Source organism: Lepisosteus platostomus, chromosome 18 (assembly GCF_059453375.1).
Source record: "Lepisosteus platostomus isolate fLepPlt1 chromosome 18, fLepPlt1.hap1, whole genome shotgun sequence".
NCBI classification, from domain to species: domain Eukaryota; kingdom Metazoa; phylum Chordata; class Actinopteri; order Semionotiformes; family Lepisosteidae; genus Lepisosteus; species Lepisosteus platostomus.
In genome coordinates this window covers 4,468,863-4,540,951 of record NC_142628.1, presented here as the reverse complement: position 1 = coordinate 4,540,951, position 72,089 = coordinate 4,468,863, and the positions used below count along the sequence as shown (strand labels likewise).

The window sequence follows — 72,089 nt, the reverse complement described above, 5'->3', positions numbered from 1 at the left end:
TGTACACTTGCAAAATATGGTGCATATGATATCAATTACAATAAAAGGAATCTGATATTTTAGTGACATGGCCTGTACCTCAGGAACGTGTTTTGTGGTTCCAACAAAGACTTACATTAGTGTCCCCTAATACTCATGCTGAAAAGCATATCCATTGTATATACTGTACTTTAGATGGACTGTGTTCTGAGGTCAGAATGTCAAATGTACGCTTTGCAATGCAATGTTAGGAAGTAAGCTGTCTGACTAATATTCAAAATAAGGTTAGCCTGGGGAAAGAGGAAAATAACATCATAATTTTGCAACTTCAAAAGCACATGCCTTGCGTTTTCTGAATGGTTAATTTTTTCATTCCAAAGGTTCCTCAGTGCTTTTACATACAGTATAGGAGAGGTCCACCACTAAAGTATCATTGAGTCTCTTCCACAAAGGTAATGGCAAAATGGTAGTACTAAACCAAGCAGCTTAACCGTACTAGCCTACTAGATTGACCACTTACAGTATATATGCTCATGGTACAGTATAAATATGAGGTATTTGGCAATATGTACAAGTCTTAGATGTATATTGTTTTACATTTTTTGTTCAGTGTTTTTCTTGCTTTTGAGGAAACACAAGTCTATGGTGATCCTTAACTAAAGTTCTAGCAATTTTGATAGTTGTATGTTCCATAAAGTAACTGTATTGTATATATACTGTATACTAAGATTTCTTGATCTCTGTTTGCCCTAGGAGGAGCAATTAGATATGATGCTGATTTACCAGATTGCAGAGCAGATTTGTGATAACGGTTAAACAACCACCAATGAATCTAGTTCGACTCTTTTGAAACTAAGAATCAGTGGAATATGACTTGTTCAGCCTGGTAGCAACTCCTATGTGTTACTACAAGAGTCATTTTGTGATAACCTCGGTGATACCTGTTGGTTCAAAAGGATCAGAAAATGTGATCTTGGCATGGCAAAGTAAGAGCTGTAGTAAAGTATGTGCTACAGGATCATTACATCATAGAGTGACCTGTTATAATTACATCATAGAGCGACTTAAAAGATTGTGCAGAATGTTCTATTAGGGACAATGATGTGTTAGCTGTTTTCAACTCATTTAAAAGTCACAAAATACAGACTGTGTTTTTTCCTATTAATGGAGTTTATAACAGATGTTTGGGAGGGCATTTAAATCTCGCCAATGTCTGCTCTCCTTCTTATATACGTGCAGTATGGTGAAAAAGTAAGGACACCGCCTTAAGATTTCATAGTTTAAAATATTCAGACATATTTGACCTTCACCTAGTTCTTGCCAAGTCCAAATAGTAGATAATACTAACCTCATTTGACAAATGACACAAAAATTCTGCTTTGTCATTATTTATTTAACAGACAGCATTCAATATCTTTTTGAATAAAGAGTAAGGAGAAGGTTGGTTCGGTCGACCTCTTCCTTACAGGCAGGCTGCTGTTCTCTCAGCTAGGTGATTTACACCAAACAACCTCTCATGCATTCATCCCTCCAATCACATTCATTAGGATCTAACTGAACTACTGAACACAGAGTTTCATTATTCATGGTAATGGTGAGGTGGTTTACGGTGCTTTCTAAATAGTCATACAACGTACAACGTATACAAGTATACATCTTAGACATTTAAGGGGGAAGGGTTAAAAAACATGTAGTTAGAAATAAATTTGTAATAAGAAGCACATATCTGCCATCCAAAACAACTGACAGTTTTGTCAAACAGACTTCTTTTGTTCAAGACAAATTAATAAAAGTGTAGCTTTTTCCAAACTCTAATATTGTTTTTGCAGGAATAAGTTTTTTTTTCCCCAATTTAAGGTTTTACTAGCTGCATGAATGAAAAGAGACCTACTTTTGACAAAAGCTTAAGACACAAAGAGGTATGTGGTCTTACAATCTCCAGAGCAATTGTGAGCAAAGAGGTGGCTATGTCAACTAACTAGAAGTGGAAAATGAAGCAAAAACCACACAACTGCTGCCTTCAGAATTTATTGTGTGCAACTGTTGTCTTTCAACCAAATAGCTAGGTCATTATTCCAATAAATTAGACAACCGCAAGCAGGAGAACTGGGACTCAGAATAAACACCGCGAGAATTGAGCCTGTTCACTGGATTATATCATCTTGTAGCATATATTTGTTTCCGTGCTAATTTTTCGGCTTAGAAGCTTATTCTATTAATTGTGAATCCCCAGGCGATGCTTGCAGAATCTGGATGGTGCTCACTTCAGCAGCACCTGTCTGTGTTGGTGCCAGTCTGGTTCACATACTGGACCAATGACCACTCCAGGCTTTACAGCTGGTGTGTGTGCACAGAACACAGAAGACCGACAGATGCTGAGGAGACACGGGAAATTCTCTCAAGCCTCTGATGTCACACGAAAGCTATCCAGACATGCAAACGTACCCAGACAACAAACCACAGCTATATCCAAAGGAATCTCACTTTACTCATGGCTTGAAGTGACCTTGTATAATAGTGGTTAAAAAAAGTTAGGGAGAGGACATGTTATTGTCAGTGAGTCACTCACACTGTTAGGGAAAATATGTGGTGATACATGTGAGTAGATTTGCAGAGCAAAATTTGCAGTAGCCAATTGAACATGTAAAAGAGTTCAAAGAAATACAAACAATAGTTCAAATCAAATTCTGCTGGTAGGCATAGTGAGAACATATGTGTTTCAAAGTTTAGTCAGACACCTTTTGTCATCATGATGGGGAATATACAGTATATTGTCTAATGGTCTAAATCACATCTAACTACTCGCGCATTGAAAACAGTCATATTATGGATGATTTTAAATATTCTTTATCGTAATTTTAATGAAACAGCACGCAACAGGGCTTTGCTGAATCAGTAATTACTAGAGAATTTGAAAGTATAACATGGCCATAAATTATTTAAGAAAGATATTAAAACCATGGAGTCACAAAAGTCATTTAGTCATCAATACTGCATTAAATATTAAGCAGCATTCTTTTTCTTATGAGAGCCTTCACACAGGAAATTAGTCTTTATTGAAAAGGGAACAAATAGACAATTTAGCTAGCTGATGAAAAGCGTTTTTAAATCTTGTTTTAGACTTTGCCAGTAGAGGACGATACTACTCTGATCTCTAACAGAGAATTTGGCCAGGTTACCTTTTTTAAGACTGAATGAAAGTTAGGTTTAATTTTGAGAGCTAAGCAGAAAAAAGCAGAAGTTACCCTATTAACAATGAGCAATAGTATTTAAAATAAGAAACAGTAGGAAAAGTTGGAAATAAATATCTTAGAGACAGTTACGTTTAAAACACTTAATGTACTTCTCCTATTGCAATTGGTTTGAGCTTTATCTTAATTTACAAAAGAATAATACAACCGAAATAATTAATTTTGATAAACAAATTATAGAAAGTATTGTTTAATAGTTGAGGTCTTTGTTCTCCGTAAACTTTTACTGTTTATCCTGAATATGTTTTTCTTTCAGGCATGTAATGAGACATTCAAAGCATTGTGTAAACAGAAAAAAACAATTAAACAATAACTTAAACTTCAGGTAATGTATATTAATGTTTATTTTTGTATTGTTTTTTAATTTTATTTTAAGGGGTTGTTTTCCACAAAACATTAAATATTGTTTTGTTTGGTGTTTGTGTGGATCTGTAGAAATTCTATTTTATTTGTATAGATCCAATTCCATTTGACAGCACATTAAATTGAGAATATTGTCTTCCTTGTAGGCAATAGACAAAGCAAATACAAAAAGAAATGCATGACGTAAATTTACATTACACAAATGCAACTAAACTAGACAGTTTTCAAGATACAAACTTTTATTTATATTTACATGTTTTAATGTTTTCTAGTGCTTCATGTACAGTTATTTCATTTAGCGGTAGACAAAAGTCAGTTTTGAAAACAGAACAGCACTAAAGAACATAACATCTCCATCACTAAATCAAAGGAGTTCAAATTCCTGCAGATAATTTAGCAGGGGCCTTAATGACTGTAAACAACAAATACTCCAAAAACAAATTTTTCTTATTTACATTAAGAAAACAAACAAGTTTATGACATCTGAAAGGAACACCTGCAATCACAGATTGAAAACGTGAGAAACAAATACAGTCCTTTATGGTTTATATTTAACATAGAAATCAATAAACACTATGGATTTGGAATAGGAATAAAATGATATAGCATTAAACAGTTATACTGACAAGGAAGTTGTTAAGTTTAGAAGTGATGCACTGTGTGAGAAGATAAAATGTTTGAGAGTTACTATGGACTATGAGACCTCATATTGTCCAACCAAGGTTATCCATGGGTTTCTGATAGCCTATGATCTGCTCCCTCAAGTGAACCAAGGACATGTCTTGCTGATGAAATATGTGAAATGTGACAGTTGTTAATTATCAGCTCTGAAGAGAAATGTGAATTGTCTGTCTGGCAGTCACCAGAGGGAGAAACTAAAACTGATTTGAAAAAGGGGATAAAAGGGTCTGAACTTTTTTCTCTTAGGTTAAAGGGTACATGTTCAAAAAAACTCTACTGTTCATTAACCTTTTTTCCCCAAATGCAGCAAATATTGGATAGTTTCAGTTGACCTCTTTGGTCAGTTCACATAAGGACATATGAGTCAGGGTCTTTTTGTGTTAAGTCAGAGCTCTTACTTTTAGGCTGACCTGTTTGTGGTGCAATCGTTTTGCCCGATAAGCCTCTGGGCTGACCTCACTCTCATCTCTTCAGGATCACACAGCAGACTTGCTGAAAGGATGACACCTTTCTAGGTGCAAATCTGTGATGGCTGTGGTGCAGGATACCGTTCGGCCCCTCCAAACAAGAAAAGATCTACAGTAGCTTTTCCAGTAGTTTCAGGCAAAACGGTATTTCTCTTCTAACCTGTGCTCCAGTATTCCTACATCCATCTCAGCTGCTTCTGAAAATAAGAAGTGCTGGATTTTTGCTGCTTTTTTGAAAATCTATTATTAGACTACTGTTTAACTGCATGACAAGTGGAAGAGCACCACAGCGATGGGCTGTGAGTAGCCTCAACTACATACGTGCTTTAGAAAAAGCTTGATTTTAAACAGATGAATAGCTTGTCTGTTTAAAATCATTTGCTTTCGTTCTCTCTGTGTATTTAATACAGGTCTCTGTATCGACGATTAGTCCACTATTCAACTGTTTCTACCCATGCACGCCAAGCACTGTTACAGTACATTGTGTTAGTTAATAAAAACAGCACTTAATGCTCAAATGTTACAAAACTTGTTTTGTCAAGCTCAATATCCAAGAAGTGTGTAGTAAACAGTGCAAATTACCCCATCTTGTCAATGTTCTGAAATAAGTACCTCAATGAAGAGTTATACCTTCTGTAAGTCTTTTCAGAGATCAGTAGATTCATCATGGCAGACTAGCCAACAGATTTTAATTCTTGGACAATACGAATGAGAAGACACACCAGAGACATTAATGGACTGGTTATCTGGAATGGTCTTTTCTTCTTACCTGATACTGAATAGAAGTTTCAGTTTATAGGTATCTCTCATTATAACATTTCTGTTTCAAACACCAGACAGTGTCAAGTGTTTACCAGCGGTGTCTAAATGGTCTTTGCATCTTCATGTAAAAATTCAAAATGAAATTCTCAACTAAGATCATTAAATCAAATTTTCTTAAGGTTTAACCCTACGTCCTTCAGCTTCAGCTGTGCTGTTACAATAAACGGAAATGACCAAATAAGTCAAAATTAAGTATGTGCTGGGACCTGTTATTAGATCACAACTGTCTCTGTAAAAATAGAGACAGAAAAAGACTGTGCTGCAGCGTGGGTCAGACACAGCTGGCTGCCCTTTTCACATTGCAACATCATTCATAGCGCATTCAGTCAACTTCAAGAAGTGTTCACCCTGGACTTCCTGGAGCAGTGAGCCAGATTTCAAATTACACAAAACGTAAGCTGCAGTACTTTCCAAGAAATAATGTATTTGATTTGGATAAGCCTACGTAAAATGTGACAAAGGTACAACATCAGAGATTATACATTAGTGACTGAGACAAGATCAATGCAAACCTCTGACAAAGCCACTGTGGCACATAGCACAGTTTTCCCTCTTTTTTGTGTATCTGTAGATGGCAGCAAATCACTGCTAGCCAAAGAAAAAAGGAACCAAGGTGTATTTTCCCTGTCACTCCAGTCCTTGCCTCCTGCTCGTATGTTAAACATGGCATCTAGTGCACTCCTGTAAGACGTGAAGATTTGCCACCTTAGGTTTTCAAGGCAGTCTTATGCCACAGGCTGTTGTTTCAGACAATTAGTGGGAAGCCAAGTCTCCCACATTCCCGTTGTGAAATAACTGCCAAAAAGCTATTTCACATTACAGCAACCTGGCTCTGTGCTGAGGTGCTTTTCTCAGCTGCGTGAGGGACTGTTAAAAATTACGTCTCTTGAGATGAATACCACAGACAAGAGCCACGCACTGCATAGAGCATGTACAAGGAGGCGTAGTTTTGTAATAAAAAAACAGTATCTCTCCCCCACACTGCAAAGTAACAGCTGTACATGGAATGGATCAGTATCTGAGCAGACTAATGAACAGGCATTAAGACCTTTCCAGGACAGACAGTCCATGACTGTCATCACATTTCAATTAGCCTGATATCAGACTTAGATATGTCAATATTTAAGGAGAAGTAAAAAGTTTCAAGAGAAAACTTTACAATATATTGAGATTTCCTGTATCTTCATTTGCAAGACAAAAGTCCCTTTGTCACAATCCTTTTAGGAACAGAAAGGTTAGATATTTGAAACCAGCAATTTATGATTCATTGGGATTGCTGTTATATACAGTACAAGAAGAAGCCTGAGGGCATTGTTTGGCTTTGGATGACATAAACTTTAAGTTTATCTAATAGTCTTTTTAAATGTTTCAATAATTTCAGTAATTAGTGTCCTATATTGTGCATCAAAGAGCTGAGGTGTAAAACCCATCCCTGTGCTTTCTCTGATATTTTTAATATGTATTAGTGGAAACACCCAAACAGGATGATGTCCCTACACCCAAAAATAATATTGTATTTCATGTTACTAAATTTAAAATGAATTTCATTGCTGCAGATCCATGTAGATGCAAACATATCTATATTTCATTTTTGATAATGATACCACAGAAGGATGACTTAGGGTCACCATGAAATGGCAAAACTGTAGGAAAGTCACCTCATTGCATTGACCTGGCTTGATGAAATGTGACATCACAGGGTTGTTCCATGTGATCTGTCATTCCTACATTGAACTTTCGGCCCCTGCTCTACCTGCTCAAACAGTGCTATCTGTTCAAGGACAGCCTCTGAACATTTTTTTCTTAGAACAGATTCCAATTTCGCACTAAGTAGGACTGTATTGTAGCATCAGTAGTAGATAAAGGACAGGCTGTAACGTGCAAGAAGGAAATACTCAGGTCTTTAAAATAAATCCATGGTTACACTAAGGTGCTGGAAAAATGCGATTAATTTGTAAGTAAAGCATCACACATGCATTACATTCATGTGCAAAAATGAGAGATCGTCCTTCATTTTCTGAACTATTTTTGTTCATCTATGACCATAAACCCGTTTGAAACCAATCATTGATTAGTCTAGACATAGCTTAAGCTGCGAATGAAGAGAAGATGTATGTTGTGATAGTCCTGCAAGTCCAGATGTGAACATTTGTGCAAGTAAAACTGGGATTAGTAGCTGAGCAGAAGATCAGAACCTCTCTGAGCACTGTGGACGTACTCTGGAAGGTACTTAAAACCCTGTGGAATTTCACACTCTGGAACCTTAGCAAGCTTTAATGTAAAAGCAAAAATGCACAACAAAAATACACAATTGGCATACCTGTACACAGTTGCAAAAAGACCTACATGCATTTTCCTATGGTTCAATTAGTATTCTAGTAATCAGGCTGAATCCCCATGTTTAAAAAATGTTTTCTGTCTGCAGTTGTAACATTGACACAACGAATAAAACAAGAACAAATTAGTTTTTAAATGCTTTTCTGGTTCCTTCTTGTTTTAAGGTGTTTCCTAGACAACTGAAAACAAACATAATTATTCATTTGGAAAGCAATTTTATACTTGTTTACTCAGCTGTAATGGCCGAAAAAACAAAAACATAACAAGTAGCTAATTTAGATGCAATGCGTGGAATATCATTTTGTAATTCAGTCTACTTCATTGAAAAGGAATTGGAGTTATTTCATATTATGACAGCACTTGAGAGGCCAAAAAACCCTAAAAGGCTTTTGAAGAAAGTCTGTAATGAAAAAACTAGGATATGCAAAACCAGGCAGGTGTTAGGCCCCTGTTTTGCCTTCCTTGTATGGGGTATCTGGCTGGATCTATTGAATTTTAGTTCATCATATTCAAATAAACAGACTAACGATGCCTACAGTACATGAACTGCAGAGTGTCTGTTCTCATCTAAAAATTAACTGCGGCAAAGCAAGGGCAAAACACGTGACTCCAAAGTCATCTGACTGGATTTAACATGTCCAAGCCACCTTTTTCTGTTTGTTCATGCATGCAGGTCTCGGCTTAAAATAATTTTGGAAATGTAACAGCAACTTGAGTAACAAATGTTGGGATTATTTTATTCGTCAGATCTAAATTGTATATGAATATGAATATGAACAAGAAAGGAAGAAGCAATGGAACGTCACAGCTGTTGTTTCAAAAGACTATATTGCAATGTTTGCTTACCGAAAGGACACAATGTCATTGTGCTCAGTCTGCACAATGAAAGACATTTCTTAAAGAGCACCTGATCCTCTCTGGGGAACAAAAGAAGACCCGAGGAGTGCCACCTGAAAGTTATAAGCCCAGTCTTTTCCATAAATGCCCTGACTTTCCAGACAACATCAGACAACCCCACCAGCACAAGCTCATTTTCTGATTTTTCACAGGTTCTTGGAAAGGTACGATAGACACTGTGTTTGCTGTGCAGGCACCACCTGGAAAGCTTGTGAACACTTCCTTTAAAGGGAAAGTAATTTACAGGTGTCGTGTGACATGCCTTGCAGATTAATATTGCAAACAGTACAAAAAGTCTATGTAGACTCACAATCCAACAGATCTAATAACACATTTATTAACAATCTAATAAATGTGTGTTATTTATTGCACACAGACTTTTGAAGTAGTTTGTTGTACAGCATTGTGATTAACAGGCTGCTCATGCTCATACTATACCATAAATTATAAGTCCTTATTTTCACGTTTGAAGGCTTTACTTTTGTGTAATAGAAAAATGTGTTCACTCAAGACTGTGGATTAAAATGAAAAGCAGGTTACAGACATTGTTATATTAAATGGTTCATGTATGGTAATTTATAAAAAAAATTGGTCTCTGGTCATAATTACAATTGCTAGGACAAAGCAATGTATTGCTGTACCACCCAATACTGAGGCCCAAAAAAGATAATACTGTACCTATATTTGCTTTTGGAAAGGCAAAATTATTTCATAATACCGTTTAGTGTCAGTGATCTTTTGACTTTGTTTAAACTGTGTGTTATCTTTGCAGGCATTATCTAAATTTAGTTAAAGTGTTACCAAAGGAGCAAGCCAAGGCAGGGACTGAGTAAAGAATTGTTTCATTATTGTTGCCATCAGAGCTGCCAGTGCCTGGAAAAAAAATGGAAAATAAAAAGGTTCATGGAGTCCGAGTAAATATTTACAATAGCATTTCATTTTGCTAAAAAAAAATGTTATCACAAAATGGAACACAAGAAGACATGCACAGGTAATCAAAGATATGCTGTTGAGATTGATTGTGTCACAGAGGTACATGTGGTCTACTACTAAGAGAAAGTGAGAGAAAAGAGCTGTCTTAGGTTAGACTTGAATTAGCAGAGTATCCTTGCTGATGGCATGGTGGACCAATGGTTAGTATTGCTGTCTCACAGCACCTGGGCCCTGAGTTCACTTGTGGACCTGGGCTGTTACCTGCATGGAGTTTGCACACCCCAAGTTTTCATGGGTTTCCTCTGGGTGTTCCAGTATTCTCCCACAGTCCAAAGGCATGCTACTAGGTTAATTGCATTCTGGGAAAATTGGCCCTGGTGTGAGTGTTTGTGTGTTTGTGTCTGTGTGTTCGCCTGTGATGGACTGGTGTCCCATCTAGGGTGAACCCTGCCCTGTGCCCGTTGCTTGCCAGGATAGACTCCAGCTCTCCCAGAACCCTGTATCAGACAAAGCAGTTAGAAAATGTGTGCATGGATGGATCAATGGAATGAATGGACGGACTATCTATGTAAGGCTGTGAAAAATGTTATGGATACAGAGCAGAATGAGCATCCCCAGGTGTCGCTCGAGTTAGTTCACTACACCAGGCAGCTGAGCTGTTTTGTTCAAACTGACGTACATCAGCACAGAGAGCTTAGCAATAATCATTACATGAGAATACAAAAGCATGAAGAAATCCATCTGCATTACACTTAGAAACACAAACTCTGTAAAGGTCAATACTGCAGTGGTTCAAATACATAGCATACAGTGTTATAAATGATTATAAATGGTATCAATGTTATGATGTACAAAAGTTAAACCAGGATTGAAAGAATACCAAGATTTCAGGAAGGAGTTCAGTATTATGAATATGATTCTTTATTATTATGTTATTAAATGGCAAAATATACAACAGCACTTTTGCAGTAAGGAAGAGATGTTTGCATGTGTGAAGACTCTTTGAATTTAATCTCACAACAGTGATGTCACAGTTAAGTGACACAGTTCCTTGTTTGCCTCATTCCCCGCACCTGTTCCTTGTTCCAGCCCCTTTTCAGTTCCCCCTTAAAAGCCAGACGTAGACACCAATCTGGGCTCTGCATTGGTTCCCGTATCATGCAAGCCCGGGTCCTGGATGTGTCTGGCTCCATCATGGTTTAAGATTTCTGTTCCTGTTCCTGTTCCCCCTGCCGGTCCCGACTCGGTTCTGGTTTTTTATCTCCTGCCTTGGATGGATCTCCTGGCCATGGAGTTTTGCCTCGTTTTGGGATTTCTCTTTGGACAAGTCTCTGGATTGTTTGCCTCACTACACCTTCCCCGACCACCAGCACTCCTTGGACACGCCCCCCTGTTTTCTTTTTCCCATATCCTGCATGACTTTTTCCCAGTGTTTCCTCACTTGTGTCGTCTGCATAGCGTCCGGAAAGAACGCTTTCGTGACACTGCTGCTTCAAGTTGACCAAGCAAATCTGCGCACATTGGTTCTGCAGGCCCAGAGCTGCAGTAGAAAATAGGACAAAATGGTGTGCGGTGGAAGTCTGTTACGTTGATCACATTTTCAGTCCTTGCTTTGCTTTGCTATCTGCATAATCCTTTTATCTTTCAAAATGACAATGTTCATGCCCATGAGCAAGGGTGACTCAGCACCTTCTGCTTCAGTCTAGGATTAATGCCATGACTAATTTGTTGTATTGCCAACTTGGAGCCAAGCTGAGATGGAGTGACTTGTGTAGAAGCATACATCATTGTCAGCTACAGCCAAATATTGTTGCCGGTCTGGAAAGTGCTAACATCTCTGTGGTATCCCTGGCAGTATGCACCCCAACATTTGCATGTTGTATCTAAGATATATACAATGTGACCTGTAGCAAATGTACTCTAACATACAAACTTTCGTTTGTTAGAAGTTTGTTAACAAATGGTGCAATAATGTCTCAGAATTCAATCAGCCTAGCTGCTGTTTACGTTGAATCTGTGGTTCTGTTTTTAAGGATAGTTTAAATAAATATACCATCTACGTATTGCGAATGCTGCTCATCATGGTGGAATGTAGATGAAAACTTCTGCAAGTTTCTTTTGGCATTGGCTTGTCTGATGAAAACACATTGGATTGCTGAATAGCCTCATCTTGTTGCAACCTTTCTAATGTTCTTATGAATCATTTAAAAAGCAGCTTTTATTTGGCAGGAAAGATGCTATAGCTCACTTAAACTTACTTAAACTCTAGACCTTAGCTTTCACTGAAATAAACATTTAAGATGACAATTATGTGCTTAAGTTCAAAAGAAGCTGTACGAACCTGTTAAATCCCTAGGCTTGTTACATCCCTTCAAAAAGAGAAAGGAGTGAAAGAGCATGTTTTTAACAAAACAACAGGGGTGAGAGTAATTTATAAAAACAGCACAATGGCACAAACATATTAAAATAATGTATTAAATAGCAGTCTATATGGATGGTCACCTACACAGGAGCTCAGCCAAGAGCTCTGTCTCTTATTCTGCTTTCACTCTCCGAAGGGCTTCCAAAGAACCTGATTAAGCTGAAGGTGAGACCTGGAATGTAGCTTCTGGGTGACTGATTGCAAACGCACACTGCAAAACAACTGCATGCTCTTCACTGCCAGCAGAACGGGACTTCTGGTTCCCACCCAGTCAGGCCTAAACAGGGCAGGTCAGCACTCCGCCTTGTGGACAACATACAGCTGTGGTGCATCTGCAGTCAATATCACCATTGATTCAGTATGAGAACACAGTAACCTGCCATTGATAGATGACCAGAAGTTTTCCAAGCTGCTCAAAAGGTCTCAAAAAGTTGAAAAACATGAGTTAGGATTCTGTTTCTGCAAGAGACAAAATGACATGCAAGAGGCTACTGGAACAGTTATTTAACAGCCTTGGTATGAACTCTGGATCTCTGGAGTATATTGTTATTTTGACAAATATTTTTCATGGTTTCATGGGAAGAATTGACAAACATTGATACAGGAGAAGACATCAATAACTATTTAATTATACTTACAGTATGTTTTGTTTTTGATTCTGTTACAGATCAGCAACACTAAAGAGAGTGAAGCCTATAGTCTTATGTATTATTCTTTTGGTGAGTAAGTTAAGACTATATCTTGTCTAAAGCAGAAAATTAAGAATTAAATATAGCACTTCTGTTCTGTACTGTCTGTCATGCTTTTGCTGGAAGAATGTAGGTCTATGAATATATCCAACTCAGATACTGAAACAGTATAGTTGTGGCTAACTCAAAATAACATGGGTTCTCAAAAAGAAAACTGCTATGAATAATGAGACACAATGCATGGGAGACAAAGGGAAAAAAGGTCTATGTTCAGATTCCCCTCAAGGGATTGCAAAAAGAGGAAAGATTCAACAGCAGTATTCCAGATTTCAGAAGTCCTCAGAATGGAATGGGACAGTACCAACAGCAATCGTGCAGGAATCTGTTCAGGACCGTGGACAGCGCTCAAGCAGTTCACTGCAAAGGATAAGTAGGAGCTTTCTGTGAGAGGGAGGGTCTCTTTATGATAAAGGAATGGCTCATGGCAAGTGGACAGACAACAGTTGCCACTTGAGCAAGCTGAATGCTGCCTTTGAAGGTTAAAAGTCCTCAAATGTTTGACAACCTGACTGGAACACAAGTAGGTATGGACATGTCCTGTTATAGAGTAGCATTCAAGCTTGGCAAATGCATTGCTATATTAATTTGTTATGTACTTGTTGAATTAATACATTTGACTACAGAAGGATGGATGCCATCTACTCAGCTCAGTCATGCCCATGTTAGTCCAGTTTCACTTAATTAAAATCCTTCATCTGTGCAGGTGCAGACTCGTTTATAACAAGACACAATCAGCCAAAACGGCCTGGTGGTGGGACCAGGGTCATGGATTGTATTAATAGAAAACACAGCTATTGATTGTAGTAGATTCTATCTCTCTTCCAGAAAGGACATAGCATTGCTTTTACTAAAGGCGATCAAGCTGTTTTCTTTGAAGAATCTGGATCATATTCCCTTATAATGAGTTATCAGCAATTGTCCGTATGAATGATCAGTTTCTGAAGATGGCCTTATCAATCAGATTATAAAGGTAGCAATTAAAATCACCAGTTGGTAATGACGTGAAGCAATTAAATTGTGATCAGTCAAACGTGTGATAATTTTTTTAGATTAAGTAATTTAGATATCTTTTGTCACAAAAACCTAAAGACACTTAATGCCTAAAGACCCGAGTTGCTTTATTATTGGATTATCCTTGATTACTCAATATCTTACAGGCTTTCCTAATATTATTTCAGAAAGACGATTCAGGAAGACCTTAGAGACCGACTGGAATGGGGCTCTCAGACAGTAGGGCTGGAGACTCCTGGTGTGGAAAAACAGATTTTTTTATTCATTAAGTTCCCTTAATTCTTTTAAGTCACTGTACGCTTAAAATAAATGCTTTTGAACTGAAATACATTAAAGGGAGGTGGTGTGATAGAGGGAGGTGGGGTTGAATTATATTTTAAATACAATTTAACAAGAATCAACTCATGTGAAAAACTAGGCATGTGACTCTTAATAACTGACATTTAAACTTCTCAGTATCCAAATTTGACAGAATTAAGCGGAACAGGCAGTGACAAGATAAGACTGAATTATTGAACTCTGCAACTACTGTTTGTCTAGAGTGATAAGCGATAAGAAACAATACTACCTTGCCAAGCTTTTTTTTAAAGTATTCTTTCTTTCATAGTTGTACTTCAGTAAGACTTTCTAAATGGCCCCATTGTTTTGATTGGAAATGTAAATGTGTACTTAGGTTCTGCAGGAACTGTAAATACTGTACCTGCCCATGAATATATAAACATTTACTGTGTTTTATCACTTTAAAACTCTACTAGAGTTTGTGCTTGTGTTACAGACCTGCAGAAGATGTGCCCCACTTGCATTGAACAAAATGCATGCAAACTCAGCAGAATTGACCATGGTAGCACATCTTCAGGATATACTATGCTTATATTGAAAATAAACACATAAAGCTATGATTGTCTATGAGGATATGCATCTTCACATGCAAGTATTAATATTTCCTTTTGTAGGTTGCAAGTGGAAGATGGCCTGAAACATAAAGAATTGTGAGCATTAAGTGCTTTGAGCAGCATCAACTTACATGTCTACTTGTTTTGTGGAAGATGTTTACTAGTCACTAGTATATATATATATTTTTTTATATTTGCACTATCTATATTAATGATATAATACTATAACACACCCTGGATGGGATGCCAGTCGTGTGTCTGTGGGATATAGGTAGAAACCAGAACACCTGGAGAAAAGGTATATGGCAAACGCCCCCCATTCCAGAATCACACCCAGGACCCCAGAGCTGTGATGGTGCAGCACCAGCCCTCAGGCCAAGATGCTGCTTGAGCACCTAAGTTAAAGGAAAATGTGAATTCCAGTGAAAGCAGATGGTTTGCAAGTGTTCAGAAAAAAACTTTCCCTCATGTAATATACATTCAGGAAATATTTGCTTTTCCTCTCCCTGTTTATCAGTTAAAAGCTCAGAACCTGGCAGGTGCCATTATTTTCTGTTTCTCCAAATCTGATCTGTAAACTTTGAGCTTTCCACCTGATTCCAGATGTTCCATGTCATTGGGAAATAACTAACTTGAACCAGGCTGGCGCTGGGTTATCTATGGATGTTTGTTCACTCTGTCCTCAGTGACAGCTGGGCCAAAGCCATTGACTTCACAATGTGTTAACAACACTCATCGTGCAATTTAATTGTAATTGTGATGAGCTGTCACAAACATTGACTGATAATAATTAGTCTCACTATCACACATTTTCATTAAGGTCCTGTCTACTCCAGATGTGCAGGTGGGTTTATTAAGTTAAATTGACTGACAGAAATTGATTTGGAAGTACTGCAACCTCAACGGACCATTCTTGGGGAATAAAAAAAGATTGGATACTAACATCAGAACACCTGCACAGTACATTCAATGAAAGGGTTCTCTTTCCCCTTACTATTAATTTCAGATGACATAAAGTCAGAATTAATAAGTCAGAGAGACTAATTGGCCCATTAAAATAATGTTGTTTTTATCCTCAATCAAGGAAGTCAAGTTTTGTTGTTTCTTCTCATTTCATCACAGAATGTACAGTAAGTGGCATATTCTAGACTCACTACAATTTTACATTTTAAAGGAAGTGATTTATACTAACTGAATTTTGTGGTGATCACAATTCTTAGTTGATTAGCTGTACTGCACATTTTGTTTGTTGAAGTGCTGTTTCTGTATAACAAAGCCCCGAAGAAGCTACAGGACAGAAAATAGTATTATCAATGTAGTAGTACAACTCGCATTCAGAGAAACCTTTTATAAAATATGTTGCCAAAGCAATGTTGTGAATAAATAACATTGCTATAGGAGACATGAAACACAAGATGATAAATAAAAGTGTAAAAAGGAATTCATCATTTTTGGAATGATTACCTTTTTTAGTATCTCCACTGTGAAAAAGAAGAAGAAACAAATCCAAACACAAAGATAAAGAACATAACAATATTGTTAAGGATCTTAACAGTGCAATAAACTACTTCCTCTGGAGGTTTGGGAAAGGATGGCTCTGTGGCCATTATCCATCTATCAGAAAGTCAGCAGTATTGTCATTTCAAAATCCAGAATATGAATACAGCCCACTATATCTTTCATTAAGATCCAAACATCTGTGCATCAGGAGGTGCTAACAACAAGATGAATGGCTGCAGTAGTGTCCAGAAGAATTACTGGCACAGTGGTGCTTAATTTAATTAGTGTTGGATTAGATGAAACGCCGAATGTCACCACCACTAATTTCAAAACAGTTTCGTGGTTGCACTTCATAAAAGCAAATGTTTTGCATATGTCCAGAGAGATATCTCAAATAAGCCAACCCTTTGTTGTCACAGTGCTCCAGAATCACAGAACAGCCTGTTTGTGTGCTGTTATATCAATGCATGCTTCCAAACGTATGAGGACAGTATGGGGATCTTTGGTATGAACTAAAACAATAATAATTTCTTCTGTGGAAAAAAACATGACTGATAAGTGCAACACCTCATTCTGGATCAGTTAAAAAACTGTTATTTTCAAGGAGCAAGACTGCTGTGACAATTTACTGACAAGTGTCTTGTGTTGATCAGGTGTTTGTTATTTGGTAATTATGTTTATTAAAGAGCTGTGAGCATACCAGCAACCTGGTTTACTTTGACTTCAGTGTTTCAGGAATCTAGATGAAAGCATGTAAGTGAAAAGACAAGAAACTTTCTCTTAAGGAAGAGCTGGTAATTTTGACTCCCAGAGGTTTCCTTTCAGTTAAATTAGGTTTTTCCTCCCACCAGTGCTGTGTAGCTCTTTTTTGGGCGTCAGGAGCCGCCCTTGTAAGGGGAAGGGGGTACTGTAACGCCCTGTACACCTAGAGGGCGCTCTACTTGTGTCCTGTTCTTAGTTCCCTGTGATTATTCATGTCTTTCTGGTGTGTCTTGTTTTGTAGCCTATTTACGTTCTGGTTCTGCTCTGCTCCTGGCTCAGCATTGAGTGTATGAATGTTCTGAGACCTGCCTACTACCAGGAAAAAGAAATAAAATGCTGATATAACATCAAAACCCAAACTTCAAATCAAACCTGCATTAGCCAAGCAAAATCTCTGTTGCAGATAACAGAAAAATCTTACAAGAAAAAATCTAAAACTGTCATTAACATTCTAAACAAGAGTGAAGTTTTGATGGTATTAAAATCTTCAAAGCTTACAGAAAATTCTCATTAGTACCAAGAACAGAAAAGTCAGATTACAGTTAGCACTTTGGAAGTACAAAGATGAGCTGAGCTGGTCTAGTTTGGTAAAGCTAGCAAAATGGTTAAACTTACAAATAATACAAAACCAGAAGGAGTAGTAAAAGTACTGTCAAGAACTTGCAAGACAGACAAATCACATGAAATGATGTATATCATATTGGTGATTCTGAGCTTCAGAAAACTACACATGAAAGGGATCTGTGTGTGTAGATTCACCTGTGTTCTCATGTTAAGACATGCAGGAAAGAAAATAGCTGAACAACTGGACATTATGCTCAAGCTTTTCAATATATTAGCAAGACTTCAATTAATATACGGTGTTCAGTTTTGGTCACCATACTACAAAAAAGAATATTATGGCTTTTGAAAGAAGTGGAAATGCTTGGTCTCAGGGTTTTTTCACATACAGACATGTTAAAGGAACTAAACCTCTTAAGTCTAGAACAAAGGAGATTGAGAAAAGATGTGATCCAATTATATAAAATCCTAAGGGGTATAGATAGGGTCACTAAAAAGGGCACCAGGTCACAGTGGCAACTATGAGACAATCTATTCACATTTCTTTACATGAAGGGTTGTGAATGTGTGGAACACATCCCAGTTTATCAGCTGAGTTACAGAGGTCCAGATGCTTCAAAACTAGTAAAAAAATAATTTTATATTCACTAATTACAAAGCTATATACAAACAAATAAACAAGATGGGCTGCATGATCTCCTTTCATTTATTACATTTCTGAACATTTAATTAGGCTCTTCTTAACCCCAGAATTAAACAGGTTTTCTCCAAATGGGTGAATGATACATGGATCATTCAAATGACTTTATGTCAAATCTGAACCACTAGGGGCTAATGTATTTGGTAAATGACAAAGACCGCAGGGTTACAATGCTAAATATGATATATGTATCTCAGCAGGAGAATAGACACCTACAGTATGCATATATACTCATATATGAGTAGGTCTCATATGTTTTTTGCTCATTTTGCAGAGCTATTTGCACACTAGGTACTAGTACTTTAGGTGGGTGAATCAAATATTTTTTGTGACCAAGAGCAAATCGTCTTTGTGTTTGACACACAATGTGGATAAATCAGGCCAGAGCATTTCATAGTGGTACTGTCTCTAAGAAACAATACTGTGGGCTTCAATGTCTAGAATGCATCTCAGTTGCAAAAAGAAATACAAAGATTTAGGGGGCTTTACAGGAGCAAGAGAACCTGAAATGTGCCAAAGCTACTAATGCATTCTTGCACTCCTTGAAAAACCAGACATAACATGCTAACCTCAGAGTCAGTATTTGAGTATTTGGGTTCCTCACCTCACTACCCTCCACTGTCATGAACTCCTGCTCTTTTTCTTTGTTTTCCTCTAGACGAGAGAGACAAGAATGAACAAAATATTCTCCTCTCCAGAAGGACGCAAACCAGTATTCCTGCTGATGAATTGTGTCAAAATGGGGCCCAGCCAACACCCACTGAAGGGTCAGGCCACCAGACGCAAGCACTTCCATTATATAATAAAAGCATTTTAAATCATGTCTCATCGGATTTCCAGTGGGGCAAATGGAAACTATCAACCATTATCTCCAGTGTGTTAGCTGAACCATTTGTATGAAACATTGCCCAGTTATACAATAGTTACTCCAAAGTTGAAATCCAATTGGTCTTTACAATATCAATATATAGGCCCTTGCATCTGGTTTATGAATGATTTCACTATCTTTTTTACATTGTAATTCTAGTTCAAACATCACCCATTGTTCTCTACTGTTGTGTAAAGAGCATTTTTTGACTTCACTTGTATGTCTGAGTCTTTGTCATCCTGAACCTAATCACTAGATATTACCAAGCTACTGAGTCTGGGTGGATGGAGAGTTTAATCCAGATGACCTCTGAATGGCCTCCCTGCATGTCTGTTCAGTAACTCTAATCTGAGTTACTTTAATCCTAATCAATTTTCTCACACCTACTGTACCAGAAACTGTCACGATTGTAGTCCCTCCCCCTTAAGGGCGCTCCAGCTCTTTCACTTCTGATTTTGTGCACCTGCCCCTTGTTCCAGCCTCCTTCCAGCCCACCTTACAAGCCAGACGCTGACATTAATCCGGGCTCTGCATTGGTTTCCACATCATGCGAGCCCGGGACCTGGATGCGCCTGGCTCCGTTATGGTTTTAAGTTTCTGTTCCTGTTCCTGTTCCCCCTGCTGGTTCCGACCCGGTTCCCGTTTTTAATCGTCAGTCTCGGTTGGACCGCCCGGCTTTTGACCTTTTGCTTCCTTTTGGATTCCCCCTTGGACTTCTTCCTGGATTGTTTGCCTCGGCCACACCTCCCCCGAACACCAGCGCACCGGGGACACGCCCCCTATTTTCATCCCCGTATCCTGCATGCTTTTTCCCCGTGTTTTCCCCACTCATTCCCGGATTGTGTCGCCTGCATAGGGTCCTTCAGAACGCTTTGTTACAGAAACCAAATTCCATAGATGCCATATCCCCGGAGGCATCACTCTGCCAGTGTTCTGGGCTTGCTTTCTTCTGGTCAAATAATAACAGTGGGCTAGTTTCCATACCAATCAATCTGCTGACAAGTATGCAACATGAAAAGACCTAGTCATTAATGTAAGTAAACACGAGCTCTCCAGGGAGCTGATTTAGAGAAGAATCCAGGTTTTCCAGTCCTGCTACTTCTGTTCCCTTAGTGTCCATCGAATGCATGTTGTGTCTCTGGCATAATCAAGTTTTACTCAAATAGATGAAAGTTTAGTGTATACAGTGTGGGCTTTATGACAAGCTGTATAACCACACATGACACTTTATGAAACATCCATATGTCACATCATTTATTTTGGACTTCCTCCAAAAGCTTTTCTAACTGTTCACCAGACTTTTGACCATTCACATTCTTTGAATTTGTATGAGAAGATGTGATATTTGAATCCATATTTTCTTATCACCAAGGGGCTCAACCACTAATAACTCTCACTCTGACCACAATTGTCTCTTTTTGAGCTTTATAGTCCAGACTTTGTCCGTTCAAACGACTTGAGCTCCATGGTAGATTTATGATTAAATAAAAAAAACTGTTTAATGTAAAAAATAGGCTAACTAGTTTTTGGTTTGACATTGTGAAAGTGTAAAGAGGATTTAATGTACATTGGTGAAGAAGTATAAGATCAGTATCATTTTTTTTATAAAAAGAAGAAACTTATAGAACGCATGGAAAATGTATGTGAAAATTAAAGCAGGAAGTTTGTTGTTTTATGCTCATCTGTTTTAGCTCTGCTCTGAGGCTTTCTACTGCTGCTGTATAACAGCTGCATTACCCTATGTCTGAGCTTTGAGCTTTGGGAAAAGACCATACATTTCAAAAACGTAATCACAACCTTGGCAAATACAAACCTGCATCACAGCTGAACTCTTCCAGTCTTCTGTCACGTTGAGGACACACCAACTTAGGAGAGCTTAAATAGAACACATTTCTGAAAAGGCACCTGCAGTACTAAAAAGGACCATGTGGCATACTGTAATAAACTGAATTGTGATTGATTTTCAGAGATTTTTTATTGGACTTCTTACAGCTTTTAATCTGTTTACTTTCAGATATGAAAGGGCTGTACTGTTTGAATATTTCTCATATCAATAGATAAATGAGTAACCACAACTGAAGTACAAATCATCCATTTTTGTACCCTTGATCAATCATTTTTGGGGGAATGTTAAACAGGTGGCTAGACGTTGACAATTGGCTGTTTGTTGGCTTAAGCATTCAGTTCAGGAACAATTGTGTGTAATGACAAAGAGTTGGAATTCATTATGAGGCCGGTGCTTGTTTTCCTCTGTACTTGCTAGCAGATTTCAGCCATTATTACTGAGGTGCTATTGATAGGAAGGAATGCAACTGAAAACCACATTAACCACTGCGCTGAGAGCTGAACAGTTTATAATAGAACACAAGCTAGAAAGGCTAAAAGATTAATCAGTGTTTTCTTATACAATTTTTCTGTTCTTCTTTTCTTTTTTCCCTCCTTTTTGCAGCTGTCTTGGTGTCTGTGAATAAAGGCGAAAGGTCGCTTTTAGGAAATTCATTCAAAGTGCCAGAGCCTTCAAAGCATACCAGGCTCTGCTAAGACCTGGAGATTTAGTGGTCTAACTCAGACTTTGCCCCCGACAAAGCAGACTGACTGATGTCATAGGTCAAATTCCTCTGCAGAACTAGGCCAGTCTCCTGTATGTTTGGCGATTGCTGACTAATCAAATGGAGAAGAGGAAAGGGTTGGTGGAAAGGTTTAAAAAGGGCTATTTGTATAAGTGTTTATCTCATTGGTATTCCTGATTATTGTGCTTCCCATTCCTTTTAAGCCTTTTTATCTTTTGTTTTCTTCTTTGATTGGGAGTAGCATTATTTAAATTGTCTGACAGCAATAGCTTGTGAAAAGCTCTTTGTAGAGTAGCAGAGCAAGTTAATGTCATACAATTTTCTGAGGTCTGTCAATTCAAGATTTGTGCAATTATCTCAAGGCAATGCTGATGAACTAATGCTTTTTCTTATATTGAATCGCAATTTTCTCACATCTTGTTACTTCCTTAGTTAATTTTACTGGAACAGTAGTATTCAAAGAAGGTTCTTTCAATTACATTTCATCAAATGGATTGAGAAAAGATATCACCTTTGCAACAGGGGTTCAGAAAGTAAAACCTAACATTAGAAGCAAGTAACACAACAACACTTTCTGGAGTGGGTATTTCACTATGCAACATATTATGCTGATAGTTTCTCGTTGCATTTGAGATTGGGAATCAGATTTGCATACCTTCAGTAACTGTGTCCGCAGTCTAATCGCTGTCAATAGCCCCCAGACATGGCTTTTAGTCCACTTAGGGGAGCATTTTGGAGCAATGTAGAAAACAACAGCCAAGAGAAAAAGAGAAAGTGCTAACACAAAAAAAAACATGCAGACATGGTCACAAGAGGCTAAGGCGTGCTGTCAAGAAGGAGAAGTATGTGTTAAGCAAATGTGTGTCAGCTTCAGAAACTGGCAACTTTTAACCAGGAGAACTTTGCCAAAGTTAAAACTAAGTGACAACTCTGTCTAGACTATGTTGCCAATGGAATTTGTATCTGGATTTCTTTAAGATGAGATTTTTATGACTTAAGTCCCCATATGGCTCCAAAGACTGCTGTCCATCTGGTTACCAATGTGGAGGAGAAAACAAGAACACAAGGGATTAATAATAGAGTCATAACAAAATAAAAACTGAAACATTACATCTCTGAATATAAACTAATATTTGCCCTCTGCTTTCAAACTAGGCTCCGATCCTAACCAGGAATCAGAGGTAATGTGATGATGGGTAGATAATCAGTCTACAGCAACTGTCTATGGTTGCCTTACTGTACATCCTATATCTATAAAATATATGAACAATATATTTGTGGATAACAAGAAGGTAAAATCATGAACTGATGTCTTAAAGTAATAAACCTTACAAAAACGCACTTTAATGTTGATAATTTCACAAATTAAAGAAATAACAAACCATGAAAAGGAAATTTACTCCTTTTTTGTGACTAAAAAAATGTTTGAAAATTGCAGAATCTTGTTAGGTCTGGATCGTGTATTATGGTTGATGCAACAGTGACATTTATTGTAGCAATTCATGCTGGCCTCTCTTTGTCATTGGGAGGTCTTAGATCAACTAAAACCACAACAACCTTAGTTAAAACACATTGGAACCTTTTCATAAAAAATTAGATCTTCTGTTGAACTTAATAAATTATAGTGCTTCTGTCCAACACATCTCCTTAGTAAAAGCACACTCATTGTGGTTTGTGGTCCTGGGACATCTATCAGAATACTTGAGTCCATTTCTAGGGAGGTTTTCTGCCTCTGACAGTACAGCAAATGTTTTATATTATCTCAACAACAAGTTCAATGTACAGTAACATCATTTTCATAGTGTTTGAGGTAATTTATGAAACATTTTAATAATATAAATGGGTAAATGTAATTAAGTTAAGTCAGCTGAACATTAGTATTAGTATTCAATTAGTATTAGTATTAATAGCATGAGCTATTAATTTTTATTTTCATTTAGTGGAAGTTTATTAACAAAAATAATTTAACAATCCTATTAATTCTTTCACACTGTTTATTAACACCTCTGAGAACATAGAGTCATGATCTTTTATGATGAGGCATGTGAAGTTCCAGGGTATTGAATTTTAGGGCGCAGATTTTCAGATGTTCAGAACCGAGATTTGAGCAGCAACTAGCAATTTGGCCATTAGTGTGCTTTTTCTATCAACTGTTTCCACATCTGACCTGTGGGTTATATCCATAAATATTTAGTTATCTTATATATAGTTATTTTATCGGGAAATCGTGGCATAATGTAAACATTTGTTTTTAAAGCATTTCAGTGCAGAGAAACCCATTGATTCAGTTCCTCTCTGCAATGCCAACACAACCTTGTTAGACAGTAAGCATGCATCCTGAAGAACGTGTATAGGCATGTCATCACTTTTAACTGTCAGTCTAGAGCACTAACACCTATGACTGATACCAGGGATGAGGGGTCATTTCTGCATAATAAGATGAAGATCCTTTGCTAAACCCCACTTAAACTCAGAGGCATTTGTCACGAAGCGTTCTTTCAGGACCCTATGCAGACAACACAATCCGGGGAGGAGTGAGGAAAACACGGGGGGAAAAGCATGCAAGGGGGCTGGAAGAAAAACAGGGCGTGTGTCCACAGTGCGCAGGTGTTCATGGGAGGTGTGGCCGGGCGTCCATACCTACATACTTAATACCTAAGTGTTAACTTGCCTGGCTGTGGAAAATGACAGCATTGGTTTAAGGGGCAGTGCGTTGGCTCTGTGGCTAAGGATCTGCGCCTGTGGCTGGAAGGTTGCTGGTTCGTATCCCGTGGCCGGCAGAGGAATCCTACTTTGTTGGGCCCCTGAACAAGGCCCTTAACCCCAACTGCTCCAGGGGTGCTGTTTAAATGGCTGACCCTGTGCTCTGACCCCCAGCTGCTCTCCCTGTCTGTATGTCTCATGGAGAGCAAGCTGGGGTATGCAAAAAGACAAATTCTTAAGACAAAAAATTGTATAGGGCTAATAAAGTGATCTTATGTTATCTTAAGATCAGCATTGTCACAACATCCTCGCTTATGAGGAATGAGCCATGGAGATGCTGCAAGGCTGAAGTTGGAGTGGAGGGAGGGAAGCTAAAAAAGATGCAGAGTTTTGTGAAGCCTTTATATGTAAGAGACTGGTAGCGTGCGATTAGAATGTGACTTCTTAATGAACTTTTGTTAAACACCATTAATGTATGCTCTAAGAACATTTGTTGTTAATTTATTGCATCCCTGCATTATCTTGAAGAGATTAATGATATGTCATTATTTAACCCTTTAGTCATTTTTTACAGGAAGCTTCTCGGAGTTCTCATCTTACTTTTTACTGTTTTGTGACCTGTATGTAGTACTCTGTTCTTCTGCCATTTCTGAATATTATCTTTCTGATTTCTTTCACCGAAATTTCAATTTAAGTAAGAGTTATAGGCATTCAAGCTTATTGATTTTCCATGAATTTATTCTAGTGTTTATAAATCTTTTAGTGTTGTTGCAAAATAAAAAATGTGCTAGCATAAAAAATACAAATGAGTAACATTTAATATCAGGGAGAGTATTCACACATTTCTCAGCAGTGTTTCTTTCTGTTTGAAAAATAACATGACACAATCTTAATCCCCTTACTGGAAGGCAGACCAGCCACAGTGTTCAGTCATACTTGTTTCTGACAGTATCGGCAGTTGGAACAGGCCTTTCGCAGGGCAAGTTTTCCTTGGCACCTGCTCTCAGTACACCCACACAACCGATGCTCCAGATGCTATTAATAACCACGAGAAAAAAATGTCCTCATTCTTTTCCTAATACTTTTGTTTTTCACAGTTGTGCCTTAATTTCCTGACTTCCTTTAATTATCAACAGCAGCACCATGATGAGGCAGTGACCCGGTACGAGCAGCTCAGACATTGTACCACAACTGATGACCTAGTCAGCATGCGAAGGCTCTTACGTATCAGCAGACCTTTTTGTTTGCATAAAAATAGAAAATGTGTATTCACAAAAACAACAACAATAATAAAACAAAGTACTTTTTATTATTTTCCGCATCAAGCCAAGTGGAAGTCAAAATAGGCAAACAAAGTCAAATCAGGCCGCTTTAACATTGTGTGAAAAGTCAAACCGTAAGATGGTTTGCGCTAAAAATGATGTATCTAGTTTTTAATTCACAACTCTAAATGACAGGGGAAATGGGACACCCACAGATGAGAGATGGGTGCCTAGCCCTGTTCCAGTTTGAAGTTTTTGGAAAGTTTTAGAAAGTAGTTTTAAAATCCATTCCGCTAACCCAAATCCCACATCTTAAGCAACAGAAAGAAAGAAAAACATGATGAACTTTAACTCCCCTCGATCTGCTATGGTAACTCCTTTGACAGTTCCGATGATTCAACAGATGGTTCCTGGCTTTAGAATGAGGATCAGTTTCATCCTGATACTTTTCATTTTTCATTGTTTTCTTTTTGTGCTTTTTTTCTTTTTGAGGATAATCAATTAAATAAGAAAAAAAAATATAAAGGAATTTTACAGTCGTATAAGGATTAATGCCAGTGGACGTTCTACAGATTTATCAAATTTACAGATTTCTACAGATTTATATAAAACTTTTCAAGTCGGGCTTTTGAGTGAATGGTAATGGATAAAATATTCCATTGTGAATCATTTCACACATTTCACCATCACTTTCAAAACATCCATCCATTTTCTAACCACTTCTTCAAAATTAGGGTCACGGGGGAGCCGAAGCCTATCCTGGCAAACGATGGATACACAGACACAAGCGTGCACACACTCACACCAGGGCCAGTTTTCACAGAGCACTCAGAGATCACCCACACAATCACTGGGAGAACATACCGGATCCATGCAATAGTACCTCTGGTCCAGAAATTTGAACCTACGGCTCCAGCACTGCAAGGAAGCAGCGCTCACAACTGCACCACCGTTCAACCCAATTTCAAAAACGGATTCCATCTGGAAATCATTTATGTTCCACCCTTAGCCTGACAGTTCCCTTGATTCTTATTTATCAGGAACTGTTGTCTTTTTCTGGATCAGGGAAGCCAAACAAAATATTGATTTTTATCATTTGCAGGAAACAAGCCATGGTGTTTGAGGTAATTTACAGCAACAATGGATGAATAAGGAATGCAGTGGCATATAAATGTAACCTGTCCCTGTTCTGGCAAATGTTGAATATCTGATTTTTTAAGAAAGCCCTGCAAATGTTTTAAAGTTCATTCAGCTTACGAACTTCCTGACATTTTTAAAACTAACAATATGCCAAGATTATTTTTCAAAAGTTATGCATACTTTGAACTCTTTCCCTCTTTCGTAAATTTATAGAGTTTTGTTCAAGTGTTTTTAATATGATTGCAACATATGAATATAACCATAAACATTTTTCTGATGGGCCTGATTTCATTTCCAGTAAAGTCCAGCTGTAGGTTGACTGGAAAATGCTATGTTAATCTAAGAAAAATAGCAATGGTAATTTGAACCCCATTCACAGCATGTACTCTTGTACTCCATGTACGTGCTCTAGAGTATTTTTCATGTTTTCTCAGAAATGGTTATTGTACAATGTGTAGCCCTTGGTCTTCATATCTAAAAGTAAAATGCCCTGTTATCCTGTTAACTGGGAGGGTCAAAACAACAAGGCTTGAATTCAGGAAGAAAAGCAATCAACTGCATCTCTTCCTAACTGTAAACTGAAGAGTCTAATTCAGGAAGATCTGAGGGTTATTTATCATTTTTATCAGCAGATGGGAACTGCAGGAGACGGCGGTCTGTGTCACTCTGTCTTAATAATCTGCAGGCATCAGCCGGCTCTCAGGTTTGCATTTCATGTTGTACAAATTGCAGAGGTCGCCTGATCTCTCAACCCTTTATTTCCCACTTCTGCCACATTTGATATAGCAGCAGATATTTAGATTGCCCTCCTCATCTGTGTTTTAACTGCGCCAAAGTCCAAGAAACACTGAAAATCCTGGCCACATTCCCAAGATAATTTATGCCATTCTATTTGAGGGTTGTTTGTACAGTAGTTCTTTTGGTGCCTAGTTATCTGTTTAGACAAATGTGACTTTGTGTTTTACAGTTACAGAGTTAACTGTACAGTGGAATATGTTCCTCTTTTTTGATAATGTGACTTCAATCAGCTTCCATGAGTGTGTGTGCACGTCTCTCACAATTAAGAAACACTTTGCTCATTCACTTGATATTTCTGTGTCTGATATCTTTTATTATTGGACTTATTGTTTTCCTTTCTTTCTGAAAATAATAAAAACACTCAGAGAAGTAATCCCAATACTACCAGAACTGAAAGATTTAATGTGAATAGAGGAAGGAAATGGTCTCCTTACCATGGACTGAAGAATACTCAATTCCATACTACTGGTGTTTTGTAATGGCCCTGTAGAGAACATACAGAGTCAACACTCATTGACCCTGAGAGTTTTGGGTGTGTGGATCATGAGTCCACACCACGGTGGACATTAGTTCCTCAGAATCTTTTGAGAAATACCTTGGTGTCTCTTAGGTAATTAAACCCCAAGTGGGTGAGGAAAATAGCACAGATAGGCTCCTCGTTATTCTGTTCTTTTATGAGCATACAAAAGTGATTGCACTCTGTACCTTCCTTAAAAAAAGACTTAATATCAGGTTTCAGGGTGCCCCAAATAGTAAAGATGCTCTCAGAGTGCAGACTGAGCTCTGTGATCCAGATTTCACAGGTTTAAACTTGGGCTGTGGCCCTAGCCAACCGTGACCAGCATTCTAGAGGTAGAGTTGGGATTAGTCAGATACAATTCTGTCAGCTTTTGGTGAAGAAGTGAACTCTGTGCCCTCCCAGACAAATGCAGGCTTGCAGTGGCATCAGTGAGAGATCTGCAGCTCCTTCAATCAGCCACACCTCTCCTGCATGGTGCTGTGAAACTTTCAGTGTATCAATAATGTATTGCTATAATTGTTGCAAGGGTTAGAGGAGCCTGTCCTTCTGCTTCCTCCCTATCTAACAAAGGAATTGTTGCTGTGAGTTGAGGAGTAAAGAAACAAAAAAACCTTGGGTGGGTCTAAACAGAAAAGTATCAAATAAACTCCTTTATCAACATTGAGGAGACTGTTATAGGCCTTAAATGTTGAAACATCAATTTGGGATATTTATTCTGTTGATATACAAGGATCTGAGTCCAGTGAGTGGAAAATATACAAGGAAGCTTTCTGCTGTCTGGTAGATTATTCCACAGAGTCTAGCCTGAGACTACCTCTTCACCTCCCTACATTAATTACATAGCTCACCAGCATGCAGTTAGGTAAATGCTAATTCCAGTTAGAAATTATATACCTCCAATATGGTGTTCATTCAGTCTGTCTGCTGGGGAAGAGATAATGCTTGTTTACCCAGAGAAAACTAATCACATTAAAGGACAATTAAATCATGAGCAGAGGAGATTGGGTCTTGACTTATCAGTCTAATTAACTTCCCCTGGTGTTGAAAGTAAACAGGTTACAATAACACAGAGTGCTCTGAAGATGATTCATAAACAAAAAAGTCATAATTATTTTATGTCATGCAAAGAAATTATATAATACTTCAAATTGACTTTGTTCACAGAAGCCCAGAAGGTTTCAGATATGCAGCATGTAAGGGCCTGGGCAGGTCAGAGGACATCATGCGATGGCTGAGTTGAGTCTCTTATATGCAGTGCACAGGACACAGTCATCCTCTAAAGGAAAAGCACAAACTGGAGTAAATGTTTTTTTTGTTACTGGAAGAAAACAAACCTGCCAGTTAACAAAAAGCAGAGGCCAAATGTGAGAATTGTAGTTTCTTCAAACATCAGCCTGTGGTTCCCAGTTGCCATAATACTAGAAGGAGAACAGGACAGGCCCTACAGCCTGGAGACTGCATCAGCAGCTAACTGTGCTTCAACTTTCTCAGGGCAGAGCAGTTCCAGGACCAGAAGGTTGCATGGAATGAAAAACCTCATCTCACCACTTACAAGTGATCTCTGCTGCTAGTCAGACATTTGTGTACTTGTGCTGTTATCAGTGAGAGTCAGTTCTCTTTCTAACACGACAGTCCTGCTGTTTTGTTTTGTACCCACAACTTGTCTTTGAACAAGGTATATAGGCTGTAATGACAAGCTTTTTAGAGGTTTTGTGTGTGTTGTCACAATATTTCCTGTGCTTCTTCAGAATGGGGCATTTGATGAAAAAAATCAACCCTTCCAAATTAATTATAAAATAATTGACCAAAAAGGAGGACAGAAATAAGCTTCTTCTCAGTTCTTTGTTGGGCTGGTTTATACCATCAGTAGCTTTCTGATTTATTTTTATATTTTATTTTCTGTCTTCCTATTCATTTATTTTTAATTCTGCTCCAGTTCGCCATGCTCAGAAGCATTAAGCAGCTCTTATTTATTTCCTAATCTCACATTCTTTAGAGCAGTAATCACAGGCATTTATATCTAGTCAGGAAGGCCGACTGCAGTGAGAGATTTAAGCAGCAATAAGTAAAAAATGGAGAGACCAAAACGTAACAGCCACAGAGAGATGTGCTCCTACACACGGTTAAGATTTAATATGTGCCTTGGAAAAGATGCACTGAGCTGGATTGGCTTTGGCTGATCTTAATCAAGTGTAAATTATTTCCATGTTTCAATTACAAAATCTTATCCCAGTTATGTAAAATTGAAAAAGCAAGTTAATGGTTAACATGTCTTGTTGAAATTGCACATTTGCCATATTTGTTTTAGCCTGTAAAACATCTTTACTTTACGCGTGTCCCTTCAGGTACATATTTTTTGTACTTTTGGCTTCTGTGAGCTAAATGCTTACTTATTAAACATTCCTGGTCTTGGCCCGATGGAGTGTGCGCCGTCCAGTCCAGTGTGAGGAATTGGAGGAAGGTGGGAGGGTGTGGGAAAAGTGGGAGATTGGGAGGCTTGTTCTGAACATTTGCATTGCGGGGATTCTTCCCTGTTCTTCTAAAGTGTAATTAAGTCTCTCACAGTGAGCTGTTTCGCTGATTTTAAATTGGATAAATGCCATAAAGGAAGCAACTAAAAAAATGACAGACCTGTTTTCAATAGTAAGTGCCAAAATCTCTGTGTGGCAAAAACATTGTTAGTGAATTAAGGCAGAAGAGCATGCAGGATGTTTTAGTTTTTGAATTTCACTTTCTCTGTTCTGTGCTTACAATGTGTAAGTGGGAAGTTGTTCAATATCAGAGAATTGTATACCTTCAAGGACTGCTTCAAATTAGCAGGCTTGTGAATACCAGCTATTGATGGATAAGCTTAAGTCTGCATAATGCAAAGTATTTGTTCTCAGCACATTACATAGGAAAGGCCTGGATTTTAGCTATGAGGGGCACTGACCTATATAACAAAAGGAACAGTGGAGAATTCAGATTTAATGAAAGGTAAATGGACTTCTGATGTTTCTTCCTTCTGGTGATTTGAGTCCTGTGGTAACATGCCTGGTGTAACGGTATCAAAGTCACAGCTTTGGAAAGGCATGATGTTGTGCACTTTTGCAATAGATTTCTGGCCTAGCCTGCTGTGCCATATTTTTTTCACATGAAGAAAGAAAGCTGTATTGTAGTTTAAATATTAAATATTACAGCACTTACACAAGAGTTGGCTGGGGTTCAAATGAATAGACCAGGAAAAAGATTCAGTACTCTGAGTAAAAAATCACAAGAAAGAAAGGAAGTACTTAAAATTTATATTGCAGGTATGCAATGCTGTCACACAATTCTTCTTTCAGATAATTAAATAAGCAACACAACTGACTGGTAAGAGATTTTACTTTAGAAATCCAGTACCTCAGTGATAAATGAACTTTATATTCTGTATGACGTTGAGTGTCACAATGGTTCAAACTTTGGTTCAGATTCCAATGGAAAAAGTAAAGGTTATTTCCCACTGAAAAGTAAAAAAAAAGAACATTTAAGTTATTGAGGCTTTTCTGGGTCTCTGAAAGTAAATTGTTCACTTATTTTCTTCTGAAACATTCTACTCTTGAATGGAGAAGATTATGATGGGACATTATACACATTAATTCAAAATCATTAAAGGCATTGACAAATTGTCTCCTGAATGAATAGTTAAATTAAATGAACTAGAGGACATGAGTAGAAACAACATGGAACTGTATTTAAAACTGAGACAAGAGGCACTTCTTAACCCAAAGGATTGTGGGAGTAAAGAACAAGCTAACCAGTCAGGTGTTTGAGGTAGTGCCTAGCCTTCCCTCAAAAACAGACTAGATGAGAACTTTGCATCATTCTCATTTGTTACCTTAATTTTATTGTGATCATATTTACATTTAACATGGGAATTCCTATAACCAGCATGGGCAACAGAGAACATTTTAACCACATTAAATTCTAGCTTAAATGTGCATGCTTAATCACATCTACGAATTAGCTCAGGTCGGATTCATGTATTACTAAACAAGCATGTCCAATGAACAGAAAAAAGGGATTTTTTAAAGTTACCTTTAACAACCATATTTCATCAGTGGCTACCACCTACTCAGCCTTCATCTGCTTTTCTTGTTCTTCCTGTCTAAAATGAACTTGGAAAAGTGTTCCTCCTAAACAGCTTTAATACTTCTCCTTTCATACTTCTGAATAAGAAGAGGCAATTGTTTCACAGATGTATCTGGCAGAAAATCAAATCCCTGCTCTTTTCTTTTGAAATATATTTGAAATCTTTGCACGGATCTTTCACTTCTTGTGAGCTATTTTAAGATGTGTAGCTTACTTTGCAATTCTGAATGCCAGGGTATGTTGTTAAATTCTCTTTGTTATTAGTTTGAGTTGTATTGAAATATGATCCTGGATCTCAGAGATAGTGCTGCGCTGGAAGCTGATGTTGTGAAGTACTGTGCATTTGAATGCTTCCATCTTAACAGCTGAGTTTTAAACCTGATGATGACATTATCATTTCTATTGCTGGCTCCCCAAAGGCACGAATAGCAGTGCATGATCACTGCAGGCTATTGCACAAAAAACATGTGGGCAGGAAAAGGAGAATCTCTGATATTTTTTCTTCTTGGTTAAAACTGGCACCTACTAAATGTCTGTACAGAAAATGGCTAAACAAAACCAGTTTTACATTTCAGTCAATTTTTTTGGTTTCTATTTTGTATTTTTATTTCCTCTTGTTTCCACCTTTCCTCCGTCAGAAAGCCACTTGTTCGTGGGCTATCCAGAATGTATCAAGAGTACAATATGTGAATACACCTTGGATGAGATGCCCTGAGATGGAATGGCACACAGCCTGGCTTTTTACATGTCTTTAGGACATAGGAGGACAGCCAAAGAAACCCCCTTCTGTCAAGGGTACAATCTTAAATTTCCACACTGCAAGCACCCACTGGAGTTGAACCCAGAAAGCACTAAGCTTTGTGTTTCCATGTTGCACACTTCCTAAAATGCTGAAATTGCTTCTTTGCTTGTTCAATACTCTTTTCTTACCCTTATCTAATTGTCCTTCATATGAAACACTGCACACTGTCAATAGAAAGAATAAGGCCTTTGAAGTCAGAGCAGTAAATTTGGATGCAAGTGATACTTCAAAGAAAGTCATCCAGATTCAATGAAGATGCAAGAGAGAGTGTGGCTGGAAGTGCTTCGTTTCCAAGTGTAGTCAATGGGCTGTTTGCTCGGTTCTAGACCTGAGACACTTAGTTCATCACAGATCATGAAAAGAGGAAAACCTCAGGATTATGCGGATTTAGTTATCATCTTGAAAGACTAGACATCACTGCAGATCTGATGTCAACATGAATAGATGATTATATCGAGACTGGGATTGCGCCACTGCTGGCCATGACCACTGAGTGTCTGCGTAAGTCCAAATATTACTGGAGGAGAGGTAAATTGGTGGGAATGCGTCACATGCTGATGTAAAGGTGATCTCAGTGTTCCACTTTCCCATTTCATTTTTATCAGGATTTGCTACAAAAGGCTCTGTCTGAGCCGTGTACTTTTTCTTGCTCTATATGCATTCTTAAAAAGCAATATTAGAGCTCTAAATATTTCGGACCACTATTCCACTATTTGCCACAGTTAGAAATTGAGAAAAGCCTGGGTTTTCACAACACAAAAAATACTGGAAGATGAAATTAGCTTGAATGTGGATTCAGACATTAAAATGTGGCCAGATGTTTGAGGTCCTCATAAAACAAGACTATAAGTAATTTCAAGGTAAAAAAAGTATTGCAATGTAAAAATTACTTTGCAAATAGATATTTTTAGTAGCTAAAAGAACCTTAAAGTATACCGCACCTCTTATCTGCACTATACATCTTACAAAACGTTTGGAAACCAGCCAGGCAGCTCAAATACACATTGTTAATAGTTGCCACAGAATATATTGTTATATCCAAAGACACATATAGGCAAAAAGTAAACTTAAGTCAACTGTTGCACAGGGGTGAAATATCTTTATATAGAGATTGAACAATGGCTGCCAGATGTCAATCTGAGTCAGCTTTTATCAGCTCGTATATAAACACTCCCCACTCTTTGCATTCTCTAATAAGTCACCTACCTTTTCTCCAAAGCACCCAGCAGAGGCTAAGGGATGAACTGTGTATCAACGTGCACTGCTGCTTCAGCACCACACACTGCAGGACCTCAGCATAACAACATTCTTATTAAACTTGGTAAAGATTCAATGACACAAATGGGGAACTGAACCTTGGCATTTAAGAAAGTTGATTCCCTCAGCTGTGGAGTGCTTAGATCAGAAAATATATAAAATAATGATTTATTTCACAGCTAAAATACAGATTTCATTCCTTCATTTATGACTCCTGGTAACATGCTTAACTGTCAGGATTTACAGGGCACTGAAACCCTTGCATCATGATTTATGATCTGTAGATGCCCTTAATGGGCCTTAACTTTAACTTTAAATGGCAGATGAATCATATTATTTAGTTATGATGCTTCTGTGAAGCACAGTCCAGCTTAACCTAAGTGTGGATGGCTTTCTTTTTCCTTAACTTAGAATTCATCATTGCTTTAACCTATCGATTTGAATTGAGTGAGTCAGCCAACTGGTGTTTGCAGTGGACTAAAAACCACATACCTCAACCAGTACAAGGTGTGCATATTTTCTTTTGCCGTGATTGCACATAAACTAAAAAGCATCAGAGTAGGAACATACTGGGATTGAATGCAATTAATAAATAGACTTCATGCAGGTTCCGTCACGTTTACTGTATATCATATTCAAAGTTGTATTAGAACACCCCATTAATAGGGCTAATCACGTTAGAATTAGTGGCTGGAGTTGAAGGAGTGGGGGGATTTAAGTGCACAATGAGTTTTAGTACAAAAAGCCTGTTTACCACAAACCATTTTATAGTTGGTTAAGTTTGTACTGACAACTTTGTTAGCATAATTAAGGACAGCTGCTTCTTTAATTAGTTCCTCAAGGCTGAAAGCAGTCCATCCTTTTGTCAAGCAAATCTGAGGATTAACAAAAAGGCCACTTGTTGTCCAGGTTAAAAACATGAAGATGTGCAAAATGTACTTGAAATGGTTATACCCTGTCCTTCTTGTCTTTTGAAACCAGGCTCCCCATTATTAAGCACAGCTAGTGCAGAAAGTATACTGCAAGTTTCAAATTTGCACAGGATGCTTGTGAAATCAATTTAATGGTTCTTAGGAACACAACAGTAATCGTTTGTTTTGTTTTTTTGGCACTTATCTTGAAAACTTCAGATAGGAACACACTTGTTAATACCCTTAGTCGCAGTTTGCTGGTGTTTTTTGCCATTCTATTAAATGGCAGTTTTTTAAGTACATATTGTATGGTGCCACACATCATTAACTACTAAGTCTGTCTTTAGTGCGAAACAGAAAGAAGCTGTCATTTAAGCTCTGCCAACATTTGAACTGGCTCGGTGTTAAATGTGCTTGGGTGCTGTCCCATGTACATTATTGAAGCATTAAACTGAAATTGACAGTTTTCGGGTAGGGGATGGTTGGAGGAAGAATTTAACAGTCAAATCATAACTGGCAATTTTCCTCAGTTTGTTTAAACCAACAATGGTTTGCAGTAGCAATTCAGCACTGAGCAACGTTTTTTATACCAGTTTGGAATTCATTCCATTTCTTGAGTTAACAGTGTTAAATATTTGTTTTAACAATTATTCCGTTTATGCATAGGAACCCAATAATGACTTACACCATCAAATTCTCTAGTACTTACAAAATAAAAGGTAGTTTGCTTTCTGAAAAGAGGCAGGATATTGCTGTTGGACAGCTTTTTAAAAACTCCTACTGAGGGATATTTTCTAGAGACGAAGACGAGAACCTGTTCTCACCTTCCATAACCATTTGCACCATCCCTTCATTTTCTTTCTTATCCTTCTTATCCACCCCTTTCCTTCATATTTCTGCCCCTCCTTCATTCACCCACAGGTGTGAAGAAGGCTGCACAGCTCAGTTATTACTGTGAATACAAGATTCTTAAATTTGCTGGTGTCATTCTAAAGGTACCACCTTTAATGCTATCCTGTTTCCCATTCAAAACTACGTGAAAAGTCAAATGTAAACATGAAAAAGTCCTGTTTTTCTTTTGGTATGAAAATCCAACAAAAGTCATTGATAATGGGTGTAAAGACAATAAAAATTAGAATGATACTTGACTTGTGGAGGCCCTCAATAAGTACATTTTGCATTTTGCATCTCCTTGAATGTTCTATTATCTATAAGTCCTGAAAGGCACTCCTTTTGACCTTCTCTCGGTTTACTATTTATCAAGTACATGTCCATCCTAGCATGCCTGCTAACTGTGGGAAAGTATGGAAACCAAATTAATGTTACAAAATATTGTACAGCGTATCTATAAAGAATATAGACCACTTTAAAGAATTCACCCCTTTTTTATTATAATGTGAAGATCATCACATCTGCACATTGTAGATTAACCCTTCATGTAAGCACTACATCTGATCGATGAACAATTGTCAGGCATGACTGAGTTGAAGTGCATTGTTTTTCTCTCTGGCAGATGACATGTAAACTCTAAAAAGACAACTGTAGCATGGCACAAACAGTGCTACTAATTTTTGCATTCAAACATAGCTATTTTCAGCTTACAGACCCTTACAGGATTTATTTTGGAAGTAATTGGTTAGGATAGAAAATAAAAATATACACAGAAAGAAACAGCTGAGAATAGCTTATAGCGCAGACAACAGGAAACGAAACCATCAAAAACGGAATAACAGGAAAAAACAGGGAATATAAACTGCCCCTGTCAGTCGTCTTGTGCAAGAACGTGGCTTTAGACAAGGAGATGTTTACAAATGCCAAAGGTTAGGTTAGTCCAGTCACAAATGTATGCATATTTTCAATTAGTAGTTATAAGAAAAGGGGAAGTTCTTCGAACATGCCGAGACATGCTCTTATAATGGGCTTGAAAATGCAACTCTATTGTGCAATAAGTGCATTTAAAATATAATTCTGTGCTGCAGTCATGAGCACTTTTGATGTAAACAACACTGTTCTCTCAATTTCCTTCATATTCCAGTTTTCTGATTTTTATCCATCAGTATGAGAGTTTTAGAAAATCTTATCTTACCAATGTGCATGGTCTTTTGCATGTTTTTTTTTCTAATCTGTCAACCTAAGTTTAAGCCTAAATTTAAAGGCTAGAAAATCATTGTGTTTGGATGTTTCAGACAAATGTCCTTCAGCTCTGTGAAAAGCAATATAAACAGTGAAATAAAGTTATTCAAAAGTTCTTGGCATGATATTTTGGTAGATTTTTATTTCTCCAAAGAGCTTCCAATATACTGTACGTGAAATATTCCTGAAACCTGAAATCAAAACATCTTTATATTCTTCCGTTATATAATTGTTTGCATTTTATAAGCATTAAACTGTTCCTTTATCAATTTACAGAATGTTAAGGATGATGAATGATAAATCACTGCCATTTTCACAGAATTAAGATTTGATCTTCTGCGAAACTGACATTTCTTTAGTTACTGTCTCTTGAAAGAAGTGGCGGAGTAAAAAAATAAATTCTATAGATGAGTCTTGCTATTGAAATTTAAACTTCTTTGTGTTCTTTTGTTGGTGGGGTGGTAAATGAGGACTAGAAGAATTATGCTGTCTGCGTGTTATATAAACCATTCTTTCTGTTTATGGCCAATACTCTGGATTCAGCTGTAAAAATGATTTCCTGTGTAAAACCACAATTTTCAAAAAAGCCACATGTTTCCTCACTTTTTTAAAAAATCTGGGTCTAAGACATTTGCAGTAATGATCTAGAACTTGAGAATTATGATCTGACTCTCAACGAGCCTTTAGGTGTATGAGTAGTGTTTATTTGTAGATTTAGTAAATTTAGTTGTGTTCCTTGTGAAACTCAAAGCTATAATGGCAAAGCCTAAGAAAATGCAGTTTTCGAAGCTGGCTAAAAATGTGTTTCCAATTGAATGATCTTCAGAAATACAAAGCCTATAATCAATGTAATAATTAATTAATAATGTACCTAAAATACAGCTTAGCTGAGACATTGAATTGCTATAAAAACATAATTCAACAAATCCTACAAATATCCAGGTGCATCCTGGTCTTAGTTCAGTGCCATGCTGTGATGCAATTAGAATTGTGGAAGCTGTGAATAAGAGGCTCATAATGAAATTTAGCAGCTCAAAGCCTTTTAAACCTGAATACACATATGCACAAAGTCAAAAGATGTATATATGTCAGTACTACATATGTAAAATGTATGATAATGCATGCAAATGACGAGAAAAGCTGGAATGATAATGATGACGTTTAACAGTATTTAATGTCAGGGGCTGGTTAAAGATGTGATGTCACTTCGCTGAAATCCAAGCAACTCAGAATCCTTAGTTAAAAATTTTACTCTGTACACAAATCAGTAAAACAAGGAACACAATCATAATAATTAACAGTTCAATCATACTGAAGGTAGTCACTTGTAAAAAGAATGAAAGATACAAACAAGTTCTTAGTACTAATAATTCAAAATTATTTGCCTGATTCTGATTCATCTTTCTCCATAAGATCTTTCCTTGGTGTTACTATGATACATGTGTACTACATTGATTAAAGGCCTTGAACAATTTTTTATTTGAGTTCATGAAAAAAATCAATCTTCATAGCCTTCTGGCACAGGGCAGAATTATTTTAATGCAAGTCAATGTTAAGTTAAGGATATAGCTGTTTATGGTCTCTACTTCACTCTGGAATGACAACTTTCTGAAATCTAAAATTGTAGAATAATGATTAGTGGTCAACAAATTAAGGAATGTCAAACATCAAACGTCTAGCTACTGTTTAAATAAAGGCATTTCTTTATCCTCCAAGGATAGAGAAACGCAAACTGAAAGATGTAGATTCCAGTGAACGTTTACTCACATGCTTCCTAAACACGTTTTTGCCACCTTTTCACATTTTTCTGTTTTGGTCTCGACTGTGATTGTGAAAGATCTATCAATGAGAGCTGATTGATCCTTCTTAAGCCTAGGGTTGGAGCCCCTTTATTTGGATTTTATTCAGCGGCTTGCTACAACATCATTGAAACTAATATTTACTACCTCCTTGTTAGTTCAACTGATAGATACATTTTAAATTAAAGAGAATAAAGTTTAGACACTGGAGCACACTGAGCTCAGCCCAAGTTTACAAAACAAGCTAACAAACATTGAAATCCTCATTCATCTATGTCTAATATTGCAAAAACATTCCTTAAAATTCACCTTTTTATATGAATTACATTTGGGTGTGTACTCTATAACTTTGTGTACTCTATAACTACTGTATGCCTCAGAGGTCACAAATATACTGTAGTTATTTCCATTAATTATTTATTATTATTTAAATTATTTATTTGATTAATTATTTTCTCTATTGGAAAGTTGAGCTCTTTTTTTCCAGGTCCTCAGCTTGGACCATGACCACCGAGGACCGGCACTGGGGAACCCAGGTCTAATCTGATGAATGTTGTACTATTTGCCATGATTGTCCAAAGTCCGGCTGGCTTAAACAAAATGCCGATAACAGCAGCTGCCTGAAGACTCCAGAGATTTCTATAATGTAGAACTGAAGCCTTAGCTTCACATTCTGGCTTGTGTGTGTTGGAATTCATGTGAGAAGCTTCATAACTGTAAATTCTTGCTCATCAGAGCAGCTGAGCCTTCTGTTCTGTAAATCGCCATTCTTTTTCTGCATAGAAAACAACTTATCTCTTCCAGTCTAACCGACAATTAATATGTGCTGCTCTTCTGTGTGAAATCTACAAACAGTACAAACAGACCTTATGTATTCCTTGATGCACCGTGCCTAGAAACCAGAAAGTTTAAGCATTTGTTTTGCACTTTGGATATTGTGTGTTACGATGTGTAAATGAAGGTACAATATATTCTGATTTAATGTAAAGGCTTTGAAAAGGCACTGTATTTATGAAACTGACAATGAAACTAAATTGACATGGTACAGAAATCTCAGTTACATTTTGTGCTGCCCATCATCATTTAAAATTCTTTTGCTTTCTAGTCCTTGCTTCCCCCAACCACATTCTTGGCCACATTTACTTTAAGCCTTCATCCCACCCCCGAACCCCACCTCAAGCCCCTTCGTTCCCCCTAACATATTGCCAAGCACCGCCAAACAAGCAAATCTCAAACAAGCCATCAAATAGATCCAAACTCAAAGTGCAATATGTGATACCCGGTCACCCCAGAGTCAGCTCATCCTTCCTAACTGGAGGTAAGAGCAGAATGCCACACAAAATGTAAAATAACAGGTTGCCAAAGGGGACAGAGCTTATCAGCTGGACTGCTAAAGATCCTTTCTATTCCTTTTCTTCTTTTGAAAAGGAGAGAACCTCTTAATCCTGCATTAAAACTGGGGTGGGGGATAGCCACCAGCTAAACAGGACCCCCCATAACCCAGAAATGCAGCAAACGTTTACCTCAAGTGGTTTACGAGTAGGTCCTGACAGTAATGTACATGGACTCAGAGGGATTTGCAATACATGGATGAAAGATGCTAAAATAATGGACCAGCTAACATGACCAAAACAGGGTGGGTCAGCAACTGTTTAGAGTGTTTGAGCTGCAGTAATTGCAGATGATTACGGATATTGAACCTAGACAGTCATCCTGTATGCATGTGGATTTCCTACACTCGTGTTATTTCAATTTAATACAATTGACTGGATATTTATAAAGGCTGCTGTCATTATGTCATGGTGTGTTTTATGTGATCTATACATTCTTAAAATATTGTTCAAATCTGCCAGTAGAAATAAAAGCGTCTCTTTCAAGAAATCCAAACCAGATGTGTTGACTCTAGAGAAGTAAACCGAGGCACCACTTGTAAATAATGATTTATTTTTTTTTAGACTGCTGTGGTCTTTGTTGTGAAACTTTAGATCACAAATTTGAGGGCCTTTTGTTACAATGTCTGTAATCTTGCATGCCTGTAATAGTGCGCCACGCATGTGTTCTTCAAGTCATAAAACTTTGCAGGGCAAGGAGATGAATGCGGTGAAAAGCAAAACAAAAGAAATTTTGAAATACTTTGTGTCTGCTACCGAATCTGCAACCCTTTTCAAAAACAGGCAGTAAAACGAGCAGGGTTTGTCAGTGGGATTCCCAGTACAAATCCCTGTGACAATCCAGAAAGTGCACAGACACTAGAGGTTTTGGGGTTCTGAATTATTTCCTGCAGCTTTGCAGCCAGGTTTCCAGAGCTGTTAAACAATTAAGTTTAATTGAAGCAATTGTGCTTCCCAATGTAGCTTGTGGCACAAAATAGCTGCATGGTTAATGAAATTGTGTTACTCGTTGGTCTGTCTAAGGGGGAGAATTTAGGGGGACTTTTCATTTTGAAAAAAATGAAAGGTTGAAAAAGTAGTGCAAAGTCGTGTTTTTTTGGAAGAGCGCCACACTAGTTCTGTAAGAATAACTTCATTTTTAAAGATAACCTGTGCTGTCAAAATGCCCACCAAACTGTCTCATTCTATTTTCAACACCCATGTTGTGCTTATTTAGGCAGGTGATGCAGATGTAATGGAAGAATATTCTGTATGACAAGCTGTTAATCCCTACATTACTTTGTACCTTTTGAAGTGCTGTGAGCTCGTATGTAGTCAGGTACGCAGTGGTACAGGTTTGTCCTTCTTTTTTACACTGCATAAATAGCAGGAAGACAGACAGTATACTAGTCACAAGAAAGGATGACTTACTTTAATATGTTAGATCATTATGGATTCTATAAGAAGTTTATCTGCATTAAAATGGATGGAATGATATAGCTTCAAAAGTAAAATAGCAAAAATACTATTTTGTTTGGTTATTGAGTAGCCTATTGATCAAGTGCAGAGAGTATGCTTCAACATGGTTGCTAGGTCGTACATTCAAGACCGCTTCAGCTGCTTGCCTAAAGACATGGCTCCTATTTTCTTCTTCTTGGGCATTCCACATTCTCAGTTCCTTGTAACATCCATATCAATATTTCAGTAGAGATTTCATTCAAAGCCAGGTGATAATAATTTACTGTAACACACATCTATAATGACAGGAAGACAGCACTTCCATTTCTCTGTAAACAAAACCCATGTTCGGCAACAGCAGTGGTGATGGACTACGCAGCTGAACGCAGCCCTGTCAACAGACCTAAGCAAACGCTCATGACATTCACCTCGCCTCATGTGAATGGCATGCATTAATATTAGGACAGCAGTGGGGTTGCGAGCGAAAGGCATGGTGCTACCTCTGCCCATAGATTCAGGATTACGTGATCACCGCAAGAAAAAAAGTGTCTGCTGCTTACTTTGTAATTAGTCTTGTTCTGCTCTTTTTCCTAAGTGGTTGTTGGTGGAGATTTCTAATTGCACGTTGGCAAAAATGAAAGGGAGAGCTGAGGAATGCCAGAGACAGGTTCGCTGACTCAGTGATTGTCATAATGGTGCTTACACAGCAGTGCTACATACTTTCCTCATCTTGCCCCCTTCGGAAAAGGAGCGCAGCTTTGGCAGTTACAGTTCAAAGAGTTAAAAACTCAGCAGTATGGATGCATTTCTGAAGTTTGATGGAGTTTAAATTAAGCTGTAAAATAATAGCACCTGAAGTACAACAGTCTCTAGGTGCTTACTTCTGATGGGTCTCAGATTAGATAAATGCTCAGTGTTTTTATAAACCTACAAATTAAAACACATCCACAAGCAGTAAAGTGCAGACCTTTCTTATGAGCCTTTAGTGAAGCTCAAACTATGTAATTATAGCTAGGGGTGAGGTTTAGTCCATTTTTCTAAAGCTCATTAGATGCCAAACAAAACCCACTTTCCACAAAATGTCCTGAAAGGTTTTTCTCACGCCTCATTAACTGAGAGCAGTGTCTTCCTCCTGGGGGCTGGTGCTGTTACTGAGTCTTGTCTGTCGGTGACATTTGTTGGGAATTGCAGCTATGCTGAGAGCCACTCATTTAGACCTGTAAGAGATAAATCCTGTGACAACACAGTGCATATCATCACTGATTAAAATTATGCCTCAATTTAAAGGCTTTTACCTTCTGACAGTGAGAAACCAGGAAACTATTAAGGTGACCATTAAGAAGAATTATTGTGAGTAGTACTGCATTTAAAAGTTATATTTACTGAACGTGTCAGATTAGGCATTTATCACTTAATATCTCATTCTCAAAGCTATCCTCTGTGAGATAATGTCCACCTGAAGCCATGTCATTTTACATGGATTCATCCTTGATGAGCACTTCTAAATCTTCAAAGATTATATTTTACAGTATATACTAGATTTACATTTTTGGGTTACAAACAATTGCTAAAAATTCCTCACTAAAGCTCAACAGCAGTAGTACTGAATTAGTAAAAAGAAAAAGAAAATCAGTTGTCTAAAATATATAGAAGATTTAGTGCAATTTACAGATATTCTGGTAAGCGTGAAAATAAAGGAATGTGTCATCAATTAAATGCAAGTAACTAGAAATGTTCAATCTAAAAGGACCACTAATAGAAGACTGTCATGTTAAGATAATCATTGGTTGCATTATAGGAATCTGACATCCGTGAATGTACTAAGGAGAAGGCAAAATCAGTTGGGCTCCAGGAAGATTTTAACTTTTCTGCCTTAGTCAGAAGCACAGTGAATCCTGGATCTGCCTGGCCCACTTTTTGATCTTGATGGGGAAATAATTCTTGTGGGTTGCAAATCAGGTTTCTTTGCTCCCAGCAGACTCCGCAGCAAAATGAGCCAGGTAGAGCTGCCTACATTAATGTGTCTTGAGCAGGCCCCCGTGAGGTAACACAGGTGCCGGTTCTGTCCTCTTGGGGCCAATCCACAGTTTCCTTTTGAATAGTGCATGAGCCTGTAATGAATTCATTGACAAGCACAAGGAAAGCAGCATGGCACTGACTGACATACAACATGAATTTTACATGTGGGAATGTTTTTTTTTCTTGTTTTTTTTAAACCCACCTCCACCCCCCCAACTTTGGAGGACTTCTTTATTTTTTTTTCACTCTCTCATTTTTGTTGTTCTTATTGGACAATAACAAAACAAATCTTACATTCTCCAAAAAAAATAATTAAAAAACTTCCTACTAATATTCTTAACATCCAGTGCCATTCAACTATGTCTCTAATGGGCCCCAAACATTCCTATACTCATTAAGTTTCCCCAGTAAATTATATGAAATCTTTTCAAATTTAACTTGTGATGCAGCCTCTTCCTTGTATGACGGTCCTGTACTGTCCACCCATATCATTTTAAGCAATAATTCAGAGAGTCAAAAAAGTAATTTCATATTGAATTGCTACTTTAACCTTTGATAAATCACCAAGGATACATGTAATGGGAGTAAGTGGAACTGAGATATTTAGGTGCCTTAGAGCTTTCTTACTGTGGAGGTCCAGAATGACTCTGTGTGCTGACAATACCATAATAAGTGCAATAGTGATCCTTTATGTGTGTTACATTTTGAAAACGTTCCTGTATTATACCCCTTCATCTTTTTCCTTTTTTTTTCTGGGGTATAATAGAGTCTGTTTAAAATTTTGTACTGAAGCAGTTTGTTATGTATAGCTCTAAATGGATAACTAACATTATGCCACACATTATGCCCAGTCTATGTCCTCTGACCCTCTGACCCTGACCAACAGTAGGAATGTTGAACTCATGCTGAATTCAGAATTCCAGTTCCTTTTGTTTTCCAATTTTGGCAATTAATTCATTCGTGAACCATCTGTTGTACAAAGAGAAGATTATTGTGCCTTAAACTTTTAGTAAAACATTTGCATATTAGGACTGACAGGTGACGTGTCTGCGAATTTAGAAACTGGTCTGTCTTCACAGTGTACGGCAAATGTGTCTTGCGATGTTTGAAAGTCAATAATTCACACTGCACACTGGAAAAATTTGTCTGTTTACAGGTCCAAAAATGTTTGCGCTTTGAAAGGCACATTGCTGAACACATAATAAATTGGGATGGGGGGTGGATAAACTGAAAAATATGCAGTGGGAAGCAGTTATTTCTAGACAGCACTACACCAATTAGTGTAAAACATTTGCAAAGGTCACTGAGTGCGTAGTCAAAATAGGCCAGGACCTAGAGATCACTCTAGCATTCTTCAATGAATTTGCTAATCACAAACTCTTCTAAGGAAGTTTCGTGGGCAGAACCATCCTCTAAGAAATGTGACACATACGTTTTCCCTGAACTTTGTTTTTCACAGTTTACTAAAAATAATTTTGACACATTAATGTCAGGCACTGGTCCTAAGAGTTCAGCAGAGAGAAAGCGGACAGTCTCAGAAATGCAGAAGAAAGTGAGGAAAAACCAAAGCTTTCTTTTTGTTGTGACATTTGCAATACCTTTGGTCATTCCTTAAAGAAACTGTCTGTACTATAGATGCTATATTATCCTTGCTTATGTTTCTTCTACTCATTTGGTATTTAAATTTTGTTAAATTTTGGCATCAAAAAAAGATCCAGTCTGAAGACGACAAAATATCACTGTATGGTTATCCCTACACAAGCTACAAAATTACACACAGTGTCATATAGAACAGTCCTTACTGTTACAAGCTACACATGTATGTGTCTGTGAATCTTGTCACGTGTGTCTTTCTGGTTCACAGAAGTTGTTTGCTAGTGGACATTTTCCCAGTTTTGTTATTCCAATGAGACATCTGCCAGTGAAGCCACTTCCTTTTGCAATAGCCCTGTTACCAATTTCCCTATTGAAATCTCCTCAGCCTACTCACATCACAGCCTGGGTGCAACTACCCAGTGCATTTCCAGTTTATATCACCCACCACAGCTTAACTTACATCTGGAGCACCATGATGCTCTAATAATATATGAACATAACAAAGTTACAAACAAGAGGCAACCATTTTGGGACCTCGTGCTTGTTTTTTTTTATATCAGCTTATTGATCTGAGCATCTCATCCGTACATTTTTGGCTAATTTTCGTCTTACCCTTTGAAAACATTAACATTTAGGCTTCTGTTACACAAATGAACAGCAGCGGCACAAAACAAATGTTAGACCATTGATGCATTAACCAACCAAAACATTGTTACAACCCCTAATTTTTATTTTATTTTGACTCGGACAGAAATGTGCTCTTCCCCATGTTTGATTGTGAATAGAGACGTTGTAAAAAGCCACCATATAGAGTATTGGTTAATATCCCATTAATACGTTGATTTTGTTCAAATTTATTTTGCTCAACATCCCCATCTGACATTCTGAGAAGTCCATCAGAGCACACAAATTCAAGTACCACTGGCCTATTGGCAAGTTAATTGAGCATGAAGAGACATTTTTAGAATCATGTTAAAGCTGACTAATGATATTCCCAGTGCAGAGGCAGTTCTCAGACTTTGCCCTTTGTGTACTTTGATTAATGAGAAACAAGTTAATGTCTGAACCAGAAGCAAGAGACCCTTGTACTTATTACTAAAAAAAGACCCCAGCCACACTGTGAGAATGGAAGCATGAATGACAGCTCAACTAAAAGACTTCATTTTCATGTGTGATAAAGCTAAAGACTCTAACATTGTACTCTAATCATCTTGCACGACTCTTTCATTGTTTTACAATCTAGCTGCTATTCCTATGTCCCATCTAACCTGAAAGATACAGTTTATCAGCACAGTACTGCTTGACATCTATCAAAGATGTTCATTTTCTTGCATGCAGCAATGATTTACTTTGTTTTTATTTTGTATCGTCACATTATTGCTCTTCACCTATTACATTGTATGTACCTTGTATGGCACAATACCTCGTATTTCAGTAGTTTAGGTTGTAACATTTATTTAACTGGATCACGTAGTGCCCTGTAAATTGAAAAACTGTCATTATTTTATGTATTTACCATAGAATGGTGTCCATGAGTATTTAGCTGCCCAGAAGCCTTTGCAACTGTAAATCTTTTTGTTTTGCATTGTCTCCTTGGCAAAGGTTTCTGAGTGATATTAAACACATTATTACAATTTTATGCATATGCATACCTTACTGAAGGTACTTCAATAAAAGTTCATTCCTATACCTGCAGCAAGGTTATTTCCAGCAGGAGAAATACTGGATCATTGCCAATCATGCAGGGAATTTGCTATGAATAATTCAACGTTACTTTTAGAGACTTTGGGTTTTCTATTGTCACCAGGATCAGTTTTATAAACCCTCTCAGAGCCTTACATGAAACATGAAGCTGGTCAACAATCTGTCAAACTAATAGTATATTAAGTCCAATTTTATTTATTTACACAAAAGCTCTTAATTTATAATGTGTAATTTGCATTATGTATCCATTTTTCATTTGTGTACTGTAATTTGTGAATTATGAAAACAATGAACCTTCTATATGTTGAAAAAGGAGAAACCATCTTTGTCACTCCCAAATATTCTGAACCAATTTTGGCTGCACATCTGTGGTCTAAATATAGATGCTTTGTGTGTGTGTGTGTAATTGAGTTTTGTTACAGAACGTCTAGTCAGTTTGCCTGCATAAGAGGGAAATGCATGTTACCTCTTGTTCTATCATTAAAATTGCAACAGCTGTATAAGGTTGATTGGTTCAAATACTAAATGCACAATAAAAACACAAAGTAGTCCCTATATGCACGTGTGCAAATATGTTTCCTATCTATACAGTTTAAAAAGTACAACAAATTTGTCATTTTGATCCTTAAAGTGAACGTGAACGGTTTTGTTAAAACCCAGCAACAGGTATGTAAGCCTTTATCTGCTGGAGGTTTGAAGTTTGAACCATCACTGAGCTAAACCTATTACTCTGAATCGCCAAACATTTTATCAATCTATGAAATATGCCAAAGTAGATACAGATGGTAAAGAGGGCAAAAGTGAAGACATGGAGTGTCTCTTTACGAGCTATAATCAGACTAAACATGTGAAAATGAAGTCGGAAGATTTGAAGTTACATATTTCCAAACGCCATATTGTATCCTAAACTTAGTTGTGCTTCTTTTATACATGTACTGTATATTAACCATTCATCTTTACTTTAAGAAAATCTGAATAACAACATCTTTGTTCTTCCAAGCAGGTTCAAGCTCAAGAAATTGGGAAGAGCAGGAAACCACGGACGTCTGTAGCTATTTTCCACATGTGTTCTCAAATGTCTCTGGTATAACAGCTGCTAAAACTCCAACTCCTCCTTCTCAGAAATGACTCCCAAATTACCATTTGCATAATTTCATGCTTCATGCATAACTTATGCTGATGGGTTTAACTGCATCTGAAACTCTTTTAAGGGTTAACCTTAACCCTTAGATCACACTTAGATAACCTTCGATCACACTTTACCGGATAGTATACAGTCTCAGAAACTGTTTTGGAAAGAATCATGCCTAAGTTAGTTTTTAGACTAAGAAAATGTATCATAGTATTTTCAGATGCTTTTTCTCATCTTGAAAACATTAATTTAGCCCCCTAATCCTTCCTTAGCATGCAAGCTACCATTTTGTGTATGTGCCTTTTTTCTTGCATTTTTGAAAAATCAAAGAAAACATTGTTAAAAAAAGATTAGATTCCATGAAAAAGCGATAAATAAAGACTATATTTGGATAACGTCTGGCTTTTTCTCATTGCGCAGATGTTGTTTGTGAAGTGGTAACAAATTTGTCTCTCTCTGTGTGCTGCGTTCAGCCTTCACAGCCAACGTCTGACAGCAAACTCACACGTACAAGCTGTATGTGTGAGGCACCAGTTTCAGCTTAACAAAACTGTGATCATATACTCATTTCTAAACAGCTTTTCTTCACTAATCATCCTCCTTCAATCTGTGTTCTGAACTGCTGATGTCCACCAGAACCCCTACTGACTCAGTTTCGGCTTAATGTTTTCCAACTTCAAAGCTGAAACTATTAATCAGCACTATATTGCTCATCATGATTATACTGGACCAATAACCTTGATCAAATGACCACAGAATTATGCTTTCAGCCGTGAAACCATCATTTTTTTGTCATTTGTGTAATGTGAGGAGAATGATGTTTAGACAATGTCATCAACCAACAGTGATTCAAGTTCAGTTGTGCTTGCATTCCCTGAAACATCGCAAGGTTACCCAGTCAGAGGAATACTGCAGATGTACAGTAAGTAGGCAGTGTTTAAAAAAGTGCTTTAGTCTTTAATGCATATTAAAGAAAATTATATCTGAGAAACTCTGATTCAGACAACAAATCTCTTCCACAGCCTTCGGAAAAAGAAATCCCAGTTTATTAAATGCTTCAGCTTCTGTTCATAGCTGGTGAAACACACGTGGTGTGAGGTTTACTCAAAACTGACCCAGCATGGTGATGTCACATTGCATCAGAATGCCAGGCCATAATCCACAAGACAGAAGTATTGCTGGCACCCAGTAAGGTGTGGTAACTAGTGACAGTGAACCGGCAATGTACATTTGCAGGGGGTTAGTCATGCATTTACAAGCTCAATCACAAGACAGGTCTTTTAACTGTGAGCCAGCATTGCTAGCTAACTAAAACAAGGGGAGTCCCAATAATTGTCTGTGTGTGGCAGAAGGAGTCAAGGCCCTGAAAAAAAAACTCAATAATGTACATTTTGATTAGGGAGCATAGAATAGCTATAGGCATGTTTGCAGTCTTTCTCTTAAAGGTGAATCAAACAAGGCTGATAGTTTCACAGTGGGGATGGAAAACACCTGAAAACATGCTTTTTAAACACCCAGTCACACAGCAGAGGGAGTAGTTCTCAGGGGCTAGAGCCAAATAATGGCTTTTGGCATTCCTAGCAGGCATTGGAGCACAAAGTGTCAAAATGAACAAAGGCTCGTGTTCAGGCTCAGAAGTGGTTCCACTCTCAAGATCTGCACAAGGCCTTCAACGTTGTTAAGAAAGTGCTATTGCTTGCAACTGATTTAGTTTTTAAAATCCATGCCCTACAAAGCATTATTTTCTCCAGCCATGACAGAATCATTTTCATAACTCCTCTGACCTTGTTCTGAAACGCTAATAGAAAGATGTTTTTTATACATCTAAATAAAGAGTGGTTCTTTTTCAAACACCCAGATTCCATAATGAAATCAGTTTCACTCCAAGTCACAGTATGTGCTGCAATTGTTAGAGCAGAGCTGTAGCATAAAGCTGAGTTTGTATTTCTTCACTGCTCCAAAAAGCGATCTAATTGTCATTTACTAATCAACCAGAGCCTGCCAGTAAGGTTTTCCAATTATGTAACCATGGTTTCTGACTTGTAAACAATTTGCAGGAAGCTTTTTCACCACTTTTTGTCATCAGCAACAAATTGACAAAAGCACAAAAGTATAAAAACTTGGATATGCTTTTACTGATTAAAATATAAAAAATGTGTTAAATTGTGATTTAAAACACACCCATAAATTATCTGTGACATTAGGTTTAGATTGGAAATATTGTTAGATGGATGGAGATCTTGGATGAGAGTAAATTCAGAACTGTAACAGAATTGTACAGTGTATAGCTCTTGAATATTAAAGGTTGGAACTCCTTTACCACCCTAATTGGAATATATGTAAGACAAGGGTTCAGAAAACAACTCTTCAGACTACCACAGTACCACACTCTTGACATTGTTTTGACATGTTTTGTACACAGAAAAGAGTTTATTGCACTAATGCTGTTCTAACCGTGTCCAGTGCTTAGTGATTAGTAAGGGATTATTTTACAGTCAGTAAATGTCTATGACTCTCCCAAACTATACATACAGAAACTGGGGGAAAAACAATTTAAAAATGAAAACCGCACATGATAAAATTCCATCTGGTGTAAAACTGAAATGCAGCACGGTCCAGTCATGTGTTGTTATACACTGTGATTGGCTGTCACGTACGCAATGAGAAAGTACCACACCTGCATAATTCAGAGATATAAAATGATAGGTAGTGTGGTGGATATTCCTGTGAACAACCTATTGTTCCTGGGAGGGAAATATTACATGACGAGTGTCTTAATCCATGAAAGCTACTCCATGTAACCAACTGAAGCCCAATTCCATGTTTCAGTTGGATTGGTATATATGTCTGTTAATAAATAGTTGTCAAGGCAAAAATTATTCAATTAACTCACAGTATGACATTCTGTTGAAAACTTCTAGAACCATACCATACACAGTAGGCCTTGGAAACCTCAATGAATTTGCAGCTGCCCAAAATCCTGAAGAGACGTAACAGGTTGAAATACAGAGACCCTACTGTCACAGCAGGTGCTGCTCTTTCTAACCCAATCTCCTTGGATAGGTCAGTAGTAAACATGCACTTTTTTTACTTTCCAAATGAAAAGTGTAGTAAATACAGTTTGTCAGAAACCCTTCTTACAACCTCTGGTGTTACATTTTAGTATTAGCAAAAAGAAAAAAAAAGAGTTTTTTATTTGCTTCTTTGTACTCAAGTACTAAAAACTGGGGTGTTCTTCACTTCAGAATCACTGGGAGAGTGGAGAACAAGGACCTGACCTGGTGTCACACAATGGCCTGAGTAAGGCTAAAGTAGGTCCTTTTCATAAAATACTGGCTCCACCGCGAAGCACTCAAGTGAAGTAAGTGCAGTTTATTTACAATGCTTCCCATTTCCCACATAAGAACCCCCCTCCCAAGGAACAAACATAATCCTTCAAATAAAGACAAATCCTTCTGCAATTATTCTTATTGCCATCTCTCTGAGTTTGGTTACAACTACCTAACTCACCAACTGACTGATTATTAGGCTGAGGGGCCAGCTGATCTAGTATATAAGCCCCTCCCCCCTCTTTGGAATTTTTTTTTTTTAATTTCACAAATTATACAGCCATAATACATTCATTCAATTACTAAGAAAAGAACATCATCAAATATATCTTAATAACACACAGTTTACATTTCCTTTTATCCCGGTTCAAATAAACATCAATACAAACACCGACATTTCCCCCTCTTCGCACGCATGTGGTTTTAACTATCTCCATAAATTCACCTTTAGAAGGAGGGACTAGGTTTGGCCAACCGCGGCCACCATAGGCGGACCCATCCCGGAAGTACCAACAACAACCTAATTGTAGTAATAGTATCATTCATTTCGAGAGCGCTCTCCATTCACGCAACAATACTCACTCATCCCCATATGTAAGTATATGTTTTGTGTATGTGGAATGAAGTAATACTAGTCACTAGTGTGTACTCTCAGGAACTTATCTAGCAACCGCTCAACGGGAGGTGTATGAATAGTGAATTCCCCGTGCTACCTGTACCTCCTGTTGATAAAGCTGAAAGTAAATGAAAGTTACTGCCCTTGAGTTGTATTTAAGTACAGACGGATGTATATAATGAATGTTTGCTCTTATTACATGGAAGAGCAAGAAGGTGTGACTCCCACCCACCATTTTCCTGCTGAATCCTGATCACAGTCTGATAGTGACTTGATGAAGTTCAAACTGGCCAGGATGTCGTTGTTCTGTAAAGGAAGTATTGGAAAGGCAACATTGGCCGTTCTATTTGTATATATTAAAGAAATATATATCTAACACAGGAAGCCTACAGGTTGCTGAAACAGAACAATCATCTATTACTATTTAAAAAACTCACTGTGCTCAATTGTTTAATTGTAATGTGTAGCATCTCAAGAAACATTTATAATTAAAAAGTACAAACCAAAAGTATCTTATGTGGTGTTACTGCATGCCTTTTAACAACACATCACTTTCAGAGTGGCTGCTCTAAAAAAACAATTTTCTTATGCAAACTCCTAGTGACTCAAAGCAACCCCAGCCAATCTGTAGCATCCTGTAGCATTTCAGTCACGCTAGTGCTCAAATCGTCATCACCCAAATTACTATTTACCAAGACACATGGAGAAATTTCCCAAATAGCTAATTATCATCAGACAAGAAACACTGCTGCACTAACCGGTTTCAATCCCACCCCTGTTTTCTGCAACAGTGCCCCATCCATCATCTTCAACACTTAAGAAATAGCACGGGTATCATCTTAACTCTTTCATTGCCATTGGAAGGGAGGTCCGACGGGATGTGTTCCCGACTCTTAGGGAAATTAAAGTTTCCTGTCCAGGATTTGCCAAGGCAGGCAGATTATATGGTTTATTTAGCCACCCAATTGTGTCTAAGATCCTTGCTCTTAAGCACTTTGCTGATACTGTGTACAGTACATCTGCCATTGTCACTATAGTGGTGGCCGATTGGCAATGTGGGGTCCTGTATCCTTAGTTTGCCTCACTGTGCCTGAGCCATCTGCTAGGCTAATTGAATAGGCATCTTCACCCATTTTAGGACAATGTCTCGAGTCTTGTATGTCCGTAGTAATGTTTTAGCACCTCATGCTGCTGTTAAATGATGTATAAACTGACTGACTGCACTGCAAAATCCTGCACTTACCGTCTTTCCACAACCCCTGGTTGCTGCTTCTGGTCATCGGCTGATGTCGACAAATGTTGTGCAAAAGGCTGTCTGGCGTTCTTCCTTCCACTGAGCTATCTGCAAGCACACCTTCCATGTGAAAACTCAGGAATAGCTGGGTTGCCCAGTGAATGAAAAGATCACTCAGTACGTTGGTGTTTAATACAATGATAATGTCCGAGATATGTACTCTGTTCTTACTCCTTTGGAAAAGAAGGGATAAATCTTTTCCTGAAGAGGAGTCCCTAACACATCAAGACGTACAGTAAGTCGAATGCTTGTATTAGCTATTTTATTTCCTTTGATCTCAATAGAGACTGTAAATGACAACCTTGAGCAGAACTATTATATTTTATACACGAGGTTAATACTTCAAAGCTTTAGATAAACAACGTCCTTCTCTATAAATGTTATAACTAGTTCTGTTCCTTTAGCTTGATATGCAGTCACTCAGCTGGGAACAGGCCTGTCTGAGCTCTACTCCTCTGATATATCCTTGCTCCATCCAAGAAGCATGTTTCTTTTTCATAATTACAAAGGATTATATAAACGCACTGCTGCATTTTCATTAATCAACAGACACCCTGCCATTTAAGACTAAATGCAAATGGAATAGGCAGTAATTAGAAGTGGCACAATTCCCAGTTAATCAAAAAATACAGAAGTTTGCCACTAAAAAAAAGACCCACCTCATCACAGTACCATAAGTGACCAATTTTTTTTTTTTTGTTTGCTTGTAACAGTGTTAAGAAAGGAAATTCTAGGAGATAATACAATTGATCACAAGAAAATGTGTCCAAGTGAAAATGAGTGTAATGTCTACAGTCAGCCTCTAACTGTTCATTCCCTTTCTTTTTTGGAATTGTTTGTCGAACACAGGGTCACAATGCTGAATGTTTCTCTTGCCAGATTCTTGAGAACTTCAGAGGGTTATTCAAGGTCTCCCTGTCAACAACCTTAAATTGCATGCACACATTTTTCAAATATTTATACCGTGTGTCACGACTGCTTGCAAAGGGATTTTAGTCTTCATTCGCCGCAAACTAGGAAGCTTATAAATATTTAATCTCATGGTACTGTTGTTAATTATGCAAACAGGTAAGCATCTTGTAACAATTAAGTTTTATTATACACTTTTATCCAAGCAGGCTTATAGTACTCAACTTAGTACTCTTAGTACATTCACCATTGCTATAAATCTTTGATTCAGAGTGAGAGAGCATTTGCTTTTAAACAGACTGTCTCAGCCACCTGCAACTAATTGGTCAGCAATCAGCCAGGTATTTAACCCTCATTCGCCATTACCCCAGTGTTCCAATACTCAACGTACCTTGTTTCAAGTAGTTCTCTCACACCAAGGTTTCCTGTGAGCTTGCGGTCCAATTTTCCGTTGCCTGTAGTTACCAGTGCCTGATCCAGCCCACAGTAATTCCCTTGTGTCCTGATCCCACCAGCCCTGCTTTCTCCTTTTGCACCTGTAAAGCAGCAGTCCTGGGTCTCCGGAGCCCCATCCACTTCTCCATTACTTTTGTAAACACAACCTCCGCTCCTGGGTCCCGGCTCTCAGCTCCCGCGTCTGCATCGCTCTCGGATTTCTCCGCCAGCCCTTTGAGTGTCTCTGTGGCCAACCAACCACTGCGGCTCACGGATGAATCCCTATTTCCCTCAACCTATTTCTTTTCAACACCTAGCCGCAGCATAACATGAACACAATCAGTTAAGAGCAGTAGGCGTGTTCACTCCAGAGTCCTGTCTAGGTTATTTGGCCTTGCACAATCTGGCCATCCTAAAATTCTCCTTTAATTCAGTAAGAGAATCAATTTCTCCCTCATCCACCTGATCTGATGTAAACTCACCATTGGAATGGATCTCAAGACCATATCATCTGACACGTGCAATCAGCATTATGACTGCCATTTGAATGTTGGCGGCTGTGGCTGTTGCTGTGCCAAAGTTCTTTCGTGTCCCTCAGATCTGTGCAGGTGCTTCCTGTCAGTTGGTAGGACTGCGGAACCTAAAGGACTAAGGAGTGTGATGACTGTGTATTGGCCCTGAATGCCCTTTGTATTTAAGAAACGGCAAAAAGAAATGGAAAAACTGGAAGGGAGAGCTCTTCAAGCACACAGCAATTTCTCATATTACATTAAAACAATTGTTTTTAATTCCTTAATAGATCATTAGAAATGTTGCATTTCTAGTATATTTAAATATAATCACTCCTGAAATGTATGTTGAACTCTTGAGCCTTAACCTTGTGGCAAAGCCTCAGTGAGGTGACCTGCCATCATCTCATTAGAAGCCCCAGAGAATCAGAGAGATCTGTAGTTATCTTATGTAAGGGTGACAGTCCCTACTAAAGGAAGTATGTTCTCACATCTTGCTGTCCAGAAACTAAGTTACTTGCAGTGTTGTTGGTCCTGGCTGCAGAAATGTCATTGAATCTCCTTGTGTATCACTGTGTTATTACAAAGCCCCTCACAATTGATTTTCATCACATCGTTGTAACAATTGTAACATCAATTGTTTCAGAAATATACCATGTGCTTTTGCATCATACTGTTACAGTTGCACAAATCGTTTGGACAAATGGCACGGGAGTAAAGTTATTGTTTTTGGAAGAAGTAATATCTGCCCCAAGGAAGAAAAAAGAGTACTGTATTTTTTTTTAAATAGTCAGAAGACTAAGAAATGGAACTCATGCTTATATAGAGTAAGTCTGCAAGCTTTTCCTTTATGGTAGTCTGCCATAGTAAAGAAGAATATTTTCTGTGATTTCACTGTGGTTCTTTACTACTTATTTTGCTTCCGCCATGGTGAGCAATGGTCGTTTCTGAGGGATTTCATTGTTTTGTGAAACATTGTGCCATTTTCAGAGCCATTCCTTGAGCAAGTTATTTTATACCACTTGAGGGCAGTAACATCTTGTCTTTGTGTGTTCTGACTGAGTTACTTTTCAATGGATGATCTCAACTGATTCGTCAATAAGGCAAGCCTTACCAGGTCCACCATTTCATAGCTTCCTCGATTTGTAAGTAGGGCAAAAGTCAATACTCAACTCTGCATATTGTTTTTAAAGTTTAATGTTGTACTAAGACTTAACTGGAGTCCAAACGCAACCCTAAAAGATAAGCAACGGGAAATCATCTCTGAAACCAGGACCACTGTTCTTTGTCTCTGCAATGAGACCATGAGAAATCAAGCCTCATATTTCTTTGCTTTATCAGCCTGAATGCCCATTGCTACAGTATATGTATAGACAACCCACAAATGTGTCACCGTTAAAACAGCATTTCAGTTGAGGTAATTTTTTTATGTTTACCTGTGCTGTCTGCACATCCAATTTGAGTTGTCCTGTTGGGTGGATAAAAAACGAACAATTTAGCTTTACTCTTGAACACTGTCTTTTATGTACAGGGGACCCAGAGCATACAACTGCATTTTCAGATTTTTGAATTTTTAACTGAATAACTTTCCTTGCCTTTAACTTGTTGAATTTTTAGACTGACTAAGTCAGTTATCCCACAGGTACTTTTACATTCTGATAATCAGAATGTTTCTGAGGGGGTGTACTGTGCAGTGGCGATTCAGTGGATGAGGAATTTGTTTTGAGCTCGGCAACAATTGCAACAATGGATCTCTTGAAATATTAATGTTTTTTTTTTAATTTCAATCCAGATACTCCATTGCATTATGTTTGTTGAAGCTGGCATTCAACAGCTGAGAAAAGCATTGATTTGAAAAAGCAGTAAACCTGTTAGTGTCTTGCTGGATAGAGGATTTGGGCAACTCTGGCTGCTGTAAACAAAGCAGGCCCAAGCTTCGTTTTGGCTAGAATTGTGCCATTTTGTCTCTCACAACTTCTGTGAAACAGCCTTACATAAACAGCTGCAGGGTTCAAACAAATTCCAATTAAAATCTGGTATTCAGTCTTTTCTCTTTAATCATAAAAGAACAGACCTGTAAGAGCAAGTCTGCCTCTTATTAAGCTTCGGCAGCCAGCGACATTAATCATTTTTCTTTATAGTTTGCTTTCAATTGGACCTCCCAAATTATGGTTTACGTTTTTAAAATCTACTCTTTTTTTACTCTTACCGTACAATCTTTCATCAGCCCACAGTAACGCTTGACTGGGCTCCTTAGCAGTGTTTAAAAAAAATAAAAGCTTAGAAAAATCATGCCAGATGATTATTAATGTTGGAGACAGTGGGTTCGAATCCAACTGGCCTGAGATCTGGAGGACTGTGGTAAAGAAAGACAACAGGGGCTTCATCATCTGCGGGCAACTGGCCTGGTGCCTGCAGTCTTTTGCACCTTTTCTTCCTCTGTTTTCTGCTTCTGTCCTCCAGTTCGCAAGAGGGTGTGAATTTGCAAGCAGGGTCACCTGAGGTCATTCCCATTGAACATGTCTGGAATGTTCTTGGAGGACGTGTTGCATCCTGGCAACACTGTCCTACAGCTATTTGGTAGCTAGTCAGCAACCCAAAAAAACAGATAAGAGTCCCATCAGGTCTTATTGCCCCCTTGTGTGGAGCACGCTGATTGTCAGACAACAGTGAGGAGGGTTGTAATTGTCCACTTTCCTTCACATGAACTGGAAATGCATGGCTGTTTTCTTACCCATTTTGTCAGGGATGTGGCAAGGGGATAGCCCCTGTCATGGTGTGGTCATTGCAAAGGACCAGAACAGTTATTTAGCAAGACAGAAGAGAACCATTAGGAAGCTGTGATCACACCATCTTTCAGCTTGAAGTTAACTTTAGTATGCCACTTCTGTAGAAAATCAATTCAATAATATCAATTCGATCAATTTCAATAACAGAAAAGCCAACTCATAATAAAAGAGAAAGAGTTTAAGGAACATGGGGCATAATTAAATAGATATCACAGTGGTAGAGAATTGGTGATCAGAGGCACTGCTTGACCAACCAAACTAATAAAAACATATCCCAAAAGTTAAGTCCAGAAAGTCCAAAAAGCAGGTGGTTTAATGGCTCAGTAAAGAAAAGACTTGGACTAAGCAAATTAACAAATGATTGAAAATTGAGTAAGATGGTCCAAATGGCCTCTTTTTATTTTGAACCTTATGTACATATGACCATCAAAGGGGGAGGGGTTTTCTTTTGTTCCATTATTCCATTCTTGTTTTGAGTTTTCTTGTGTTGTACTCAGTTGACCTTGCATTAAGGTTTTAATTTTAGTGTTGTATACCTTAATTTTTCGAACAGAGGGTGCATGGTGTACAGTGCATGGTGTTAGCCAGTCAGAGAAGAAGAAACAGGAGATTTTTACATTTGGATAAGAAATGTCCATTCATACGAGAACTACTTACATAATCTAACCTCTAATCTAACCTCTGAGCCAGCACACGTGAGTATTGGTTGACAAGTTACTACAGCTGCACTTTTTTAAATCATTCACTTACTCCATTTAAGTGTCATGTCTTTAGGCTGTTTAAATTGGATAAGGCTTCACATTCAACAGAATGGGGTATTTCATCAAGTTTGTCTTGTTTTACCAAAACTATCTTTTTGGATTTGGTCATTTTGAATTGACCACTAATGTTCAGAATATACCATCTCTGTACATATGTCACGTCCCAGTTTGAAATGATATGACAAAAACTAAGAACTCCTGTTGCTCAAGACTTCACACCTGCATTGTAAAATAATTCTCCAGTCCGTTTTTAATTTACATTCTGAATACTGTGAAAAAACGTCTGTTTCAATGAGGTCTGACTGGAGTTATCTAAAATTACAATGGGCTGCCTGCCACCAACAGGATGTAGAGATACACCCTTATGTTGAACAAGGTAGAAGGAATACATATAAAAAATACTGCTCGCATATAAGAAATAAAAAAGTGTTTTTTTAACACTAATTCACCCTAACAAGTGATGTTTCAGACCTTTTCATCAATTTGTGTAACATAGAAGATTCCTGAAACTGAAATTTATACTAACACATTTGTCATGAGAGCATCTTCCAAAACTCTGGCTCATGCCAACAGGATTAAGGATGCAAGGCCCATTTCAATGTTGTTTTGAACTTGGACGCTTGGAAAAATGTACGGTTTCTGTAGATTTTCAGTTTGCGGAGTCAGATTTGCTCAAGGTCAGAGTCTTCTTGGAAAATGCACATTTTGTAATAAACGCACTGATTGTCAGCATAAACATGCACTTTAGGATTTACGTAATACCCCATTACAGGAACTCATTTGACATGTCTACCTAATCATTGAAGTAAATGGTGTATTTCCTGAGATTGCTTAAAGGTTACCTTTCAGATTTTCTCAGTATGAGGCCCTATGTAGCACAGTAAACATTAATAAGACAGGAATGCTAGGGGATTATGATAAACTGTTAACATTTTTTATTGATATTTAAAATGAAGGTACATGAATTGTGCATGTTGAAGGTCTAGCGTGTGGAGGTTAAAATCAATGAAGAACACACAGGCAGAGTGGGTCACTGACATTGTATAAGAATACTTGTCTTGGAAAGCAATCACAAATAGAGATCCCTTCATTAAGTGTCCAGAAGTGATATTTGAAACCAATTTTTACAAATAGCCAGGTTGAGAATAATTGCAGTCCTTACAAGGAGAAAAGTCCATCACTTTCATAGGCCGTATATGAAATCACTGGAAAAAGGTATAATATGGAGAAAATAATAATTGCACTGGATCCTGACACAACTGAAAAAAGAGCCAGATCTGTGAGCAGGAAACGTGAACATAGCAATTGAACAGGCAACCAACTCCATAGTTTTTCAGTGTGAATTTGGATCCTTGTTCAACTGATAAATTCTGAACGTTTTCTACAGTGGAAGGCTGATAGGCAGACGCATTGGCTGCAGTAACCTCTTAGTAAAAGTGAGTCACATCGCTAGCACACATTCGTATTTATACAGGAAGTGAAGTGAATATTCAGAATGTAGCCCTAACTGAGTGTGAGGGTAAGCTGCACAGGATAATGCATGGCTACTTTCACCTTAAATATCATAGAATCCCTGAGCAGGTCTGTTTTAAAAATGCATCTTATTTAAATGAGGAAGCTCTTGCATATCTGTAATGAGAAAGTGTTTTTTTTAACTGTTAATTTAAGTGAATTCCTAATACTTTGTACTGTTAAAAGGGATGCACTGTAATGATAGTGCATATACTGTAGTCTTAGTCTTACAGACATATGGTCTTACAGTCTCAAAAACATACATTTTCCATTTTTTGAAAACATGTTAGCTGAAATGGGAAGTCTGACTTAAAATTGCATCGACACCCCAAACATCACTCTTTTAAAATGTATTCTGAGTAGCTGAGTATAGTGGTGGATACTCTCCCTTTACCATCTTTTTTCCTGAGTTCGTACTTGCTAAACGTGATAACCCTTCAACAAAGATGGTATTGTAACTCTTTGCCAAAGATGGCATTTGCAATAGAAGAAAAATCATTCACTACCTAGCTAAATCATGCCTGGAGCTTTGGCATTTAAAATCTTTTATCTAATGTAAATACAAAATGACAAATACCCCAGGCTTTCATACTCAGGAGGTATAATTCTCACTTGAGAACATATGCTCTTGTTTGCGATACAGCTTTCTCATCACAGACTGCTTGATGATCTGCTCACAGAAAGTTAGTAGCAAAAGTAGTAATAAGTTAAGGTTTGAAGGAGAAAAAATATTTTCTATGCCCCCAGCCCTATCTTGGACTCCATTAGAAGGCAAGATACTTCTCGAATGATAACAGATATATTTTTATCTAATCTATCTACATACACATGTATCCAAGCATAAAGAAATACACTTTTCTACTTACACTCTTAAACACTCACATTAAAAAAAATTAAAATATCAAAATATTATATACATGTATATAATATTCTGCAGAAATAAATACTAAAGTGGCTTACAAGATAGTGGGTAGAGTACAATCAATGCAAACATTTAAAACTTCATATATTACTGAGAATAGTATACTTCTATTTATTTGTCCAGATTCTCGCGGTTTGCTGAAAACGTAAGCTAAGGAAAGTGAATAATAAGAATATGTGCCCACTTCTGTGACATAACATGCCTGTGCAATCAAGGCTACTGCAGCTTTTTAAAATATCCATTTGACATTTCAGAGGCAAAAAAATGTTTCTTTTTGGTACAAAGCATCTAGAAAAGCATTACAAGTAATACCAGAAAAATGAAAAACACAAAATAAAAGTCAGTTGCGCATCAGTGCTAAGTATATTATTTGGACCAATTTTCATATATATTTTATAACAAAATAAATAATGCCTTTATACAGTGCCATTATTTGTATTAAACAAAAAAAAAGAAGCTTGGCGGCTCATTATGCAAGATACAGCTCATACTAAGAGAAAATAACATGATGTCCCTGGTAACTAATTATACATATTCAAGTATTTGTTTTCAAGCAAAAGCATGTGAATACTACTGATACACAATAAAAAATGTTAGTTGACATTATTGCTTTTTTTCCCTTTGACTTGAAATTTGTGCCTTTTAAAAATTAAAAAAAACAACAATATAATAATAAAAATAAAAAAATCATAAAAAAGAGAATAATCTATCTTGGAACAGGAATGTCACGGTACCAGAATTTGACAGTCCAAGAAAACATCTCTAAGCAAAGCAACGTGCTAAAATGATCCCACAGTTTTTATTTCTTTCAGGTTGTAAAGAAACAGGACAGTGTTGTTTTCAAAGTCTGTCTGGAAGCATGAATTTCCTCCAGGCAATGCCTTTATCCCCCAGTTTCCTCCCACATCAGTGGTCTTCTGGGCAATATCGTGGTACGCTGCAAAAGGCATCTTCTGACTTGTAACGAGCCGCTGAATCGTAGTGTACTGCCACATCTGCACACTGTGACATCCCAGTTTAGCACTGCCAGAACCAAGCTCTTCTTTTTTTTTCAAGTCACACTTTCCCTAAAACGGAAAGTTTTCTTCAAGTTCTGCATTGTCAAAAAAAACGTGCATTTTCATCTTCCTCTTCTTTGAGTCCATCCCCAAAGCTAGCACCATGACATTGTTTGATAGCTACACGTTTATTGTTCATAAAAAAATAGTGCCTTTTTTTCCTTTAATATAAAAAAAGATTTGACGTAATCCGTGGCGATGTGCAATTGCAGACGTTTTTTCTGCCTTTTGTTTTGTGATTAGAAGGTGCTGGATCAGGAATCTAATTTAAACAATATAAACTCCTTACGGTGTGGAAATCCCATTAGTTACAGGTGCAAACTAGTTTAAAAAAACTATAAGAAGAGATGTTTGTATCTCAGTAAATTTGCATGGAATGAAGTCTTTTATGTTGGCTGTTCTGAAGTTTAACCCCCCTCCCCCCCCCCTCCCCTGAACAACCATTCTTCTGCACTTCCTCTTTGCACTTGCCAAGCAGTGAACTGCTTTCATCTTCTTTGCCTTTTTCTATTTCAGATCCACCTGAATTGCCTTCAGTTTAATTGTTAACTTGCTTTTCATGTTGCGTGTACATGTGTGTGTGTGTGCGCAGCGTGTGAAGGGAGGTGGGGTGGACCAAGGCTCAAGAAGGCTGCCACAGGACGTCAAAAACAAAGCTATAATCCCCTAGTCTTTTTATCTCGTTTGTGCAAAGAATCCCAGACTCATTTGTGGCTGACAGATTTCTCTGTGGAAGACTGAACTGCAGGGGGCAGTTTGCTGGGAAGGGTGATCAGAGGCTTGTGAAAGAGGAGCTGCTCCTGGGCCTTGACCTTCTCAGCCTGATGTCTAAATTTCCTTGCCCTCAGAATGGCGGGGATGCCTCTCCGCAGTCTCTGCGCTGCCTTTCTCTGCCACACGTCGTATTTGGAATACTTGACCGTCAGTGGCTTCCTTGGGGCTTCCTGCAATTTGAAACAAATGCAATGAGGTCAAGTCAGCTCCCTAGACCTGCTTTTATAGCAAGCATAATTTACTACATACAAGTATACCAATAAGCACTTCCTTTGTTACCGAGTGTCCAGATGGGAACTCGAATAGCTTTATTGAAATCAAGGTGGGCCCAGCACTGCAATATGTTTTGAAGAAAGTAAATTGTACTATGTTTTTCTGCAGTCTTAAAATACTACTAACATGTCAGCTAGCCTAGTCTGTTTAAGGCTCTCTCTTTATTGCCTGTTTTTCTTTTTGAAAATTAGATGTGCTGGCCTCCCAGGACTGTGACCTACTAGCTTACAGCATTACTATGCTTATGCCAGTGGCACTGGCTGGTTCTGTCTGCTGCAATGCACTGTAAGACACAAGAGGTGAGCATGTATTGTCCCACCAGTGCCCCAGAATCCAGTCCATTGTGCAGAGATGTACCTGAGTGTATTTTCTTTAAAGATGAACATAATTGAGCTTAGATCCCTGTCACTGCTCAGTCTGATCTTCCAGTCTTTTTCCATCAAGAGAGCAAACGGACTAGTTCAAACCATTACATGCCTGGCAAATAAACTACTAACAGCACCCTCAATGTGAAAAGATCTTTGGGGGCAAATTTAAGTCTTAAGGTTGCTACAACATTAAGAACCTCAGAATAATGCAGGTTTGTATCTTGATAGATTTTATCAAGTTTTTATGCTGTGGTTTTCTGCACTTCTAACATCCTATTTATGCTTTACTACACTGGACCATAAGTAAAACTTCAGTTCATTGGTAAAGCTTATTCTATTTTGAAATATTATAGATTTTCCATAGTCCAGTGCAGTAATGCACAGTGAAGACCAGTTCAAAGCACAGGATACCACAGCAAAATATGAAAATATATGACAATAAATTCACCTTGGTAAACTTTTACAGTGTAGCAGAACTACTAATTTTCTCATAAATAAACAATTTAACATATTTGAACTTGCTTTAATAGTTTAAGTGTAACCTTAAGACAAGATTTTTGTGCCTCCTGTGTCCACTTTGCAAAATGTATCTTATTGTGTAATGTGCTTTTTTAATGTAAACCATTTTGAAATGATTGCTTTTAAATGTGCTATATTGATAAAGCCTGTTATTTTAACTGTTCCTCAGTTGCACTAAAATATCCTGCAATTCAAGGCTTAGATGTCTGTCTTGTACCAATTAAATGAACACAGGTTCTAGGATCCTTTGAGTCACCACATATTGATTTCTACTGGTGCTGTATGCTGAAATATGTCATGCACTCCAGACAAAAGAGCTAATACAAGCAATCCAGGCCATTATATTTACTTGATCAGTGTGAGTTTCAATTAAGTATCCAAAATAAAGCTTAAAAACAGTGGGGGGTAGGATTTCATTCAAGGGTCAATGATTTAAAAGTGGAATATATTGTGTATCATGTACAGTCACTTGAACATGTACTGTTTACCTTTTTTGATCTTTTGGTCTTGAGCACAGTACTTTACTAACTTTCCACCTATGTCAGCATTTTATGTCAGGTTCTTGCTTAGTAATGCTTATTATTTTCCAAGATAACATGCTTGTAAAAACAAAATGTCCCACTGTCCTCAGCAACACCATCATATGGGTTTTGCATAAACAAATTCTTGAGTGCAGATCAGAGAAAAGATAGAGCTTTGCAAAGTGTCACTTCCCATGGATACAGGTTCTGCACGTACCTTTAGTGCTGGTAATGCAGGTATCCCCTGAAGTGATGTAGAAGAGACGTCTCGTTCTGACTTGGCAGGTTTAGCGCAGTACATTTCCAGAAGGTTCAAATCACAGCTTCGGAAACAACATTCTTCAACTATTCCTTTCTGTGCTCTTCGACTGTTTGATCTGCTTGTTGGCCTGCCTGGGGAAAACAAAAAAAAAAGGACAAAAAAGATTAGCACAAGAACAAGTAAACAGTAACTGATGTTTACGGATTTTTTTTACCATCAGTTCAATGCATTATTGAATCAATGTATCTACCAGAATGAAGCCCTGTTTCTATGTTTTAAAGAATAAACACACAATCTATGGGCAACTAAAACACAATAATTATGAACCATCATAAACACTTTTCTTAATATTATGAAAATTCTACAGGCAGCCTTCATGTCAACAGATTGCAGTCTGAAGTTTTTATTTGAGCAACAGCCATTTGTTTACTTTGTATACAAGAGTCAGCTGCTGTGTATGAGCAATTTGCCCAGTAAATGGCTAGACGTGTACATTTCATAGGATTATGGAGTTAATTATGGAGTTTGCATGCTTTTGCAAGAAGAGCAGACACTCTGAGGTTAAAGTGCTATCTTATAAGATTATGGGAATGTAAATTAAACAGAACACATATTGCACTACCCATAACATAACCATATGATTTTCATGTAATAACACATTAACATGACCAAAAATGTGACTGACCCACTGAAAGTTGTATTTTCTTTACAGAAAATATGTATAAAACTCTATTGGGAGCACGGATATGTTTTTTTAATACCAACACTGAAAAAAGACTTATGTTGTTACCTGCTTTTTATTCTCTACATTGTTTGCTGTATACATTCTGTCTGAGGCCACATCAAAACCCATTTGTTTAAAAAGGACATTGCTACTGATTTATCTGAACAGTGAACCTGTGATGTTCAGTTAAAAGATTAATCAAAGATCAAGAGATTTTTTTTCAAAATCATACCCTGTGGGAGGAAGTGTTTAGAATAAGGGAGCTATTTAGATATTAGAAAAACAGCATCAAAGCTTTTCAAGCCCTGAAAAAATCCTTTGTTATACAGCAAAAAAGGAAACATTGAGCTCTATTGAGTAGTTTTCTTAATAATGGAAGCTACTCTTTGACCTTGCCACCTCAGCGGAGATAAAGAGACAGAGGGACATGAAAGGGGAAAGTCTTCAAAAACTGATAGAGCAGCAAGTGGTCAAAGTGACAGTAGCAAATGGAGGACCTTGATACCTGTTTAGTACATGAAGGCACAAAGTAAGATGCAAGCTCATAGATCCGTAGCAGATATTAGTGTGATTCAGAGAGAAGGGGGAATATATGGATTGAAAGAGAGACAGCTACTTTTTTACTTTTTTTGCCTTTCACTCTGTCCACAATTAGATAATATTCTTTTGGATAGTGTGGACATCCAACCCAACAGAGTACGAAGGCTGAGCAAGTCTGCTACTGTCAAAGGCAAACAGAGGGCAAATATGCAAAAGGTTCTGATATTGGAAGGGAAGAGTTGGCCATACAGCCTCATGCACATTAATTCTTCAACTACATTAGCGTGTGAAACTGTCCACACCAGCCCTTGGAGATGGATCCAACGATCCAGATTACTGCAGCCAAACAAGATAATTCACTCTGTAGTTAGGAAAGACAAAACTTGTTCGTCATCTCTTCATTTTGCAGAGTACCATGCAAACTTCATTTTGGGATGGAAAACAGGCATGCTCACATTAGCCCTCAAAGGACTAAAACGGAGGATTTTAAGGGCTGTAAATCTGTAAGCAAAGTACATGTACTCGCCTTCCTTAATTATTAAAAGTTTTTTTTTCTTTCGCAGAGCGTAGCCTGGGAACGTTTAAGAAGTGGACAATGGAATGGGGACTTGGGTATTACTTTCACATGCGGAATGTGCGGGTAAACAAACAGCCCATTGTGGTGCGTTCAGCAATGCGCCTTAGCGCATTGTGCGCCCTTTTCATACGCAGTGAAGACAGTGAGAAAATGTGCCCACTCAGCACAATCGCGGGGTCGGGGCCTTTAAGCACAGCTTGTAATTTGCAAGTATGTATTTGCATACCTGCTCGCCAATTGTCGGCTGTACTCCCAAACAACTCACCCCCTCCAAAACAGGCGGGGTATTTTACTGAATTGCTCATTTACTCACGAAACCTACTTTTTGTTGCTTTTCAGAACATAAAATAGAGAAGTGGCGCGCTGTCAAAGAGTTTTGCAATAATGGAATGGGATGTGGAAAAGGCTTCTACTGGACAATAACTTCAAAATTACTATCCTGGAACATTTGTTTCGGATAAAGCTTATAATAAAGCTCGGGAATCTTAATGAATACATTTAAAACACTTACTGAAGTAAAACCCTCTGTCTTCACACACGAATTGTAGCGCATCTACCAGCTCTCCACCGCAGAGCGTTTCAGCGTAACTGAATGGTTTAGCCACATCCATAATGTAAAAAGTCAGGGCGATCGTGAACACCAACATTTGTCTTGATGTGGACATCTTTCGCATCTAAAGAGAACAGAGAATCTTGTTAGATTGTCGAATGACGTACTTTATGAGCAACAAGACGACCCCATATCTCCCAAGTACGAACTATATACTCAAAAGCACGTCAGTTGTGTCAATGTGCAGTTTAATGCTTTATGAATACACCCGCCTAATATCTTTGAGTTAGATATTTTAAAAGTGTATTATATCCGAAATGTTTGCAAACTAAACATGCAACTCTGCTCTAACGTTATCATTCATAATCTAAATTGCATATGTTCAAAACGAAACGTGCTTTCAATAGACGGTTAACCGTTTACTTATTATTTTCTGAACTGGTTTTGTATCTAAACTGGAGAAATGCAATCTAGGGTCTGACTTTTATACCATCTCTTACAAGTTACACCGAGGGATACCAGCTGCAACTTCAAATCTCACACTCGTCAAATTAACATCACCTTTCCTACACCAAATAAAGCACAATGTTATCGCCCCCTTGTGTTTAATTTTCAAGCTATTAGATGTTTATCCCATAGTAGCAATCGAGAAACGCTATCAAATCTTTAAATGGAACAAGTTTTAAAGGAGAAGTTTATATATATATATTGCCGAAATAGTTTGAACAGATTCGTAGCAACTGATTTCTGGAAGTGTCATTGTAATCAAACCCCTTCTTTTTACAACTATATATACATATGTTTTGACGTATTGTGTTTCATTTGTATGCTCTACATCAGTAAACCGTAGGTGGAACACGTCTTCAAAGCAAATACGGGAAAAAAATAAAACAATTTCATGCAATTAAAAAGTTCTGCAGTATTACCTTCATTCTTCTGTTTTCAGTTCCTAAGCAGGTATGGCAGAAAGCCTGGTAGCTGTATTTCTGCTGATCCTCCATTTCTGAAGTTGTTTGATATGTATGTAGTTATTTGGTAGTGAAGTAGGTTATGTTCCCAGTTGCTAATGTAGAGATGTTGTGTGAAGCTGCCCCACAGCTTAGGAGACAGACTAAACTTCTGAGTGTTAACTATTATATACCAAATCCCGCCCCTTAACCGCCCCCCTCACCCCAAACCCTTTTTCCGATTGCGCATGTCAGAGCTATTAAGATGTGTAAATGCTAAGTGACTGCATCGTAGTTCTTAAACTCGAGGAGTTTGCTCTTGGAACAAAATTGATATTGTGCCAGACAATTGTTCCTTTCTGGGGTCCTGACTTCAGTTCTTTTACATCTTAATATAACGTTATTCCATGAAATAGAACGTGTTTGTTCAGTGTCACTAACGCGAATCTATCACATATGTATCTGTTATCAAAATTTATTTTCAAATGTATAAACCGGTCAGAGAGTTACTACAAAGAGTAAACATGCATATGACAAAACTCTTCATAGACATCCGTTTTTTTCTTTTAAACTGTCTTAAATAAGAAAGGCGGCTTTGTCAAACGTACAGTAATAAGTGTAATATTAATATTGGTGGTCAGATTAAAAGGAAACTAACAAAACCTTGAAAGCCTACATCTTTCGACTTTGTACTGCTTTCTTATGTGAGTCGTACTAACAGTGTGCTGTAGAAAAACGCAGGAGTGGAATAGTCTTCCGAAGACTGCTGGTCTTCGTGTTTTGGCGCTTACTACTGGAGCAATCGGGTACTCGCTGCTGAATTATTGTAATCTGCTGTTGGTCACTGCGTTTAGCACCTTGTGCATTAACATCTCTGCCGAAGACCGTCCGTTTTCCTCTTTCCTCAAATTCAACTGGCCAGAACATGCCTATGTATCTAAAGCTCAAATGCTTAACTGTTATCTCTGTAAAAACACAACAGAATGTCAAAGGAGAGATTATGGTAGTCAAGACATAGTTTATTTAAATGCCAAGTAAATACCACCTGAAGGCTTTGGTGAAATGCGCATAAAAACGCCTTTAAATAATGAATTTGTTTCTAAGAGCCGCTTTAGGGCATTGTGTTACTTAATCTCTGTTTGGGTTACTGTCTCTTGTGTCAGGAATTCTTTAACCTGTGAAAATGCATGGCGGATTTGAGTCGTTTCATTTGTACTTGCAGATCTAAATTGACCCAGTGTGGATTTCCAAACTAATTCAGTTATGCTTCTGACAGTCATGTTAAATTCATATTAAAAAATCACTTGTGTGTTTTAAACGTGCGTGAATTTACATTGTGCTTCAGTAACTTGAATCAAGTGTTGTGCTTTAGTAACTTGAATAAAGTGTTGCCCAGAGCATCAATAAAGACCCGACAGAAGAGCAATCCATAAACGGTTTTGGATCTATTCCACATACTTTTATCGCGTGTGAGCTCAAATTTCCTTATGCATTCTATTCTGCATTTTAGATACAAAGTCCTCAGAGTACAAGCAAAATAACGCTGGTTGAGATTGTGAGGGTACTGTTTATTCCGCGGTAGCAATTTAATCAACGCCACGGCAGACGAAACCATTGTTTGTAAAGGAAATCAAAGCTCACTGCATGATACTCTCTTTACTACGGTAGTCCTTTAGTATTTTATCATAAAACCCCGCACACTATGTTAGTAATGAAGGGATTTTTGCAAAGCCAAAAAAAAAGTATACCGTAGCATTCCAGGCCTCAATACAGCAAGGCTCCAAATTTCACAAAATGACCCGTTTTACTCTGAAAGGTTGCACTACACCCGGGCAGTGTTTGGTAGGTGTCATAGCCTGCTCGTTATGTAAACGTTTTAATTGTCAGGATTTCTTCAATCTTTCCAGAACTTAACTGTGGTTCCACGTGAAATGCTGAACTGGCAGCAGTTTTTCAGTGTTGACCACTCTCCTGCCAGCACCGAGGAGCTGGGCGCTCGCGTTCACTCAATGAATGATTACTACAAGTGTTCGCTGGTGACTTGAATCTGTTCTGTTGACCGGCTGTAGCGGTGGACTCTGACCTCATCGCTGACATTTCTTATCTTATATACTGTACCTGCGGTGCTGGATTAATACATTTCCCCCAGCACACAAAATGCATCATGGCACCTTTTTAATTATATATATTTGTCTCATCTAGATTACGTTTCTCGCTTTCAGTAGGTATTATCATTAACCAGTGTTGTCTACAGCTAATGAATCACTCTGAAACAACGAAAACAGGGTTGTGCGACGGTTTTTCTTTAAAGAAAATTAATCTGACGACGGAAAGGATTGAAATGTATTGAATACCCTTTTACAATATCTAATACTTTTTGTGTTGCAGGAAAGAACATAACTTTAACATTAGATATGCATTCAAAAATAAGAAAACATCATAAATGACACTGAAACATCTAATTTAGCTATTACAAATATTTAAAAAAAGATTTTGTACTTTGTGGGCTTCACATATACAGACTTTTCTGTAGTGATTCAGTTCTGCCTTAGCTATAATCTGTGGTTTGACCTTTCTAGATACATCTCAGTTTTCCACCTCTGGCCAGAGACAAAATGACTTTGTAACCAGCACTGAAGTTTTACTCACATCCATGACAGATCATCCATATTTCCTACATTTTACAAACTTCAAGGCATGATGATTTTCACATATAACTATTGCAACAATTGTGGTTAATGACTTATTATACTGCCATGTTAAAGCTAAGTTACAGTAATTAAGTTAGGAATGTACCAAACTACTGTATTAGAGATTGCATATGCTTCTGAAGCCTCAGTACCAAAAAATGCAAAATGTGTTTGTGTCCTACCTATTTAAAGAACAGTCAATGTCAGAAACAGATATAAAATAAAGGATCTATTTGAGTGACTGATTAAAAGCCCTTCAATTACTATTTGTCTCTTGTATCAGTTAAGTAGTGTTACATATGCCAGGCTTAGTATAACTAAACTGAAGAAAATTCTGATTGCACATTTTCTAGTTTTCATATACCCATATGAGGAAAGTTTGCTAAACAATTTCACCAAAGTTGTCCACCCAACTGATATAAGTGCCTAACAGAATATATAACAGTTCAAGCACACAATTAGTCTTGTAATATTCAATTATTCTCAAATAATTCTTTAATAATTTTATAAAAGAAAAATAGTTGCAAAGTTAATAATTGTAACTGTATATTGAATCAGCAAACTCCTGAAGATAGGCACTATTGAACATCTTGAATGTAGAATGCCCATATACTACTTTTATCAGCTTGTCTAAGACAATCGAGATCAATGAATAACTTTCCAGTGTTGAAAGAATGTACCTGGAGATAGTTTGATTTGGTTGCTTGTTTGGAAGATAATTTGATGCTGT

The 72,089-nt window shown here is 37.7% G+C and overlaps 1 protein-coding gene and 2 long non-coding RNA genes across 5 annotated transcripts; 1 reads left to right on the top strand and 2 right to left on the bottom strand.

Annotated features, from left to right (window-relative positions):
• Nucleotides 1-21,154: 21,154 nt before the first annotated feature.
• On the bottom strand, nt 21,155-55,639 carry LOC148645476 (uncharacterized). Of its 2 annotated transcripts, none has more exons than XR_015928222.1 (3): nt 55,020-55,639; nt 53,669-53,779; nt 21,155-21,657 (listed from the first exon to the last, which is right to left on the bottom strand). It is a non-coding gene; the product is annotated as an uncharacterized LOC148645476 (long non-coding RNA). The 2 variants fall into 2 exon arrangements; XR_015928221.1 differs by having other exon boundaries at nt 53,669-53,767.
• LOC148645474 (uncharacterized) lies at nt 52,290-69,987 on the top strand. 2 transcript variants are annotated; one of them, XR_015928219.1, is made up of 4 exons: nt 52,290-52,403; nt 58,915-59,056; nt 63,853-63,960; nt 67,159-69,987. It is a non-coding gene; the product is annotated as an uncharacterized LOC148645474 (long non-coding RNA). The 2 variants fall into 2 exon arrangements; XR_015928220.1 differs by lacking the exon at nt 58,915-59,056 and having other exon boundaries at nt 52,300-52,403.
• On the bottom strand, nt 60,035-68,790 carry igf2b (insulin-like growth factor 2b). The gene is made up of 4 exons (XM_088612025.1): nt 68,649-68,790; nt 67,684-67,846; nt 65,287-65,462; nt 60,035-63,558 (listed from the first exon to the last, which is right to left on the bottom strand). The coding sequence occupies exons 1-4, from the start codon at nt 68,721-68,723 to the stop codon at nt 63,319-63,321; spliced, it is 654 nt and encodes a 217-aa protein (XP_088468151.1). The 5' UTR covers nt 68,724-68,790; the 3' UTR covers nt 60,035-63,318.
• Nucleotides 69,988-72,089: the final 2,102 nt, after the last annotated feature.

Coding starts and splice junctions, on each gene's coding strand:
- igf2b (XM_088612025.1), bottom strand. CDS start 68,723: ATGGAGGATCAGCAGAAATACAGCTACCAGGCTTTCTGCCATACCTGC. Junction 65,463..67,683: donor AGACAGAGGGTTTTACTTCA/GTAAGTGTTTTA, acceptor TGTTTTCCCCAG/GCAGGCCAACAAGCAGATCA. Junction 63,559..65,286: donor CTGCATTACCAGCACTAAAG/GTACGTGCAGAA, acceptor TTCAAATTGCAG/GAAGCCCCAAGGAAGCCACT.